This window comes from Nansenia antarctica (genome assembly GCF_963989245.1).
Source record: "Nansenia antarctica genome assembly, chromosome: 15".
NCBI lineage: Eukaryota > Metazoa > Chordata > Actinopteri > Argentiniformes > Microstomatidae > Nansenia > Nansenia antarctica.
In genome coordinates this window covers 7,941,832-8,013,920 of record NC_137685.1, presented here as the reverse complement: position 1 = coordinate 8,013,920, position 72,089 = coordinate 7,941,832, and the positions used below count along the sequence as shown (strand labels likewise).

Genomic DNA, 72,089 nt, shown 5'->3' with positions numbered 1-72,089 from the left:
TCCCCTGTCCTCCGATGTCTACCACCACCGGCCTCCCCTGTCCCCCGATGTCTACCTCCACCAGCCTCCCCTGTCCTCCGATGTCTACCTCCAACAGCCTCCCCTGTCCTCCGACGTCTATACCTCCACCAGCCTCCCCTGTCCTCCGATGTCTACCTCCATCAGCCTCCCCTGTCCTCCGATGTCTACCTCCACCAGCCTCCCCTGTCCTCTGATGTCTACCTCCACCAGCCTCCCCTGTCCCCCGATGTCTACCTCCACCAGCCTCCCCCTGTCCTCCGACGTCTATACCTCCACCTCCAGAGCTCCCCTGCCTCTCGTGGTCAGCTGTGTGACCCTCTCCAGTGTTACATCAGGAGGTTGTTGAGTCTGGTTTATAATCTGGTATAAATACATCCCTGGGTTTACAGAAGGCTCCAGTGCGGTGTGGCACCCCCGCTGCTCTGGGACAGTAGTTTGGCCCGGCTCTAGAGAACAACGATCACACAGAAACACTGGCTCGCGCAGTCCTTCATCACAACATGTCATCGCTCATAAGTCTCTCCGTGGAGCGAGAGAGAGAGAGAGAGAAAGCGCCACAATGTGAATATAAAAGCCTTAAACGAGAAAGACAGATGGAGGAGAAAATTAATTTTTCCTGCTGGTATTTATAAAACACAGCTGGAAAGGCTGTTATGGAAATTACGGCAAGACTGATGCTATTTAAAGATGGAGAGCTTTAGTTCCCAACAGGGCGCTTTAAAGACCTTAGATTCAGAGACCACTGACTGGACATTCTGGAGTCTGTTATGTCCTCAGACACACCGCTAGATGCAGTGTGTCTGGTACAGGGGAGGCTGATGGAGGTAGACATCGGAGGACGGGCTCATTGTAATCGATGGAACGGTATGAGGAACGGTATCGAACACATCAAATAATCATTTTGTAGAACCCTTTTGGGTTCCTTTGAAGAACTTTCCACAGAAAGTTCTAAACGGAACCCGAACGTGTTCTATAGTACACAGATTCCCAGAAAGGGTTCTTCAAAGGTTCCCCCACAGCAATAGCTGAAGAACCCATTTCGGAACCCTCTTTTTATAAGAGAGTACACTCCGGGGGGCGGCAGGTAGGTTAGAGAGTCTGGGCCAGCAGTCGTTAGGTCATATCTAAGGTGCCTACACTGCCCGCTGTGCCCTTGAGCAAGGCACTTAACCCCTAACTGCTCCGCGGCGTGCCTGACGGTGACTGATTAAAGTACTTCTCTTCTATCTCTCCCTGACTCTCATCCCCGCAGGCGTCCATCATGACAGGCAGCGCCATCAGCCTAGGGGTGGACGGGAGCAAGGCCCACTCAGAGCCCCAGGTCAGCCAACCAGGGCTCAGTCCCCTGCGGAGGTCCGCCCACCTGCACGCGGAGGCCAAGGGGAAGGGCACGCTGAGGGTGTCGGAGAAGACCTGGGAGAGCCGCAGGATCAAAGAGGACCTGCAGGAGATCCTGTCCCCTACGCCTCTGGAGCTGCACAAGGTGATGGGACGCACACACACACACACACACACCCACACGCACGCACGCACAAACACACGCACCATTGTCTCTCTCCTGATCAACCCTGGTGATATGAGTCTGTTGTCTAGGGGTCAGGCTAAGGCTAGGATACGTGGACGGTTAGTTAGAACAGGTTTGTTAATCGTTAACCTCGCCGTCTGAAAGGGGCCATTGTCTTTGGTATCAGTCTATGTGTTGGAATCCTCTGACTTTGAGATGGGCTTGTTGTTGGGTTTTTACTTACAGCCGTCCTTTTATAACTCCCGTTTTACCTCAGATCAGTGCTTTTAATGGGAGCTAGTGGTGATCAGACACGCTATCAGAGCTAGTGGTGATCAGAGGCTCTCAGAGCTAGTGGTGATCAGACAAGCCTGCTGCTTTCTCTTGTCCCACGGGTGTCGTGAGGAACTGGGGGAAGCAGCTTTTAACTCCTGCACTTCCCAGACCAAAAATAAAACAAGAGTACGTCTACTGTGAGCTGTTCCCTAACCACGGACAAGGAGGATGTCTGTGATCTTCAGGGTAGAACACACGTGGATGTCCTCCAACCTCCATCTACCCTGAAGGTCACAGACGTCATCATCGTCCTTGGTCAGGGAACAGCTGAGAGAGACGTACTCTTGTTTTGAAGAATGGATGTGTGTGTTTGGTATGTTATTGTATTGTGTTTTTAGGCTGATTTGATGAGTAAATACTATAAGATGTGTGTTGTAGACAGACGCCTGCACAACAGACCTCAGTCTTAGCGCGTCTCTCTGAAGAGATACAGGTTACATAAGAGGGACTGAGAGAGATAGAGAGGTCTATCTTTATCTGAGAGAGATAGTGTTAGATGGTCATAAACAATTCATTTCATATTGTTTCACCTTTCAAGGACACTGGGAACAATTCATTCTCAAGTAGCTAAACTAGCTCTCTAATCCCCCTAGGCCACTAGTAGGTTAAACAGTGCCATGTGTACTAGTGAGCGTGTATTAATGAGTGCGTACTAGTGAGTGTGTATTAATGAGCGCGTACTAGTGAGTGTGTATTAATGAGCGCGTACTAGTGAGTCAGTGTGTATTAATGAGTTAATGACGGTTTGGTGGACAGGTGACAGTGATGAAGGACCCGGAGAGCGACGACTTTGGCTTCAGCGTGTCCGACGGCTTCCTGGAGAAAGGTGTTTACGTCAACATGATCCGCTCGGACGGACCGGCGGACCGCGCGGGCCTCAGACCCTATGACAGGATCCTACAGGTGCGCCTGCATGTGCAGCCTGACTGGGATTCAAACCCGGGTCTAACCACTCACCTTAGCCCCATGAACTAAGGCCTAGGCATTACTGTAGCCTGACGAGCTAATGCCAAGTGTTGAGGTTCGGGTTACTCACCACCTCCGCTACATCCTTCCCCTGTTTGCAAGTCCTCCTCCTCCACCAGGAGACCCAGGCCTGGTCATGAAGCTGCATGACATGATCCTACAGGTCCTGCGGTCTGCTCCGCACCCCCACCTCTGTTCCGCTCTGCAGAAAGCCTGCCTGTCTGTCTGCCTGTCTGTCTGCCTGTCTGCCTGTCTGTCTGTCTGTCTGTCTGTCTGCCTGCCTGCCTGTCTGTCTGCCTGTCTGTCTGTCTGTCTGCCTGCCTGCCTGCCTGCCTGCCTGCCTGCCTGCCTGCCTGTCTGCCTGCTTGCCTGTCTGCCTGCCTGCCTGCCTGTCTGCCTGCCTGTCTGTCTGTCTGCCTGCTTGTCTGTCTGCCCGCCTGTTCGCTACCTCCAGTGTTTTTCCAATGCCTGTCTCTGGATATCTCACTTTAGTGTTTGATCAAGCTTGACAGCCAAGTGGTTAAATATAAACCAGCTCTGAGATACAGATGGGGGGGGGGGTTGGAGAGGGTGCAGAGGTGTAGGTAGGGGGGGGCGGGGTGGGGGGGGGGGCGGGGTAGTAGGACAAAAGCCCTTTCACTTGGCAAGGTCACGCAGAGTTAAAGTGTGACTGCCGGGCATTAGCTAAACCAGGAAATCAGTGTAGACTCAGCCGGTGTCCATGTCTGTGAGCGGAGGGCGGAGCCCCGGGTCTGGAGATAAGGGTTCTGGTGTTGGTTCTCCTCTGTGAACGCCGTGCTCTCCCTATGTGCAAGCTGTGCAGGAGAGTCTGGAGCTGGTTTGTGCTGTGTCAGGTTAACATGCTCAGCATATTAGCAGCCCTGCTCCCCCAAGCCAGAGAAAACATGGAGCGGCAGATTGGGTTGAACCTCTGGGAGATGGCGGAGGGGGGAGGGGGGTGGGGGGTGCATGGGGGGGCAGAACACAATACCGTGTCCATGTGAATAATACCTTCCTGTACAGCAGAGTGTGTTGACTCTCGTACCCGGGAGGAAAGAGGGGGGGGCGGGATGTCGACCAGAAACAAAAGAGTCTGGTTCTTATTAAACCCACGTTTTAGTTTTAATATAGTCCACTTTATTTAAGATAAATAAAGAAACACAGAAACGACTGACAATAAAACGGAATTCAAATTCAACCCGTCCAGACTCTGCCAAAAGACGGAAATATGCACCAACAGCAAATCTGACATGGCTCTCAGCCCAAGTCCCAGCTCCCAACCCCGGCCCCAGTCCAACTCCAACTCCAAGTCCAAGTCCCAGCTCTCAGCTCCAGTCCCAGCTCAAGTCCCAGCCCCCAGCCCCAGCCCTAGCCCCAGCCCCTGCCTTGCCCCAGCCCTAGCTCCAGCCCCAGCTCAAGCCCCAGCCCCAGCCTTGCCCCAGCCCCAGCCCCAGCCCCAGCCCTAGCCCCAGCCCCAGCCTTGCCCCAGCCCCAGCCCCAGCCTTGCCCTAGCCCCAGCCCAAGCCTCAGCCTCACTCCCACCTCTAGCTCCAGCCCCAGCCTCAACCCCAAGCCCCAGCCCCAACCCCAGCACCAAGCCCAAGACAAGCTGTTCCCCTAAGCTAAGTGAATAAGCCAGTCGAGACAGACATGAAGCTGTCAAGCATTGAGCTCTTAAATTCCACACATTCCACTGTACTGCGTTTCCCTGACGCAACAGCATGTCAGCATGTACAATGTCGTTTCTGGAGTTTCTGGAGTCATCACAGTGTTCCTACTGTCCAGGGCTTCCTGATCTGATGTCTGTGTGACAGGGACGTCCCTCCTCCCTCCCCCTCTAGGTGAACCACGTCCGGACGCGGGACTTTGACTGCTGCCTGGCGGTACCGCTGATCACCGAGGCCGGGGACAAGCTGGAGCTGGTCATCAGCCGCAACCCGCTGGTGGGCCAGCAACACCCGGACTACCAGGAGCCACTGGACCACCTGGACCACCTGGACCACCTGGACCACCAGGACCGGGCCGCCCCGTCTTCACTGCCCCACAACGGCCGGGAGTACCACGCAGCCACCAGCACCATGGACCTGTGACCGCCGGGCCCTAGCTACGCCAGCGGTGCCAGCCTCGCCGGACCGGACCGGACCAGGCGCCAGTCATGCCACACACCAGACCAACATGGGTCGGAATAACACACCGCAGACCAGAACTGGCACCACACACACACACACACACACACACACACATACACACACACACACACACCAGACACGTCCGACTCGGGCCAACAGAACAAATACCAGACCGGGACCCAGCTGCAGTCCTTCGACTCCAGAACACCGCACACCACACACACACACACACACACACACACACACACACACACACAACCACAGCCAGAGAGCTGAGGAAGTCAGCCCAACACTAATACAAGCGCAATCTTGCGGCTACACACCAATCACACACCAGACCCGGAGCTGAACAGGACTGGAAAAAAACATGTTCAATTTAATTCACACTTTATTGCCAATCAACAATGGACCTTGTGACCAAGTTCCAGACACCAAACCTTGGCGGAAATTGGGCATTGAAATATGTTCAATTCAATTCAAACTTTATTGCCAATCAATCGTGGGTTGTTAGGAATTTGTTTTTCGTGCCAATGATGTTACAAGACAGGACAATCAGAGAAGACAGTAAAACACACACGACTGATCTAGTGCCATACAGGAGGTACGGTACATGAGGTGTGTTTGATTTAGGTTGTTGGGTGCACTTCTTGGTGGGTGGGGTTAGCACTTTTGAGATGATTTCATTGTTTCCATTATGCTTGGCAAGCTTAATCAAGCAAAGCTCAAGTTTTTTTTCAAAAGGGTTTTAAAAAGGTTTTTGGATGTAGTTCTGTAACAAATGCCAGTCACAGCCATGACACAGACAGCAGCCATGACAACCGGCAACTCATAAAACCCTTACTTGTTTTGACAATAACAGAAAATATCTCACCAAGCCTCACCAACACGGTGCAAAAAAAAGAAGTGAAGTAATTTTTTTTTAGTCTTTGGTGTTTCATGTGAATAGTACGAGTGTCCACCCCTCCCCCCCCAAAAAAGAAAAAAAAAACAATTGACCTGCCTGTTTACCGGAGCAGTTTTTGTTATTGTTAGTTTGTTTGTCTTGAGTCTTCTCGAGAAGCAGCAGCCGTTTAATTCTGCGCCTGGAAAAGCACACTGACACACTGTGGAGGGAGGGAGGAAGACAATGCACAAGACTGACTGCTGCTCTTAAAGGGGAGGCTGGAGGAAAAAGCAACACAAGTGCTGTGTCTGTGTGCGTGTGCGTGAGCGTGTGAGTATGCGCGTGCGTGCGTGCGGGCATCAGATTCTATAACAAAAGACTCTTTCATGTGGACTTTATTGTGAAAGTGGTTGACGGACTATTTATAGTACGACCACGTTTGATGTGTGTGCGTGAATGCACTTTCCTATTCTCATCTTAATGGTCGAAAGGATTTCCTCCTCCAGCGATCATCATCATCACATATTTCATGGAGTAAAGCCACCCTTAAATGTCTCGGATTTTTCCGGTTTGTCCTGTCCGCTGCCCTCTATCTCTCTCTCTCGCCTCCCTTCCTGCCTCCCCCCTGTCCTCCGTGGCACCATTGTAGCATCCATCTCATTCTGTATATTGGAATTGGAGGACACACCATGTCCTCTCTGGATGAGAGAACCAGCCAAACTGTCACTCAGCTTCCACGGGCCAAATACTGCACATGTTTCCCAGCGCTATTTCAGACTCACCTTCACACAGAGACCTGGTCTGTGCACAACAAACCTCCGGCCAAACCTCCGCCCTCCGCCTATCCTTTCTGTTCCACGTTCCGCTCCGCCCCGTCTCTGCTCCGCTAAACCCCAACTAAACCCCAACTAAACCTCAACTTTGACGTGAGGCTCTCTGACCGATAGAGGCCCAGGAAAGGCTGTTGGAGGTAGAGACAACGTTTTGGATTGCGTTTCCATGCAATACAACGCACCCGTCCTCCGATTCCTACCTCCACTAGCCTCCCTGGAGAGAGAGAGAGGCCCCTGTTAATTAAGCGTGGGTTAGAATGATGCACGAGGTGGCAGGCTGGGCAGAGACACTGAGAAGAAATCCCATCGCCAGGTTCAATAAAAAGGTCATACGAGTCGGAAAACTCATTAATCACAAACAATCGGAGAGCAGAGATTGCACCACATGGCATCCTACTGGGCTGTGGAGTAGACAATGCTCAGTTTAGGAGATGGATGACATCGCCGGCCAGCACTGTGTGCCTGCCAGGTCCGACAGTACCATGGTTCCAGGTCAAGGCACAGGTCCCTTAGTGGAGGGCTGTTGTCCGGGGCGAGACTGCAGCTCTGAGTGGTGCCTCTGCCTGGTCGCTTCCTTTCAAGTACGGTAACCCTTCTGCTTACAGTTACTATAAATCGGAGAACGGGCTAATTGTAATGCGTGGAATGCATTCCATGCATGACAATGAACCCGCCTCCGATTTCTACCTCCACCAGCCTCCCCTGCTGTACATCAACCTCCAGCCCAGTCCCCTGACCTCCCGCAGCCTCATACGAGTGCCTATTTGTAGTGCATCTTATCAGCGAAACAGATTACAGGTCTCACAAGCTCGATATCAGATGTCTTCATCAGTTTCACTGCAGAGGACTCCTGACTCGCCGGCTATGCACTTGCTTGGCTGACTCATGCTCTGAGTCGCAGTGCATTCTGGGACGGGATGTCCTTGAGTTTGACACAAAGCAGAAGTAACATTCTAGCAGCATTCTCCTTTTAGTTAGTTTCCCAGCTAAACTGCCAGGTCCAGTATTCTCACAATGTCTTAGTGAGTCTGATAAACTAACTTCATCCAAGGTGAGACTGATTGAAGGTAGAGATCGGAGGACGGGCTCAATGTAATGAATGGGATGGGATGAGGAATGGTATCAAACACGTGTGTGTCGTACCAATTCCTCAATCCGTGCCATGCATTACAATGCTCCATCCTCCGATTTCAACCTTCACTAGCCTCCCTTGTGACTCATTGTATCGATTGTAGCAATGCCAGGCAAGAGGAGAGATTATCATGATTGGCTGAGCCATTATAGCCCATGAATCACTCGATAGTAAACAATCAGGCAAATAAGAACGAATGGGAAAAAGTCTCCCAAATACCATGTTTGCATGGAGGGAGACATTCTGGCTCTGCTGGGTCATTCTTGGGAAGAAAAGAGCCCTGTGTAATTTTAGCCCTTGTCTAATATGTGGTTAGAGAACTCCTGCCCGCTCCTAAATTCTATTTTCAACACTTTATTTCCTTGGGTCCCGGAGTTGCACTGTTCTCGCCAAAACACTTTTACTCCTAATTATCTGTGGATTAGTCCAAATCACGTCCCCGCCCCTCGGTCTCTCGACTACCCTGCTGGAAAGCACAAGCGTGGTCTATTCGCAATAAAGTAGAAAGCACTCATTGTTCTTTGGGATAGAACTTCTGCAGAACAACAATCCCCTTCTGTGCTCTGCTGCTGGTGTTATTATGGGCTGGCCACAGAGACTAGTCTCTGCACTGTTTCTGTCTGTCTCTGTTTCTGCCTTTTCTCCCCCTCTCTCAAGTTGTAACATAACTCCACCCGACGACTCCAAAACCCTTCTCCCTGAAATGCGAGGCCATGCTGTTACTGTGTTTGTTTTGAATTGTTTTAATTGGGTGTTTTGTTGTAGGTGGGGGAAGAGATGGATGGATGGATGGATGGATGAAAGGATGGATGGATGGGTGGATGAAAGGATGGATGGATGGATGGATGGATGGATGGATGGATGAAAGGATGGATGGATGAAAGGATGGATGGATGAAAGGATGGATGGCTGGATGGATGGATGGATGGATGGCTGGATGGATGGATGGATGGATGCTCTCTAAATCCGATACTCCCCAGAGTCCGTCCAAGTGAGGGGGGGGGCTAATTTTACAGAAAAAAAAGGGAATTTCTTAAAGCACTTCTATAGCATACAGTGTGACATTGTACTGTAAGTAGTTTCATGTGTGTTGGAAACGTGGACATGGAAGACAGTGTGTGTTTTCTACGCAATATTAAGTGGCCCAAAAAAAAAAAAGTTTCTTATAATGGTTCTAAAACAAGCTTTGAAAAGCGTTCTGTGTATTCATCCCTATGCATCTCTAAGGTCCGATACATGTACTGTCTGCATTGATATGGTGTATTTTCAAATGTGTTACATTAAAGTTCTATTCTCTGTATAGTATTTTTATATGATATTTTCTCCCTCGATGGAAAGAAGAAGCACAATAAAGAGTATATACAGTAAGGATTCAGGTAACAAGACTTGGGCTGATGGTGGAACCTTTCGTTAGTGATTTCGTTTTTCCGTTTTTTTTAAACAAAAGAACTGTACTGCTACTTCTCTTTTTTGAAGAAAAAAAAACAATTGAAAAAATAAACTTAAACATCAAATTTTCAACTGTCGTCGTGTGTTTGTGTGTGATGGAGGATGCATGGTTCTGCCACTTCGTGACGTTAGAATTATAAGGTTCTATCTCCATTTTTGTCAAAATTTTGTTTTTTTCATAATCTGATCCATTAGGTGTTTATTAATGCCTGTGTGGTGTTATTTTAAAAATGTTGACATTTTTGAGTTAGTAATTCCTAAAATACAAAGGTTCCATCTCACAGAACATAATGGAATGTAAAAACTTTGACGCTCAATATCTCTGAACTGCCCTAAACGGAGATAGAACCTTATCATTCTAAATGGAGATAGAACCTTATCATTCTAAACGGAGATAGAACCTTATCATTCTAAGCTCACGACTTCACTATTAGTTCATTTGTTTTTCCTTCGTTAAGTTAAGCTTAATGACTTGATGCCTTTCCAAGTGGACCAGAGGTGAACCAGTCCATGTACTCTGCATTAAGTGCCGTTCCTTTCATCTTACATAACGGCTGAAGCACATGAACTTAATCTCTTAAAATTGACTCAGGAAATCCAGAAGATCTAACTGATGTCAAGCTTTATCTCCCCCGTTTCATGTTGTGGCTTATGGGGTTACTGTTTTTTTTTTTCTCTTCTTTCCACCTGCTGAGAGGAACGAATCTTTTTATAAGATTAGAGTCTGTGTTTTTCCACTAGCAGCTCATTGGCTGCGGCCCGTGCTGCTGTGGTGAACACAGCAGTTCTGTACAGGTCTGCACACACAGGAACCCCGCTGGAGCACAGAGAAGTCGATCGTTATTCACTTCCTGTTCTCCACCCAGTCAGAGGGAAGCTACAAGCCTCTAATGAGAGACAAACAGAGACAGAATGCCACACTTGGTGCATAGAATCTTAGAACCTTGGTTGATTCCGGATTCTTCATCCTTAGTGGGGGTAGTGGTGGCCGAATGGATAATGAGTTGGTGTAGTATATTTTGGCACACACACACACACACACTGGCGGACTCAGGGGGGGGGCAGGGGGGGGCGACCGCCCCTCCTGGTGCCCCCACAGTTGAAAAACGTCTCACTTAAGTGCCCTTTTGAGTATCAAAAATGCCCCTTTGAGTGGCGAAAATGAGAGGTTGTGCCCTATTGGTGCCCCTCCAATGGTCTAAACTTGACCATGTGCCCCCCCCACAGTTGAAAAACATCGCACTAAAGTGCCCTTTTGAGTGGCAAAATTAGAGAATGTGCCCTATTGGCTGCCCTTCCAATGGTCTAAACTTGACCATGTGCACTGATGGGGTCCCATGTTGTGCAGTAGGTGCCCTTTTTTTCTTTTCGCCCCTGCCCTTCAAACAGCCTGAGTCCGCCACTGCACACACACACACACACACACACACACACACACACACACACACACACACACACACACACACACACACACACATAAACCATATAAACTGTATAGAATGCATAAACTGTATAGTTTGCCTTTTGCTATAAGGATCCTCCTGACTGTGGGGGTTAGGGCAGGGTTCACGACCCTTTGTTAAAGCCATGTGGTCATTCCAAGATGGCTTTCCTGTAATCTGTGTCCTGCCCCCTGACCTATAACCTGAAATGACATCATGTGGGTGTCCTTCTTTTCACACCTCGAGCATCCCTACAGTAACAGTGATAGGGCCGTTGTTGAAGCTATATTTGCATACCAAAGGGTATAAAGGTTTTGACCCGGCTCCAGCACCTCCTCTTGTTTCACCCCAGCCAACCTCTCTTCACTTCAGCCACTAAGCTCACCCATCAGCACCATCTCTGGAACTGTAATGCTGTTTAATAAATAGTCTTAGGACTCAGAAGCTTTACTCGTGATCTGCTCCAAACAAGTTAACAACATTGGACTATTAAGGACTGTCTGAATAACAAGTGGTTTTTATCTCATATAGAGATGGTATGGTGTTTTGTTTAGTTTTTTGATTCATGGTGCTTGGGAATTGGTGTTAGTGTGGAGTAATGTGAATAATATAACTATGATTGTAATTGTAGGAATATCTTTTATAATAAACGAGGGAACAAAATTAGTTGGACTGGTGATCAGAAGGTCATGAGTTCAAATCCCACCTGGGAACACCACCACTAGTGTGCCCTGGAGTAGTGTGCACTTAGCCTTAAGTTACTCCAGGGAGACTGTCCCTGTTATCTTGCTTTGGATAAGTGTCTGCTAAATGGTTAATATGTGTGAAAGGGAATTATGTCATAACTATTTAGGGATAGTGGTGGTCTAGTGGATAGTGAGTTGGATCAGGTCATGAGTTCAAGTCCCACCTGGGAACACCACCACTAGTGTCCTTGATTTAGGCTCTTTGCCCTAAGATACTCCAAGGTTGTCCCTGTAAACTCTAATTGTAAGTTGCTTTGGATAAAAAATAAAAAATAAAGTTTGTTGTTGAATTCTAAAGATATTGAACGTATGAATTATGAATGCCTGTCTCTCTGAAGTGCAGAGTAACAGAACAAGGAGCCAAGCCCCACACATCACATCTGTTCTTTTCTGATGTTTTTCACCAAGATCACAAATGCCAAATCTCACAAAAGGAGATGATCTGCTATAAAAAAAAAAGCTATTCTTGGAGAGAGCAGATGCAGAGAATGGGAAGCCGATCCTTTTCTTAGGGAGGAAGATGGGAGTTATTTAAAAAGTTAGCATCCCTTCTCCTGGGACCACAACAACTTCAACCACCCTGCAGTCAGTCAGTCTGTCGTCATCATCATCAGCCTGTGACGTCTCCTATCATAAGATCTCTGTTTTCACTGAGGCGCTGACAATAAGGCTGCTAACGTTAACACTAGCTAATGTTAACACTTGCTAATGTTAACACTCACTAAACGTTATCACTCGCTAATGTTCACACTCGTTACTTTAATGCTTGTTGTGCTCTAACCTCTAAATCTGAGGCAGGGGAGGCTGGTGGAGGTAGAAAAATCGGAGGACGTACTCATTGCACTGCATGTACCGGAATGAGGAATGGTATCACACACTCATTGAGCCTCCATAATCTATTCCATGCTTTGTAATGAGCCCGTCCTCCGATTTCTACTTCCAGTAGCCTCTCCCGCAGAGCCGCGCTTACATGGGGCTGTGAGCCGGACTGTGGCGGTGAGGAGGGTGTATATACAGTACAGTCCATCTGTACGCAGCCAAGACCAACAGTGTGGAAGCATATATCACCCTGACAGATCCTCTCTGTGACACAGACCCGCCACCCCTGCTTAACCCCTGGGTGGACAGGAGGGCCCCGGGCCAACGTCAACACATGCTTATGTCAAATTAAATCACGTGTGATAGGGTGTTGAGGCTTGTTTTCACCAGTGTGTGAGAGCGGGAAGGGTGAGATGGAGAGAGCAGAAAGATAAACGAGTGTGAAAAGGAGAGAGGATGTACAACTAACGGAGATCTCCAGATCATCATGATGAGTTTGACCCATTGTCATAATGAGTTTGACCCATTGTCATGATGAGTTTGAGACATTGTCATAATGAGTTTGACCCATTGTCATAATGAGTTTGAGACATTGTCATAATGAGTTTGACCCATTGTCATAATGAGTTTGACCCATTGTCATAATGAGTTTGAGACATTATCATAATCATTTTTGACACATTATCATGATGAGCTGGACACATTATCATAATCATTTTTGACACATCATCTTAATGAGTTTGACACATTATCGTCAAGTTCAGCATCAGTCTTCCCCTCTATGGAATGCTTAATCTGTTAATCTGTGATCCAACAGCATAATGACATCAGACTGCATATCACATGTAAATAAATTAAAAGACAATCACAAATCCTTTTTTTTAAAGATATTTATTTTTAATTTCTTTATTTTTCCCTCACAAAGTAGTCAAATTACAAATGTCATCTATCAAAGCAAAGAATACAAACTAAAATATGCTTCTTTTTTTGTTGTAATATTCACTATAAATGTAAAAACCATGAACAAGAACTGCACAAAGCTATGAAGTGAACAACAGGTGCTCTAGGTAACAGGTACTATAGGTAACAGGAACTATAGGTAAACAGTTGATGGAATATTGCCACAGTATTACGTTTGGTCTTTTAAAAGTATGGGAGAGGAAACAGGAAGTGATCAAAGCTGCCCAGCCTATCACAGGAAGGCTCTACCACAGCAGGCCAGACCGTCGGCCAAAGATCCGCTGCTGTTGGTAATCTGATTGTTGAAGCATGTTTATTCTCAAAGGTCTCCCTCTCCTCTATTCCTCTGTGTGTAATGCTCCTTCCAAGACAGATAGGATGGCTGTTTAGTGGATTACGTGTTTTATCTATTCATGATCAGAACCGAAACTCATTTGTGTATGATAATGGGTTTGTGATGGTATTCATGTAATGGGACAATGCTCTGATTTCATCCTCTCAGCCGTTTCAAAGTGCTCCTTGGTCTTTCTGAATGGGACAATGAAATAGCTCACCCTTGTCTAATGCTATGAAATGCATCTGAGAAATGCAGTAGATTTTGTAAACAGTGTATTGTACCCCTGGCGTATAAATGGTGCTGAGTGATGGGACTGTGTGTGTGTGTGTGTGTGTAAGTACATGTGCGGGGTTGCGTAATGCTGTTCTGTCCAATTATATTTTGGGATGTTACAGTGTTGTCAGATGATCAACCTTGTGTTCTAGAATCCACCTGGCTCCTCAATTCTCTTCATGGTAGAATCACGCCTGTCTACCTGCAGCTGGCACACCTGTCTATCTGTATCTGTCACACCTCGTGAGCTTAGAATTATAAGGTTCTATCTCCGTTTAGAATGATAAGGTTCTATCTCCGTTTAGAATGATAAGGTTCTATCTCCGTTTAGAATGATAAGGTTCTATCTCCGTTTAGAATGATAAGGTTCTATCTCCGTTTAGGGCAGTTCAGAGATATTGAGCGTCAAAGTTTTGACATTCCATTATGTTTTGTGAGATGGAACCTTTGAACTCAAAAATGTCAACATTTTTTAAAATAACACCACACAGGCATTAACAAACACCTAATGGATCAGATTATGTAAAAAACTAAATGTTGACAAAAATGGAGATAGAACCTTATAATTCTAACGTCACGATCTGTCACACCTGTCTACCTGCTGATGTCACATCTGTCTACCTGTATCTGACACACCTGTCTACCTGCTGATGTCACACCTGTCTACCTGCTGATGTCACACCTGTCTACCTGCAGCTGTCAGACCTGTCTCCATCTCAGGGAAGGCTGGAGGTAAAAAAACGCTCATTGTGATGCATGGAACGGAGTGAGGAATGGTATCAAACACATGATGTTCTACCTCCACCAGTCTCTTCCTCTCTCCTGCCTCTACGGCTGGTTCTACTGGCAGTGACCACACCTCATACCAGTTTAGAGACTAGCAGGATGTGATGGCTTTTGTCTTTCCTAATCTATTATATAGACATCATGATGTTCTCCTGAGCCAGCCGTTTATACCCTTATCATGATATAATGACAGTCTGCGGTCGACTTCAGAGGGACTCGTGTTGACTCATAATGTTTCTGGTTACATTCCATGTGATGATGAAGGTGTGGTGACCCGCCCTGAGGGATGATTTCTCATGGTCCAATAAGGTCATTTAGAGTGTATCTCAATTATGGTTCCGTATTCATCAACCCTCCCATGACACACCAAGAGCACTGGGTTAATATATGACTAAGCATACAAGGAGGTGTAGCTATTGACACTCTGGCTTGGAAACAGCATTGTTGTGAGGTCATAGGGGTGAAAGGTCAGGAGGCTTGAGTGCTCTAGGAGTAGCTAATCCAAGACTATGGCACCAGAGGGGGTGGGGTGGAGTCATCCTGGAGGGGGTGACTAAAGTGCTCTTCTCTGTTTGTGGTGGTCTCTGGACCGAACCCTTAACTGAGAACAATGCTTGCACATCATGAAAAGCAAAGGCTTTTTCCAAAGACAAATTTTTATTAAGAAATAAAAAAAAAAGTTTTACGCTTCAGTAAAACCTGTTTGGTTTTTTTAAATACACATTTTTTTTTTGCTTTACAGGTTAGCCATAGAAATAAAAAATAAAATCTTTCAAATTGTCTTTTTAAAAATGGTTTTTTTCCATGGATTAAAAACATTTCCCAATGTACATTCTCAAAAAGGAAGGGCTGGTATATGAAATATGCACGACAAAGACTCTAAATCAGATTAACATGAGTTATCTATCTGTGGAGGTGGGAGTGGTGGATCAGCAGCCTGATTAGAGGCAGTTCAATCTCAAAGGTGTGGAAATGGCGACATCACCACTAATGGAGGTCACCTGTAGGTCACCTGTAGGTCACCTGTAAGGTCACCTGTAGGCCTAAGTTGTTTTTTCTCATTTGGTTTCAGTTTGTTTGTGGCAGCGCCGGGCGGCAGGTGTCTAACTGGCTGCTCTACCCTTCTGCACAGCTCCTGATATGCTCTATGGTAGGGAGCTCCTTTACAAACAGCACCCTGGTAGGGAGCTCCTATACAAACAGCACCCTGGTAGGAAGCTCCTATACAAACAGCACTCTGGTAGGGAGGTTTGGCGGCAGCGTTTCAGAATGGAACTTCACAGGCCAATTAAGACTACCAAAAAGCATTTCTCTAATCATTATATGAAAGGATTACTTTTCATGATAACGTTCACATATTTTTTTCAGTTAATCTTCGTCAAAAGATGGAATATGTTATGTATGTATGTTATGTTATGACAGAAAGTGAAGCTGCGTTGAGCGTTGAAGGTTTTGTTGTTGTTGAAATGGCAGACCATTTGATGGTAGGTTTCATTGGCCCCTGAAATCACATTGATTCTGCATGTTTTTTTAATGCAAGTTCATACTCTCTCTCTTTCTCTCTTTACTTCCAAAGTTAGTATCACCTATTTGAAAAACAGGTGTTTTGAAAAAAATACTTTTTTTCTTTCTACAAAGTATTGCACATTACAAATTGCAGCTTTGTTGATTGACAGTTGTAAATGAAACTCCATCCTCATAAAATGTTGGTTAATGGTGACAGAGCAGTCAAGTACAGTTTTACATTTTTGAATACAAAAGGCAAGGATGTGATTGAAAAACGATCCAAATAAACATAAAAGTTTGAGTTTCTTTATACGACAAAATAAAGAAAATAGACTATTTTTTTTGTCATAATCGACTGAAGCTTCTGATTGCTAGGTGGGATTCACATTTCAACATTCCGTGGTAAGAATAAGCATTGTCCATTGCTTATGCTCACCACATGCATTGCTTCTGACCTAACTATTCAAAAGCTGAAAAATATCAGGTCTCAAATTAATCTTAAATATGACGCCCACGGGAGTGTTGGAAGGCAGGAGGGAGTATTATTATTATTAGTATATTATTAATCAATTACATTAGAATTCATACTGACCTACAGAACTCATGGAAGAATCTGATTGGATAAGCGGTCTGCTAGCATTAGGATGGTATGTTACGAACTATGCTAGCATTGGGATGCTACGTTAATGATGAATAGTTACTGACCGTAGATGAATAGTTACTACTTGCCTGTAGGGGGCAGTGTTCTGTATGCTATTATGAGCAATCCTAAGGCTTTGGTCTGAGACGTTAGCGTTAGTGTGATGTCGTGTGCGCGTGCTTCTCGCTCACTTGCAGCCACGACTTCTAGACAGCAAACACCAGAAGAAAACGCTACGAGGAATCGAGGAAAACTCACTGCATTAAGTGCAAAGAAAAACTGGACTTCATCAACACACGTATGTTACGGTATGCACTGGGATGGACCTAGCAATAGTGTCAATCGACACTAGCACCTACGCTAACGGAGATGGACAGTACACTCTACACGACATGGAGCCCAGCGCCCCGTCAGAGCCAGGCTAGGGCTAAGGCCAGGATGCTAACGGCAGGACGCTAACGCCAGGACGCTAACGCCAGGACGCTAACGCCAGGACACTTAACGCTAGCTGTGGTCAGGCGAGACGGAGTGGATGTTACGATAGCTGTGATCTCTGCAGGTCGCAGAGGAACGTTCGCGCTGTAATTTACAACAAACATCAACAACGACATCTAGTCTGACGGTACGAGAGCACCTCCACAATATCACATCAGAGTTCGTCTAGATACACCAACATATTCAAATATGTTACTCTCAAAACACAGATACACATTTAGATTTCTTACTGTTTTATATGGCCCTTTGTATTTACGTAAATGTCTTTTTTTTATTTTATTTTATTTTTTACGCCACTCCAAAATAGAGACATACCACTTATATGCCATAACCTACAGGAAAGATGTAGAAATAGAACACGTACGATCTATTCAAAAAGGTACTGCTTTGTGTATCTGAGATCAATTGTCCTTCTAACTACAGCAATTATCATAATAGTAAATATTAATAACAATAGTTTAATAAAAAATATTAAAAACATAGACAGAAAAAAAACATAATATGGAACTTCCTCTGTAGAAAACAAAAACAAAAAAAAAGACGACTCCTAGTGCAGATACAATTGTAAACCTGGTCCTACGACTAGTTTCAAAGTTAGCGAGTATATAACATAGAAAGCAGGTAATTTTTAAAAATGTTTCCTCTCACAGAGAGCGCTCACATCATGGTTTCTACAATAGTGTGGGTAGGCTTTTTCAAGCCGTTGTTTCCGTTGGGGTCCAGAGGGTAGCTCAACTCACTACCCTTGCTGCCCTTGGGACGGTGGTCCGCGGGACGGGAGCTGGCGCCGCCCCTCACTGGAGCTGCCACAGCCTTGATCCTCTGGGGGGGGGGAGAGGAGAGGGGGAGGGAGAGGGGGGGAGGGGAGGAGAGGGAGGGGAGAGGGGAGAGGAGGGGAGAGGGTGAGGGAGAGGAGAGGGGAGAGGGGGGAAGAGAGAGAGAGGGTGAGGGAGAGGAGGGGAGAGGGGGGAAGAGAGGAGAAAGAGAGAGAGGGGGGAGGGGAGAGGGGGAAGAGAGGAGAAAGAGAGAGAGAGGGGAGGGAAGAGGGGGAAGAGAGGAGGAGGAGAGAGAGAGGGGAGAGGAGAGAGGAGGGGAGGGAGGGGAGAGGGAGGGAGGGAGGGGAGAGAGAGGGAGGAGAGGAGAGGAGAGAGAGAGGGGGAAGGGGAGGAGAGGAGGAAGAGAGAGAGGGGAGGGGAGAGGGAGGGAAGACAGGAGGAGGAGAGGGAGGGGAGAGGGGGAAGAGAGGGGAGGGGAGAGGAGAGGGGGAAGAGAGGAGGGGGGGAGGAGGAGATGAGAGGAGAGGGGGAAGAGAGGAGGAAGAGAGAGAGAGGGGAGGGGAAAGGAGAAGAAAGGGGAGGGGAGGGAGGGAGGGTAGTGAGGGGCAGATAGAGCAGAGAGGTAGGAAGAGGCGGGAGAAATAATTGTTTAATTTCCTGATATCACCTTAATTCACACATGTACATTACTCACGGACTATCTCCTACCATTGGATGTCAAACGCCACTGCAGACAATGCCACAATCACCAACAAATCATACATGAATAAAGGTGAACAGGAAGACGTTTGATTGATTGGTTCTCACCTCTATCAACGGGCCATCTGATTGGATGATCTTGATGACCACCACCATGGGGATGCAGATCATGGAGGCCAGAGCCAGGGTCCAGCCCACACCGATGGACCAATCAGGATACTCGTAGATCTTGTTGTACTTCAAAGGTTTATATTTGACCAGAGAGAAGATAAAGCAACCCTGGAGAGGAGGAGAGGAGAGGAGAGGGAGGTTAATGTGTGACTCATGTTTAGCTCCATCGTGAGGGCCTCTATGCTCTAGCTCCATCGTGAGGGCCTTTATGCTCTAGCTCCATCGTGAGGCCCTCTATGCTCTATGCTCTAGCTCCATCGTGAGGCCCCCTATGCTGTAGCTTCATCATTAAGGGGTGGAGGGGTTAAGGGTCGGGTGGGATTACCCTCCGGGAGCCAATAACCACATTTTCAAAATGCCTTTAATCCTGTGCTGCCTTTACCACACGCAGGCTGTGACCCCTGACCCCCCAGAGCCGACCACTGTTGTTATGCAGCATACTCCCCACAGCCCAACCCGACCCCCGAGCCTGCTCCTCTGGGAACTAATGAAGCATCTCTCCGCGCCCCCCCCGTCCCCCCTCTCTGTCCCCTCCTCCCCACACCCCCTCCCTCCTCTTCCTGCTCTTTCTCCCCTCTCCCCCCCCCCCCCCCCTCCCTCCTCTTCTTGCTCTCCCTCTTCTACACCCGCCCCCCCCCCCCCCCCCCCACCCGGCAGATGGCCCGTCCATCTGGGTGTGTGTCAGTAGAACACTGCAGAGTCCAGAGTGGATTTTAAACAGACAGTCCGCGAACGCACATTGGCTGCTGTTGGAGTGTTCGGTTGAGGTGGGGGAGGAGAATGATATGGGGGGGGGGGGTCTATCTGCCAGCTAGGGGGGGACTGGGGTGCATGGTGCAGCAGTATAGAAGCAATACATGGAGTATAATAGAGTAAAGTAGAGTAGAATAGAGTAGAATAGAGTAGAGTAGAGCAGACCAGAGCAGAGCAGAGCAGAGTAGAGTATAATGCATACAATACATGGAGTATAATAGAGTAAAGTAGAGTAGAATATAGTAGAGTAGAGTAGAGCAGAGCAGAGCAGAGTAGAGCATAGCAGAGTAGAGTATAATGAAACAGTACGTTTGCCTTTAGACACTAAAGTGACTCACCATACAGAGAGTAGGTGTGATTATGGTCCAGCTCCATTTCATCCAGGGATTTGGTCTGTAGCCAATCATGTCTTCAATCGCATCATAGAAATTATCAGCGCCTGGCGAAGGACAGAGAAGCACGTAGTATGACCTTCATGTGTTCACGTGACGTGAGTTAACAGTGTTCCTGGCAACGTCTGACGTACGTCCTCTGTCTTACAACATTAACAGTCTTCTGCTGTCTCCTATCTGACTTGATACAGCAGTTGATGTTTCTACATGTAAATCTCTACGTCTAGAGAGCTGCGATCGCTAGGAATGACTTCAGGTCCGTAGCAAAGAATGACTTCGAAAACCCTACAGATGAGCGAAAAGCCGAAAAACAACAGCAACAGTATTTCATCATTATGTAAAGCGAACAATCAGATGTTGCATAGACCGCCAGTGCTTCTAAACAGAACAGAACACTATCACAGAGGGAAACACACTCACCATAAACCCAGGCTACTGCAATACATTCAAAGAATGCAACCCACAGAAGGCACACGCCACTGGCTGCATAGTAGTCAAAGAGTTGAAACACGTACATGCCACCCTGCAGAGAGGACACACAACACACAGCAACACTTCAGTCACCCAATTCACTACACAGTTCGTGAGCTTGGAATTATAAGGTTCTGTCTCCGTTTAGCATCAAAGTTTTGATATTGAGCGTCAAAGTTTTTACATTCCATTATGTTTTGTGAGATGGAACCTTTGTATTTTATGAATTACTAACTCAAAAATGTCAACATTTTAAAAAATAACACCACACAGGCATTAATAAACACCTAATGGATCAGATTATGTAAAAAAACAAAATGTTGACAAAGATTTAGATAGAACCTTATAATTCTAACGACATTTTTGGCACATAGGAGTCTTTATCCAAAGCGACTTACAACACATACATTTGTCTAAGTAAGTGAATCATCTATCCATCAGTCAATCGCCAGAAAAGGTCATTTATGCTGGGGCCAGGGGTCACTATTAGTCATTATTAGTTTTCTTTTAAATGATGATTATTATTATTATTATTATTATTATTTACAGTAGAGAAACTGTACAGGGCGATAGAGGGGATGAAGAGGTCTTAGGAGGGACAGTTAAAGTGTAGCCTGAAGAGGTCTTTAGTCTATGCGGAAGATCGGTAGTGACTCTGCAGTCCTGACAGCCGTGGGAAGCTCGTTCCACCAGGACAGTGAAAAGCCGCGACCGCGTAGCGTGACTGCTGCGCCCGCGTCCACTGAATTCAGAATTCAGAACGCCACACACAGACTAAAGTAGGACAGCGGAGGACATTTTACATTGTCAGCAGCCTGCAGCAGGACCGGCACGGTTTCATAACGGAGTGTGATGTAATCTCGCTCAAGGCTCATCTCTGTCTTGATGCCCCAGTGAGGGTGGAGGCGTGAGGGTGGAGGACGCGGGGGTGGTGGTGGGGGGGGGTTCGGTTTAGTTAGGTGACTGAACAGAACTGGGAGCTGGGAAGGCGGTGTTGGTGTCATGATGATGTCATGGAAAAACTAGGGCCCCGCTGTGCACCAACCACTAACGCAGCATGTCACTGCTCTGGGAATGGTCGGGAGGGAAGGATGGGGGGGTGTAATTGGTACTATACTGTACTGTAGGAACAGGATCTCCCAGTAGAAGAGCAGTGTGAGAACCTTACTGCTCTCTGTCTGTCTGTCTGTCTGTCTCAGTGGAGGCTGGTGGAGGTAGAGGTCGGAGGACGGCAAGGGTTGAGGAATGGTATCATGTTTTAATACAGTTCCTCATTCCATTCATTACAATGAGCCCGTCCTCCGATCTCTACCTCCACCAGCCTCCACTGGTCTTTCTGCCTGCCTATCTGTCTGCCTGTTTGTCTGCCTGCCTGCCTGCCTGTCTGTCTGTCTGCCTGCTTGCCTGTCTGCCTGCCTGTCTGCCTGTCTGCCTGTCTGTCTGCCTGTCTGCCTGCTTGCCTGCCTGCCAGTCTGCCTGCTTGCCTGCCTGCCTGTCTGCCTGCCTGTCTGTGTCTGCCTGCCTGTCAGTCTGTCAGTCTCTGGGAGTCTAAACTTTAACCAGGGCGGCCCAGCCATATAAAGCGTTGCGGGGGAGATGAGGGACTTGTGTGAGCCAGATCAGTCTTGTCTAAAATAGACCACCAGTCCAGTGCAGGGAGACTCTCACAGGGACACTTGCAGGCTTTATATTTAGACCAGTGCCATTGTGGTCTCGATGGGAGAGGAAGTGGAACTGAACAGGGACTCTCTGTGTGACCACGGACATCTTGTATTCATTAAGTTGAACTGGCAGTACTGTGTCTGCCTGCCTGCCTGCCTGCCTGCCTGCCTGCCTGTCGGTCTGCCTGTCTGTCTGCCTGTCTGTCTGTCTGTCTGTCTGTCTGTCTGTCTGTCTGTCTGCCTGTCTGCCTGTCTGCCTGTCTGCCTGCCTGCCTGCCTGCCTGTCGGCCTGTCTGCCTGTCTGCCGGTCTGCTGGTCTGTCTGTCTGTCTGCCTGCCTGTCAGCCTGTCTGCCTGTCGGCCTGTCTGCCTGCCTGCCTGCATGTCTGTGTGTCTGTCTGTCTGCCTGCCTGCCTGCCTGCCTGCCTGTCTGCCTGTCTGCCTGTCTGTCTGTCTGTCTGTCTGGTTGTGCTGTATTACACTAGGCTTGCAGTGAGTGTACATCGTGACTAACTTCCTGGGTATTTTCTTAAAGCCAAAGATTAAATAGTATTGATTAGGGTGTACACTGTACAGGGTTAGTGCTGCAGGGAGCGGAATGAGGAATGGTATCAAACTGGTGCGACGAGCGTTTGATTGGTACCATGTGTGTTTGATAACATTCCTTATTCCGTTGCATTACAATGAGCCCACTGTCCTACGATGTCTACCTCCCCCAGCCTCCCCATGTGTTCTACCCCTCCCGTCTCCCATGGTGGTCTACCCCCCCCCCCCCCAGCCTCCCCTGGTGTACTAGCGGGTGTCAGTGCTTACTTTAGTAACCATGGAAAGCCCCAGCAGGTAGCTGATAAAACACACTATAGCTATGAAGATTTCCCGGCGGTAGCCCTTCCTTAGGAAGGATGGATACAGATCGACGATAGACGTTATCTGTCCTTCCACTTCGACAAACTGCGGAGAGAGAGAGAACAAGAAACATATTCAGTGTTTGATGAGAAGACAGACACACACACACACACACACACACACACAGACACACACACACACACACACACACACACACACACACACACACACACACACGCAGACACACACAGACAGACCAGCAGAACAAGAAACATATTCAGTGTTTGATGAGAACGCACACACACACACACACACACACACAGACAGTCACACAGACACACACACACACACACACACACACAGACACATACACACACCCACACACACACACACACACCCACACACACACACACACACACACACACACACACACACACAGACACACACACCAGCAGCATCGCTCAGAGAACAGAAAGCTACGTTACATACAGTACATGCAGTACAGTTGGAGTTGCCAAGGCAACTAAGCTCAGTCAGACATTTTGTTGTGGTGTCTTCAGGGGCAACTGCTCTGTGTTCGTCCTTTGTCATGTGATGCGTGTTTATGTAAGGAATCGGCTGCACTACCTCGATTATAACGACCAGGATAACCCATAGTAGAAGGGTTTCGTTGATTTAGTCTGGGGAGGGTAGAGTTGAGGAGGGCAGGCTGACTAGTACTGACATTATCTGACTAGTTTGCATTTGATATCCATATACAGTATGTATGGGTATATTTTAATTAATATACTTATACTATTTTATAATATCATGTGATTTATCCCTTATTTTACCAGATAAGTTGACTGAGAACATATCCTCTGTTGCAACCACCACCGTAAGGAAACAATAACTGAAAGATCTCCCTGCAAAACTGTTTCCTAAAAATGTTGTTCCTGATTTTTGTCTGTCAGTAGTCATCTGGGTATGAGTCAATGGAGGATGTCAATGTAGATGCCTGCCTTTGCTAGCCTCCCCTAGCCTCCCCCAACCTCCCCCAGCCTCCACTAGCCTCCCCTAGTATCCCCTAGCCTCCCCCAGCCTCCACTAGCCTCCACTAGCCTCCCTCAACCTCCCCCAGCCTCCCCTAGCCTCTGCTAGCCACCCCTAGCCTCCACTAGCCTCCACTAGCCTCCCCTAGCCTCCCCTGATATGAGTCCACGTACCTGACTGTCGAGGCCCAGAAGCAGAAGCATGACGAAGTATCCCCCAACCTCCCCCAGCCTCCACTAGCCTCCCCTAGTATCCCCTAGCCTCCCTCAGCCTCCACGAGCCTCTGCTAGCCACCCCTAGCCTCCACTAGCCTCCCCTAGCCACCCCTAGCCTCCCCTAGCCTCCCCTGACATGAGTCCACATTACCTGACTGTCGAGGCCCAGAAGCAGAAGCATTACGAAGAAGAGGATAGCCCAGAAGGTGGGCAGCGGCATCATGGACACCGCTTTGGGATAGGCTATGAAGGCCAGACCAGGACCTGAGGGGGGGGGGGAGAGAACAGAGAGGGGGAGGGGAGGTGGAGGAGACGTCGTTAGGACAGGCCGATCGGTTCATCTGATCTGTGCCGCCATGGTGCGCCCAATCATAGCACAGACCAAATTCGAATGCAAGAAAGAAAAAAAAAAAGTCTCTGTCTCTACTAAAGGCAGCGAGGCCTGACGTTATCGTTACGATTGTAAAAAGGCTGTGTATAAAAGGGTATATGCATTTTTAATGCTCTTTCGTCTTAAGGCTCTTTGGCTAGGCTGATACATTACTGTCAACACACACATGTACGAGTATTAGCATTCTGCAGTAGCCTTACAATAGCTTAGGGAAAAATAGACAGCCATTAGTATCAAATCAATGTACAATACTTTAGCATACTGTATTTTTTGGAATAAATAATCGATAACAAAGGCAGAGGATCAGAGGCAACCTACGTCGCCCCCTCCCGACTACATTATAGCCATGTCTGGAGAACGTGGCGTTGACGACCTGTTCAACACAAGTTAAAAACAGAACAAGAGAAACAGCAAACACAGCAGAATTGGTTTAGCTGTGAAATATGACGAGGCATCCAACCAAACACCACATGACTACCAGGCTGACGGGGCCTAAGCTGGCACTGAGTCTCTGAGTCTCTCTGGTTCTCTGGATCAAGTTGCTGCGGTTTACAGCAAGACAACCGTGTCTCTATACCCCCCAGGCTACAGACCTTGCCTCCTGCTGTCTTACCTTACAGGCCTTAACTGGTTATCCCCCCTAAAACAGGATCCATTATCTCCCACATCCTGCTTGATTCTCAGGGCTTTAGTCAGGACGTGGTAGCCTTTTGCCAGCGACTATAGCTGAGCTGCCTTTAGCAGTGTCTTCGGGTTCCTCTACTGTACATTCACACACATGGCATGGTGAGCTAACAGAGATAAAACGTAATCTGGGTCTACAGACATTTGCGTACATGACTGTTAGAGGGAGATAAGGGCACTTCTGGGTGAGCTCAAAAGTTCAAGGCATGCACAGCGCTGCCGACAGACTAGACTGTATAAAGGGAGCCCGTGACAGACGCAGCAGGATCTCGGGTTTAGTAAAAGCGAAAGGTTCGTCTTTAACATCAGAGTCAGTGTCTGCTGTGCTGAGGTCAAAATGAGGAAGGGGTGTTTAGTTTTTTTCTCAATTACAGAAAAAATCACCACACTGATGAAGGAGTTCTTTAAATGTAGCTAGCAGAAGAACAAACATGGGAGTAAAAATGTCGAGCATGCTTATGGCCCAATGGAATGACAAGGGAGAGAGACAGAACCAATAGAATCCGTTGTGGGCGTTAACGTATCATTATACACTTTCGATATCTAAAAAAACAGCCCAGAATGAAAGACTTGATAACATGCTTTAGCTTGGCACGAGATGCCCATGTTTACTAAGGACGCTGCTTCCCTCCCATATCTGCAGAAACAGGCTGTAGAAGGACTGAAGTCTATCGAGGTAAACAACCTCGTGGCTCTTTTCTGAGGTAAACAAACTGACGGCTCTTTAGCTCAAAATGGCTCGGAAGTTTGGAGTATCCTGGATAAGATCCCAATTTTAAAAAAACAATGTTTTTTTTTTTCAGCATTCGTCTCAGCACGATCTCTGGATACAAATCCATACTGCAGTGTGTTTGTGGAGTCCACCCATATCCCACTCTGGCAACCGCGTCACAGATCTTTTACCACAGCAAAAGCCGCTTTACTTTAGCTCCGATCATTGTCAAGGAGTGTTTGATTGCCGAAACTTCCATATTTCGATGCAGTCTTTTGTAATAAAAAAATCCATTTCTCTCATTTTCTTTTAATGCAGTGTTTTTGTCTTTCGGATTTTGTCTTTTTTTGACCTTCATAGTTTTGTTGTTTTTGTTTGTTTATTTGAAGTAGCAGCGCCCACCATCGCTGCCACTTGTTTAACCTCGTACCTGACTCTGCCACATCGGCAATGTCCACCCCTTGCTCTTGTGCCATGAATCCCAGGACGGAAAATATTGCGAAGCCAGACACAAAGCTGGTACCGCTGTTGAGGCCTCCAAGCAGCAAACAGTCCCTATATCACACATATGGTCAGGAGTTTGTTAATTTACACAACGGGAACCTATGTTCCCCACTTTTTTTTTTCTTTCTTCCCCAACTTTTTTTTTTTTCACCTACGCCCCCTCCCTCCCCACCCCCGGAGAGGACGCTCACCTGTAGCAGTTGTATTTGTACTTGTTGTAGCTCCCCAGTGATGTCATCGCTCCCAGACAGATGGCGTAAGAGAAGAAGATCTGGGTCCCTGCGTCGATCCAAACCTGGAAGGGGAGGAGAGAGGACAGGCTGAGGCCCTGTTCTACAGGACCCAGGCGGAGGCCCTGCTCTATAGGAACACACCTGTTTCATACTGTTCCTCCTTCTGTTCCATGCAGTCCAATTGACCTGAAATTCCAATTCTAAATTCTCGGGGTGTACCCAGGTGAGGGGTCTCTTACCTCGGGGTCCTTCAGACGTTCCAGGTCGGGGTACAGGTAGAACTTGATGCCTTCGGAGGCGCCTGGCAGAGTCACGCCACGGATCAGCAGGATGATCAGCATCACGAAGGGGAAGGTGGCCGTGATGTAGACGACCTGGAGGGGCGGAGACAGAGACGAGGCATACATGTCAGCTGATCCACGGGGAACCACATCAGCTGATCCATAGAGCACTGTGGGGTTTCTTGTATACTCTTAGAGGTTCCAAAATGGTTCTTAATTTGCCCCTGTAGGTGGAACCCTTTTGGGTTCCGTGTAGAACTCTCTGTGAAAAGGGTTTCGACATGGAACCCAAGAGGGTTCCTCTACAGGAACAAACGAAGACCCCTTTTAGATACTAAACCTTCATCTAAGAGTGTAGCGTCCATCGCAGTGTACACCGGTTTAAAAACAAACACCTGTCTGTTCAGTACATTTGAAACGCTCTGCTTACTTAAGCAGAAAACACTTGTATGTCCACCTATCCGACGGCTGACAGCAGCCTCCTGAGTGACCCTTGCCGCTCTAGATGACAACAGCATCGAGATGCAACACACACACACACACACAGCTTAGTTGTCAACGTCGTACGACACCGTTCTGTTCTGACACACAGACGGCAGTCTGCCTGCAGCGGTGTGAACCACAAAGCACTCGGAGCGACCGGCCCATACGGGGGGATGAGTTACAGCGTTGTGGGACCAGGAAGCATAAATCAGACCTAAGCAATCAATAGATGGGGTTTAGGTCGTAAGATAGGGTGTTAGTGATCGATGCAGCTTTCAGCGGTCCCGGGGGGGAGGGCCTGCTGTTTCCCCGGGCCGGGCCTGGCCCCCGCCGCTACACCGCGTCGTTACGCTGAGCGGTAATTGCTGCTGGGACGCGGGGCGGTGGTTTATGGCGACAGCTTGGAACACTTGGCTCAAGGTGAATGAATGACACCCGCGTCACCGGCGTCACCCGCCAGCGTCATCAGCTTAGAGGGGCGGAGCTATTCAGTCGGACGGTTTGCGATGCAGTCCATACATTGTTCCTTATACCACGTGTGTATCAAACTAACCCAAACCACTCCATTTCATTCAGCATGCATTTGCATGACTATATTACTATGTCACAGCATGTGAATACAGTGCTTTTACGACAGTAATTACATGTGAACACAGCGCTATTACCACAGTAATGACATGTGAATACAGTGCTATTACCACAGTAATGACATGTGAATACAGCGCTATTACTACAGTAATTACATGTGAACACAGTGCTATTACTACAGTACCGTAATTACATATGAACACAGTGCTATTACTACAGTAATTACATGTGAACACAGTGCTATTACTACAGTAATTACATATGAACACAGTGCTATTACTACAGTAATTACATATGAACACAGTGCTTTTACTACAGTAATTACATATGAACACAGTGCTATTACTACAGTAATTACATGTGAACACAGTGCTATTACTACAGTAATTACATATGAACACAGTGCTTTTACTACAGTAATTACATGTGAACACAGTGCTATTACTACAGTAATTACATGTGAACACAGTGCTATTACTACAGTAATTACATGTGAACACAGTGCTATTACTACAGTAATTACATGTGAACACAGTGCTATTACTACAGTAATTACATGTGAACACAGTGCTATTACTACAGTAATTACATGTGAACACAGTGCTATTACTACAGTAATTACATGTGAACACAGTGCTATTACTACAGTAATTACATGTGAATACAGTGCTTTTACTACAGTAAGTACAGCGTTATTACAGCGTTATAGCTCACCTTCCCGGTGGACTTGACTCCCTTCCAGATGCAGAAAAAGCAGATGATCCAGACGCCAGCCAGACAGAGCGCCAGGTCCCACTTGATGGGCCCGATGTCGTCTATCCCACTGGAGATGCTCAGGACGTTACGCCTGAGGACAGAGGAAACGTTTAGCCTCACCGTCACCTCACCCTAACCCTCGGCTGTCAGGGAACATTCAGACGTGTCACCAAACTAAGCTGTTGGGAAACATGTGTGACATGTTTGAGACACAGAAGATACAACACAACTAACAAATCTGAAGGGGGGGGGGGGGGTCCTGTACACAAGACTCTGTGTGTGTGTGTGTGTGTGTGTGTGTGTGTGTGTATGTGTGTCTGTGTGTGTGTGTGTGTGTGTGTGTGTGTGTGTGTGTGTGTGTGTGTGTGTGGGTGTGTGTGTGTGTGTGTGTGGGTGGGCAGGCGCTGGGGTGCGTCCTGTACAAAGGTGAAGTGTGAGTGAGTGTTCCAGCAGCAGAATGTAAACAGAGGCCATGCAGACATGACAGAGTGGCGGGCGGCTAGTTTACAGCTCCACTCACACACACACACACACACACACACACACACACACACACACACACACACACACACACACACACACACACACACACACACACAGTCTAGTTTACAGCTCCAGTCATATACACACACACACAAACACACACACACACACACAGTCTAGTTTACAGCTCCAGTCATATACACACACACACACACACACACACACACACACACACACAGTCTAGTTTACAGCCAGGCTTGTCCAGAGTGTGTGTTTGCGTAAGCACTGACCACGCTGCCAGTGCAACCAGGTAAACATGACCGTTGGGGAGAGACAGGCAAAGGTGTGTTTGTGTGCGTGCGTGTGTGTGTGTGTGTGTGCTTGCCTGTGTGTGTGGAGGGTCAGGGCCAATGGATGTCATGAAACAGAATTATGGCGGGAGGAAGGTAGGGGAAGATGAAGCTGCTACTGTGTGTGTGTGTGTGACTGTGTGTGACTGTGTGTGACTGTGTGTGTGTGTGTGTGTGTGAGTGTGTGTGTACTCACTCCCAGAACTCGGTGACGGGGGACGTGAAGTTGGTGATGTTGGCCGCCAGCCAGAGGGTCTTGTTCTTGCGGACCGTGTCCTCCACACAGCGGTCGGTGTTCCAGGGCTGGTTGCACTTGGCCCAGGGCAGCTCCGGCTGGAAGCACTGGAACAGGTAGTACAGCCCCCAGGCCAGGATCACGATGTAGTAGATGTTCAACAGGGACACGATCACGATGGACGCATAGCCGATACCTGGGGGAACAGAGTCACACATTCATATTCATATTTCTAGAGGAGAGGAGAGACATAATATGCCATCACAAATGTATCCAAATGTACACATGACATATATATACATACATACAGTACATACATACATACATACATACATACATACATACAGACATACATACATACATACATACAGACATACATACATACATACATACATACATACATACATACATACATACATACATACATACATACATACATACATACATACATACATACATACATACATACATACATACATACATACATACATACATACAGACATACAGACAGACAGACAGACAGACATACATACATACATACATACATACATACATACATACATCTGAACTCTATTCTCTGAAGGAGGAGAGGAATTCAATGTTCTGGTGTCCAGATTTGCATTGAAGACACATGAACGTTTGAAGTCTCTAAGGGGACCATTTATGTGCCTGATTGAATTGGCCAGAAACATCAACGCAGGTTTAGCATTCCATTAAGAAACCCAAATCCTAACCCTGTTTTTAATCATCTGCCGTCTACATCAAAGCCACCTGAAGAAGTCTGTCCAGATGGAGGTGGTCAGTGTCACCGAGCAGCTGTCTGCGTCCGCCTGGCCTCTAGGACCCCCGCCATGGTGACAGACAGTCACAGCTCCACCCCCCCCTCCACCCACCTCCTCCTCCCCCTCCATCCACCTCCTCCTACCCTCCCCCTCCATCAACCAGCTAATTAACAGCTGTTGAGCATCCTCCCTCACACACTCTCACACACGCACAAGCACGCACATCGTAACACACGCACACACACACACGCATACACGTGTGTGTGTGTGTGTGTGTGTATGCGTGTGTGTGTGGGTGTTTGTGTGTGTGTGTGTGTGTGTGTGCGTGTGTGTGTGTGACTGGAGCTATAAACTAGACTGTGTGTGTGTGTGTGTGTGTGTGTTTGGAGAGCTCCTCTCTCTGCTGGCCTGCATGTCGTGTGCTGGTGGAGGGTTTGAGTGTGACTGGAGCTGTAAACTAGACTGTGTGTGTGTGTGTGTGTGTGTGTGTGTGTGTGTGTGTGTGTGTGTGTGTGTGTGTGTGTGTGTGTGTGTGTGTGTGTGTGTGTGTGTGTGTGTGTGTGTGCGTGTGTGTGTGTGTGTGTTTGTGTGTGTGTCACATCTCATTGCTAGGCATCCTCTCATCTCCGCTGTTTTTCACTGCACTGCTGCCATGGCAACATACAATTCTGCACACTCTGTACACGGCTGAGTCTCAAGGGCTCCGGTTGTGTGTGTGTGTGTGTGTGTGTGTGTGTGTGTGTGTGTGTGTGTGTGTGTAGAAAGAGAAGAAAGAGAGCAAGAGAGAGAGTGAGCGAGAGAGAGTGTGTGCGCAAGAGACAGAGAGAGAGCACAAGAGAGAGGCAGGGAGAGAGAGAGAAAGGGAGAGAGAGGCAGGAAGATAGAGAGAGAGCACAAGAGAGAAGCAGGGAGAGAGAGAGAAAGCACAAGAGAGAGGCAGGGAGAGAGAGAGAGAGAAAGGGAGAGAGAGGCAGGGAGAGAGAGAGAGCACAAGAGAGGCAGGGAGAAAGAGAGAAAGGGAGAGAGAGGCAGGAAGATAGAGAGAGAGCACACGAGAGAGGCAGGGAGAAAGAGAGAAAGGGAGAGAGAGAGGCAGGTAGAGACGGAGAGAGAGAGAGAGAACATGTTGTGTGGATGTAGATACTAAGCGTTGTCTTGTCTTAAAGTCACTAGCAGCTAATAGAACATCAAGCAGGGAGCCACAAGATAAACCCCCCCCAACCAGGGCTAACAGACCCCGTCCGTCCGTCCGTCTGTCTGTCCGTCCCAACCAGGAGACCTGACAGAGACAGAGCAAACAGCCTGGCCCAGGGGGTGGGGGGGGGGGGGGGGGTGCAGCAGTAGCACACACGCTCCACTCGAGAGAATGTTCATTTCTGAGGCCTCTGAGGTGGAGTCTACACGGAGCAGGAAGCAACTGGCCCAACCGGGCTCCTAGCAACCAGTATCAAAATAAGGTTGTGTTAGCCTGGAGGGAGCGACTGTCGAAGGCGGACGGTGTGGTGTGATAACCGTCCTAACACTTCTTGAATAACATCATTGACTTGCTCATGAATTATTGAATATTCCCTGAGTGCATATGAACACATCATTAACATCCCTTACCCAGCAAACACGGCAAAACATGGACATGTTGTTTGTTTCTCTGGAAACAACGAGGTCCCAGGTCGAGCAGCGATGTTTTATCAGCAAAGTATTATCCGTTGAACTGTAGATATGTATATTTTGGAAGAATATTGTGTGACTATTGTGGAAATATTGTGGGGCAAAAATATTGTGTATAGCAAAAATGTCTGAGAAGGGTCACGACGCATCTGAAATGGTTCCATGTCGCTGGAGTTACTCACCAGTAAAGATGGGACAGAGTTTTTCCCAGCAGGTGATCCCACCTTCAGAGGTGTACTGGCCAAGAGCTACCTCCAGAAAGAACACCGGAAGGCCTCCGCCAAACAGGAAGATGGTGTACGGGATGAGAAACGCACCTGAGAGGGAGGGAGAGAGGGATTGAGAGAGAGAGAAAGAGAGAGAGGGAGAGACAGAGAGAAAGAAAGAGAGAGAGAGAGAGAGGGGGGGGGGAGGGGAGCAGGTTACAACCACATGGAGTCCGTGTCTGAATGTTTCGACTGTGAACAACTCAATGTCAACACTGGGAGGAGGTCAGAGGACAGTTGAACTGGGTGGTTTCAACACCTGCAGCAGGCTACAGACAACAGACTATAGAGTCTGGCCCACTCCGTGTGATAGATGGGCTTTTAATGGGCACCGTGTTGGCACCAAAGGTTCCACAATGATTCAATTCCACTGAGAACGCCAATTAGAAAGCTGGCGCCTGGCACGGAACGCTCTGTGCCAAAATGGTGGATACTGTTTGTCACGCCGTGGCTCTAGAGGAAGTCTCCTCACAGTCTGAATGCTCGGTGGCGTAAACGGACTGTTTATGTGAGATGTGTTTTCTGGGACTCGGTGTTGCCTGTATTGACTGATGCTGTCTTTCCAACGGCCCTTCAGGGATTAATAAAGTTGTATCGAATTGAATGTCAACGGTCCTCGCTCGTCGCCACCGTTTCTGGATTAACAAAAGTCGCATCGAAATGAATGTCAACGATCGTTGGATTAACTAAGGTTGTATTAACACTGAATGATCCTGGATTAATAAAGCTGTCGAAAATTGAATGTCAACGATCCTCGACTAATTGAATGAATTGAAGGCCCGGCCAGGCGCTCCTCCTCTCACCTCCACCGTTCTTGTAGCAGAGGTAAGGGAACCGCCACACGTTCCCTAAACCCACGAAACCCCCGGCGACAGAGAGGATAAAGTCAAGCTTGTTGGACCACTTCTCCCGCTGTGGCTGTTTCCCCTCCGCCTCGTCCTCCGGCCGCGTCCCCGGGCTCTTCCCCGGCGACGGCTTCAGCGTGTCCTTGTGGAAGTCCTTGAGACACTGGAGCTTCTCTTTCTGTGCCATCCTGCAGATGGAGGGTCGGAGAGAGAGAGGGGGAGGGGGAGATAGAGAGAAACAGACAGATTGTTAGATGGAGGCTCCCATCTGCAATCAGAGGGGAGGGGGCGCAGTTGTTTTTAGAGGAAGTAACCGCCAACATGTGCAGTGGAAAGGCGACTTCCTGTATAAACGGTACACTGGTGGAGGGTTCGTCTGAACATGTGCCTCCACCAATCGGCTCTCCTCCAGAGACTGCATGCTGGTTGCTCTGAGCACGACTCTTGAGCGGAACACAAACGCTTCTCGCGGAACGGAGTGGGTGTGAGTCGGCAGGCGAGATCGGAGACGCTTTGAAGAGCTCTCGACTCGAACGCCACGTGCACAGATCACAGATCACAGAATGAATAATTCATCACACACAGAAAAGATCTGCGATGATCTGAACCGAACCGTCCTCCGCCCCATACAGTATCAGAATCATGTCAGGGGAAGGCTGGTGGAGGTCGAATTCGGAGGACAGGCTCATTGTAATGTACGGAACAGAACGAGGAACGGTATCGAAGACGTGTCTGTGCATTACAATGAGCCCGTTCTCCGATGTCTACCTCCGCCAGCCTCCCCTGCTCCATGCTGTCAAACACTACTCCGAAAGGGAATTTCTATTGCTTAGTTGGGGTGTCCAGTTTCATCCAGGGGGTCAAACAGGCCACCCACCCACAATGGAGGCCTCAGATCAGGGATAGATAGAAAAGAAACACGGGTGCCTGTGGACCTGCCGGGCTCAAGATACTGCTACCCCCATAAAACCACAGCCTGGGGAGGCTTAAATGCTGTCACAACACAGGGAGGGAATGGACCTGTAGCAATACTGGAACACAGAACGCTATAAAACGCTTATTCTGTCTCTAGAGGGTATCACCAATGGACCAGGCATGTTTCAGACCAGCCAACTCCAGTAAGTAACACACACGCACACACACACACACACACATAGTAGGGTGAAAATGGGCAATCCGACAGCGCGGGTGGGTCTATTTGAACTTAAGGAGTGAGTTCACCATCTCAACTCGGTTACTCAAACACACACACACTCACACACGTACACAAGTGCACACACACACGCGCACGCGCACAGATCGTTAGCATTTACGAGGTCTGACAGCAACCAGAGGTGAGAAGCTGGATCAAGGTTTAGAACTGGATCTCGGTTGGTACTCTACACCACCGATATCAAGGGAGATAGGGAGCCACACTGTCTCAAAAACTCTTTATCCTCTCAGTCTCCATGGGCTCGGCGCCCTCTCTCTCCAAATAGACTCTCCCATGTTAGGTTCATCTGTAAACACATCGTAAATGTTAGTCTGGAGAGACATGGCGTACACACAACTAACACATACAAGTAGCGTCAACTCTGTCTGAGTGGACGTACCGTACACAAAATGTAGTCATTAATTGTTTATTGCCATGTCATTAACTTGTCAGTCAATTGTTGGAATTTGGTATTCTTTGCTCCAGGCACAGGGTCAGCCATAGTCGGCGCCCGTGGAGCTATTAGGGGTTAAGTGCCTTGCTCAAGAGCACATGCAGCTCCCTCCTGAGGTGGGGATCGAACCGGCGACCTTTCCGATTGCCAGATGGCCTCTCTAACCACTAGGCTACCTCCGCCCCCCATGAATTGATAGTCACGCAAGGAAGCCGGCCTCATTGGGAGCAATTTGGGGTTCAGTGCCTCGCCCAAGGACACCTGGACAGGAGGAGCCATGGATCAAACCTCCGACCTGACATGCGATCATTACCAGCTCATCCCTGTCTGCTCTGTTTAAAGCCTTTCTATTCACGAGATGCAGATCTGCACGCTTACCATGCACACAGTAGGTTAAATAGCTTTAGAAACTGTCCTCAATCACGTTGCATAATGTGGTCACTCTCTGGGTCTCCAGCAGCGTCTTACTCCAGGGCCCGAGTCAGATGGCCACATAACTAATCACAGTGGTTAGAACTGATTGGTCCCCAGCCCCACAGACATAACATCTAAAAACACTAAATACCTCCTGAAAGAATCTGTCAGGGAAGCTTAACAGTGTCTGTCAGACATGGTACAACCTCCCACAAGCCAATAACACTCCACTCTGTCTCTATCCTTCAGGATGTGCCTTCAGTACCATTTCAGGGGAAAAATAGTGAAGGGAATTAACTAATCAACTAAATAATCCCAAATACTGCAGAATAATAATCTGTTGTGAAGATACACACCCTAATCCTAACACACAACCTAACACACCACCCAACAACACAACCCAACACACAACCCAACACACAACCCAACACATAACCTAACACACAACCTAACCTAACACAAAACCTAACACACAACCTAACCTAACACACAACCCAACCTAACACACAACCCAACCTAACACAAAAACCTAACACACAACCCAACCTAACACACAACCTAGCCTAACACACAATCTAACACAACACACAACCCAACCCGGGACACTTACGTTTCCTTCATGGCAGCTGTGTGTCGTTGAGGTGTGTGTGTATGTTGTGTGTGTCCGTCCTCTCTCAGCTGTTACCATTCCTGTACTGAGCTTCTGCCCCGCCTGCTCCCCCTAAGCCCAGCTGACAGGACAGCACCGCCCAGACACTAAGACAATTAAATGCCATCTGCAGATTGGGCACGGCTTTGGAGCAAGAGGATGACCTGGTGGACTCCGACCCGGGGCAGTACATTTCCACTAGCCACCTCTGCCTGCCTGCTCAGCACAGCACACAGACCTCATTGACTTTGCATGTATGTATCAAGTACGCCCGCTAAGTGAAGACAATAGACGTGTGATGGTGCTGGAAGGAGGCAGATCAGGTCTGGAGGAGCAATCCACACCGCGGGGCATTTCCACTGCCAGGGACGCACGCTTGGCTCCGGTTTCAATAGACCGCTGCGATGTCGTCCTGTCGAAGTGGCCTTCGCCAATACAAGTCCTTGACACGCGCCGTAACCAGGAACAGTCATATTATCGTTGGAGAACGTTGTGTTCACATTTGGAGGATTTTTGAAATGACAATGTATTTTTTTTATTTTTTTGGGGGCGTATTATTATTTCGAATCCCTGATGCACTTTGCTTGATGAATATAACAATGATTGACTACACACACAATGTCATTATCCCACAGTGTTTCATCATAAAGGAATTCTCAGTGAAAGGAGTTAGCCATTGCTTTCATTTCCTCGAAAAGCTTTGTGATTCATGTACCAGCACGGCCCATAGAATCCCAGAACTCATCGCCAGACCATTTGCATATAAGCCAAACAGTACATACAGTACAATCCCTGGCACGCTGATCTGAACAGAGCAGTGTGTAGTTGTAGTCGTACGCTTTCCTTTAGCATCAGCCTTTTGACAAAGAACTAGGCCTAAAGAATTGATGTCTTGGCAAGGCTTGGGTCGCTAGGCGGTGGTGTCATACATTTCACAAGGGTAAAGATAACCCAGAAAATAGTAGAGAAAAAAAAAACACTTCAGCTGATAGTAGTCATGAGGGAGAAGAGGAAGAGAGTACATTTCCATCAGATTCATTATGTGTATATGGAAATAAGCAGGGTCACTCTGACCGTACAAATGGCAGGAAAAGAAACAGATATTAAAAAGCTACTGCATGAGGAACCTTAGTCGTTAGTGAGGAACCGTAGTCTTTTGTGGGGAGCCTTGCTGCTGGCCACTCCCCCTGCTTCTGGCCACAACATTAAATGATTGTGTGTGGGGGGGGGGGGAGCCTTCCATTATTGTTGATTTATAATGTAGAAACAGAAAGGAATGTTTAGTTGACAACTGTTTAATACTAATATTACATAGGGGAGGGAGGTAGGGAGGGAGGGAGGAAGGGAGGGAGGGAGGCTGGGAGGGAGGGAGGGAGGGACTTCAGGTCTACAGTGCACGTGAGTCTCGACTTACATAATAGCCCCTATTTTAAGCCCATGTACATTTCCAGAGGGCCGTCACATTAAACTCCTATTCTCTCTCTGCCACTGCCCCTCCCACCACCAAGACCACCCAGCTCCCCCACCACCACAACCACAACCACCAACCCCCCACCACACTACCATCACCACCCCCCTCCCCTACCACCACCACCCTCCACATACCACCACCACCCCCCTCCCGTACCACCACCACCCTCCACATACCACCACCACCCCCCTCCCCGACCACCACCACCCTCAACACACACACACACACACACACACACACACTACCATCGCCACAACCACCCCATCCCCAACACTACCACCATGACCACCCCATCCCCAACACTACCACCATGACCACCCCCCTCCCCCACCACTATCACCAACAGGTACCTTATCAGTGGTGGCTTATCCCCCGGCACACAAATCCCTCCCTGGAATCAGCTTAATGACTTCAAGTGACCAGTCACTTTAGCTCCTCCACTTCCTGGTCATAATGGAACCCTTACTGTAGCAAATCTGTGACTATAGAGGACTGTAAAATGTAGCCTCTTGAGCTGTTCCAGTGGCCTTGTGCTTTGTGCATCTGTGACTGTCGGGGTTCAAACCTGGGTCTCCGACGTGGAAAAAACCCAAGCATCCAGCGACCATTAGGCAAAGAGGACATCCTCAAGGTCCGAGGCCAAACTTGGGTTTTACTGTACATGTCTGCAGCAGACAGGGCTACCTCATCATGACAGCGTGACGCCCCAACCACCCCCGCTACATTTCTACCACAGGGGGGAACCGTTAGAGGGAGGGAACTGACTTTGGGTTGGAGCTTACAGCTCTCCACCGCATTCTCACACTGTACGCACGCAATCTCTGTGGGAAAGAGAGGGGGGAGTGGGGAGGGGGGGTATAGAATGCACACATGGCTATTCAGTGACACCTATTATCTACCCCCTTTCCACAGCATAAACCAGGATGTGGTCGGGGGGGAAATTCTACAGTTCTTTATACCCGGCATTATCTAGGGTCTTACCTCAGAATAGTTACAGTGTAATTACACTGCCACCTCAGACCACTCCATAGTGAACTGTTTGATGGATGACATTTGGCACAAAACTAACGTCGAGCATGACCATGCAATGTTTACAGAGACGGTATTGTTTTTGACCCTGGAACCTTGTCGGGAGGGAGAGTTCACAGGCTTCCTACACTGTGTGCTTGACTCCATTAAGACGCATTAAACAGTAACTCAGTAACAATGGCAGAAGGCCAATTGCTTTTCCAGCCATACAAATGCTACTGTATGAGTATTACTGTAGGGGATGTTAATTTGCCAATAACTTCTCAAAGGTACAATTTATGTGTCTGCATAGCCTTTAATTGTGGCTTAGTGCTGGTTCAGACTGAGTCATATGAGAGTAGTTTGAGCAGCCTCAGCATGCAAGGGATTTTCATTCCCTCCGCAATTCATACCTCCTTCAGGCTAATTATTGACCTGACTGCATTAGTGCACCCTGTCCATGTATTGTATACAGGGGTGGGAGGACCCAGTTTTGGTCGTATTTGAATAGAAACAGCAGCCTAGGATTTTGTTGAATGTCTCCAGACCTTGCCAGCAGTCAACCTTGTGGAAAAGAAGCTAGTTTGATAAGGTCTTGTTGCCTTATGCAAGATAGAATCGGTAAATACATTCCAGAGAAGCGGAATCCAGAGATCACGTGGGTCACCACGGTCACACTTCCTAGTCATCAAACAAGCCGTTTCAACAATGCAGCCCTCCCTAACCCTCCCGACCTACCCCCCCCAACCCTCCCTATCCCCCCCAACCCTCCCTATCACCTCCAACCCTAACCCTCCCTCCCTTCCTATCCCCCTCTAACCCTCCCTATCACCTCCAACCCTAACCCTCCCTCCCTTCCTATCCCCCCCTAACCCTCCCTACCCCCCCCCCCCACCCCAACCCTAACCTTCCCTCCCTACCCCTCCCCCCTAACCCTCCCTCCCTAAACCCCCCAACCCTAGCCCTTCCTCGCTCCCTAACCCTGGCCTTCCTCTCCTCCCCCTCCAGCCCTCCCTAACCCTACAGCCCGCCCTAACCCCCCCTCCCAAACCCTCCACCCACCCTGACCCTAAACCTCCCACCTCACTCCCTCCCTCCCTTCAATCCACGCCCCCCACCCCCCCCCGCAATCCCCATCACCAACATGACCATGTATTTTGTCGCCTTGCAGTGCCAATTCTGTCACCCCGAAGAGGTGGAACTTGTGTAGGCTATACCATGTAACTATGTGCAACAAATCTCCATTTCATGAGAGTATGTAGACATGCAAACGCAAGGCAATCCAGGGTCCGTCTCCCGTAACCTTAGTGTTTTCTAACAAACCTGTGTGCAGAAACACTTATCAGAAACACTTGGTCCTCTGTGGCTCAGTTGGTAGAGCAGGGCGCTAGCAACGCTTAGATTGTGGGTTCGATTCCCGCTGGGACCATATATACTGAAATGTGCACATATGCACTCACTGCAAAGTAAGGATAAAAGCGTCAGCTAAATGGCATATATTATTTCAACCTCTGATCACCGTGTTCTCATTCTGCTCAGAGACAGGTAACGGAACAGGGAACACAATGTAACGAGCGTCTATCGTCTGATCGTTACTCACTTTAACTAGGAGGTGTGTCCTCAGGTCCTCGTTCTCACTGCCGTTTCAGAACGCAACATTTTGTTTAAAAATAAATAAAGTCGCTGTTTAAATTGCCTACATCTCTGATTGTGTTTAAAGGTTACCGTAGCGACAAGAGAACAAAGCTGAGAACACATCCTCAGGTGCGATCATTCGATCAAACGCGCTGAAATGTCGATGTGCGAAATTTCACATCGAATAAAACCAAAACCAAAATCGTTGCTTTGCTACACCCTCTTATCCAATCTGTTTGGTTATTTCTTATTAATCCAAATAATCAATCGAGGGGATCTTTACACGTTTCATAACGTCATCGTTACACGTTTCAACCCCTGAGCGCGTCTATAATTATATCTATAATATCAAGGCAATAATGAAAGCGGGAATCGAGCGTAGTAGCTGGAATATACAGAGTTTATGACAGAGAACATAAGTGGCTGAAATATGAAATATACACCATCAAAGCAAGGATGTCCGGGTTTCTCAGGATGATCATAGCACCAGCCACACACACACACACACACACACACACACACACACACACACACACACACACACACACACGCGCGCGCACGCACACACACACACACACACACACACACACACACACACACACACAGCCTATGCAAAGCATCATTGTCTGCTTCCCTGTTCCGTTAGTCATTAATCCGCGGCACCAAAATGATTCTGTATAAATTCAATATTCATTTATAAAACAGACGCGTAAGATGTAATAATTAATAATTTGTGGGGGAGAAAAGGTGTAGTAAGCCATCCTCCACACATCCAGGCGCACATGAGATGGGACACAATGAAACAGAATTGAGATTTGATCAAATGTCATCCCACATCCCTCGCTTGTAGCTTACACAACGGTCGAGATGATATAGATTCCAACCTCAACCCTTCATCAATACATGTGTCATTTAACTTTCCGTTATTATAGAAATCAATCTATAATATGGGTTATTACACAATTCAGCCTGTAGCCCTTTCATAATGAAACTGAAAACGCTCGGCACACGTGCAGAATTACGCGGATGTATTTAGACAGAAATAATAAAATTATTAATCTGAAATGCAAAAAAGAAAAACTATATTGCCAGTATGCCCACTACTCTCTGATCTGCATAATGAGTGGAGGTGTAAGGTAATAGATAGGTGATGAGGATGGTCCGTTACTTACCTGCCTGTTTAATAGCCTGTTATTCCTTTCAGAGGGGACCTGTTCCGTTCCTCGTCCGTTGTTCGGCAGTGAGCTGGGTGTTGAATAAAGGGATTGCAGCCGGTAAATTGTATTTATAAGCTTTTCTTTCTGACCTTTGTCTCTTAAAATGGGTGACCATTAGACATGAGCATGAGTGGAAAAACACCGGCCCTGCCTCCCGAGTGCAACAGGAGAGCGTCTTCTTAAAGAGGCAGGTTCCCCTTCCAAACGCGCGCAAACGCACACACGCACAGCTCCGCAAACCAAGCGCGCCAAGAGGTCGGATGCAGAAGCTTACAAAACCCATGCACACACGCCCATCCATACACACACACACAATCATACACACACCACCATCCATACACACACACACACACACACACACACACACACACATGCAACCATACACACAGAGCTATACACACGAAACCATACACACAAACACACACATACACACAACCATACACACACAGCTATAAACACACAAAACCATACACACACATACACACATAACACACACTCACACGCACTCACACAACCAGACACACAACCAGACACACACAACCATAAATACACAACCATACACACACAACCATAAATACACAACCATACACACACAGCTATATACACACACACACACACACAACCATAATACACACACACACACACACACACACACACTCACTCACACAACCAGACACACACAACCATACATATACAACCATACACGCACAGCTATAAACACACACACATACACACACACACACACACACACACACACACACACACACACACACACAAGTTGATGAAGAGAATGAGAACACACTGTTTGTGGTTATTTGTCTTGTTTTAAATTTTCAACACATTTACACCCATGTGACTGTGATAGTGAGATGGACTGGTGGTTCAAATCCCACCTAGGAACACCACCACTAGTGTGCCCTTGAGTAAAGGCACTTAACGCGAAATGACTCCAGGGAGACTGTCCCTGTAATCTCTAATTGTAAATCGTTTTTCGATAAAAGCATCTGCTGAATGGTTAAAATGTAACGTCACCCATGTTATTGTGCAAGTCTGCATGCTGGGACAAGGATCCTGTAACAAAACAATAATTTGATTCCATTTTTTTTTTTTTTAAACACTTGTTTTTGTGGTGTTCTCTGGAAACTGGTTGATCTGGGTATGACATGATGAGTCATCAATAAACTACAGTTGAAATCCATCATTTTGGCATGTCTCTTATCCAACTCCCAGCCAAAACGGGCCCTTTATCTCAGTTAAGCAACTGGACCAACAAAAATGTGCTGTTAGGGGTCCAAGCAGAGAAAGTCCTTCTCCTGGCTGCATCCACTGATTTGTAATGCAAATCACTTTTCCATGGTAAGACATAGGAGCCAGAGGAGGCAGAGGAGGCAGAGGAGGCGGAGGAGCTTCTGGGCACTACCTTTGCTCATAGATCATGTATCCCAACATTTGCCATGCAGATCTGCCCAGTGGGTCAGGGTTAGGGTTAGGGTTAGGGTTATATTTAAGAATGCTACAACATGAAAACACAACAGAAGGCATCAGGAGCATTAAGATGACTTTTAAAAATAACAGGAAAAGCTACCAGAACTCTCTCTCTCTATATATATATATAATATAATATAATATATTATCGTTACTCACAAGCCATAGCTTAGACCTGGCCACGGCTGCTCGCAGCTATTTGTTTCTGCATCATATTCACCCAAAACAGTGTACCCTAAGTTAAGGTGTCAGGTCCGATAAGGAGTTATACAGTAAGTAACAACTTTACAGTACACCGCATCATAAGCGTATTCAGTCTCATGGATCCACCACCTGCTGCAGGCCTGCTTAATAATAGTCTCCTAATAGTCTCATAGACTCCTGAACCAAAACACTGCGTCTCTCTGTAAGAACAGACTGTAACTTGTGGAAGATAGTTGACGTACTACAGCAGATAGACGGGAAAGTATGTTGTTTTGTACATTTTGCCTTATTAAAAACACCATGTGATTGTTGATTGTCTTATCCTATTACCCAATTTCTATCTTGAATGTTGTTCTATAAAAAATCCTTCCACAATGTCACTGCCTAAGTGTTCCCCTCCACCTTCTTCTGCCTTATAGGTCCATGTTCAGGATGTGTACGGCACGTCCTGATTCTAATGGGGATCTAAAACTTGTAAAACATGTTGAGAGACTAGCCGTCTGCTGCTGTTGCAGGAACAGAGCCTGTGTTTCAAGTTTCAAGTTTTATTGTGACGCCACATTACGTAAGTGTAAGAGAGTAAAATTCTTAGGTTTTGGTTGACATTGACATTGCAGCATTAAGACAAATGAAGCAATACGGCCAGATAAGTCTGTAATAGTTACAAGACATAAGGGAGATAAGATAAGGTAGACAAATAAGACAAATAATACAGGACACAATTTAACAGTACAAATAGTACAAAATAAAATAGTACAAAGGTTGTTCAGGAGCCCAAAGAACAGACGCCATACACAGCGTCATCTTGTTTAATGCATGTGAACCGGAGCTCCATACATCACCAGGTACACGTAGGATTATGTGCATGTATACACAGTATAATAAGTATATCTATGGGGAAAGTTAAGAAAATAAGTTCCAGCTCAACATGCGTTGTGTGTTGTGTCTCGTCTCTTCATTGACCCAGATCAGTCTCTGTCTCGCAGCACATCTTGTTTTTTTTTTGCCGTCCTGTTGCCAAATCATGTGTGTTTTATTTGCTTATCATTTAAATGTTCCCAAGCAGATGTCTTTCAGAGGAGATCTGGTCAAGACATTTGAATAAGACTCATTTGCATTCTGAATCAGTGCAGATACAATGATACCTCAAACGCCTCTGACGGATGTGCTTCTACATTCATATGGAAGGAGGGAACTATGTGAGTACAGACACTCAGGCAGCAGACAACTATGGGCCAGATCTGGTCTTGTGATGGCACACATAGCTCAGTGCCGAAAACGGCAGGTATTTGATGGGCCAGACCGGGTCTGAACATGGGTGGGCCAGCTCTGGTATGAGGAATGTGACCCAGATATGTTCCTGTAGTAACTGGGACACCTCTGGTCTGAGTGTGGTTGAGTTCTGGGGAACAAAGTCATACTTGGGCCACGTCCCTATGCTGGCCAAGGATATAACACTAAATGTATGGACAGTGTGTACGCCGATAATATGCAAGGAATTTTTCCTGGATACATGGTGTACAGGTTTTTGCCCTTGCTTGCTTGCTTTGTGCCGGTGGTCCTTGGCCTCCCCTTGGGGCCCCCCGGCTTCCCCGTGTGCCTGGTCTGTTCCGCCGCCGGGCACCTGCTTGGCCGTCCTTGTGCGGGGCCTCTTGGGTCTGTGCTTGCTTGGCTGGGCCGGGTGTGTTGGTGGTGGGGCGGGCTGGGTGCGTGGGGCGGCGGGGGCTCCCTGGGGGGGGGGGTGGGGGCCCACCGCTGGGTACTGGTAGGCAAACTGGCTAGTAGTCGCTCTATGTGTAGAGGGCTGCAAGGGAATTTTTCCTGGCTACATAGTGTACAGGTTTTTACTTTTGCCTGCTCGCGGCTCTGTCAGTATTGATTGATTGATTGACTGATTGACTGAACATTTTCATTGTGTGAAGCGCATTGAGTTGCATCTTGTAAGAAATGCGCTATACAAATAAAATTTGATTTGATTCACGGCTCAGGAATGGCAGCCAGTGCAGTCCCACGTCTGGCCCAGGAACAGAGTTGTACCTGGGCCACATCCGGAGGCCAGTAGAAAACAGATCCGGGCCATAATTACTCTGCTCACAGGGAGGGTTGTTAGTCTTTATTCCAAAGATACTGATATGTAATTAGTTTACAGAAACATGTAGGACCACTTGTAATGTTCATAGCCACGCTCCTCCACAGAGACATCAGTGTTTCTTTCAGAGTGAGTTTACACTAATGAACAACTTCCTTGTTTTTGCACTTCTGTCTTTTGCAAGTTTAAATACCCAGTATAATAGACCGGCTGAAACAAGAACAAATTAAAAACCACAATCTCAAATAGTGTGAAAAGTCACGGGTTGTTTGTTTTGCCAATTTCGAAACTGTCACTCAGGACCAGCCTAGTAATGTGATTGGGCAGCTCTCTCTCTCTCTTTCTCTCATTTGCTTTCTCTCTCCGCTCTCAGGTCTCTCTCTCTGTCTCTGCCACTCTCTCTCCCCATCCCTTGCCATCTCTCTCTCTCTCCATCTCTCTCTCTCTCTCTCTCCCTCTCTCTCTCTCTCTCTCTCTCTCTCTCTCTCTCTCACTCTCTCCCCTCCGAGGTCTCTCTAAACTCCAGTCAGATCATTCCTACCCACTTATATCTGTTGTTTTTTTCCTGATTATATAAGATCTGTAATCTATGTCACTGGCTGAGAACAGGATTTGTTTGCCGTTCAGGGCTACATGATGTTTCATTATCCATTACTAAAAATAATTTCACATCATCCAAATGTTGCAGCTGGGTTGACCATGGCAATCTAATTTACAAGCCTCCTGGGGCCGATCACGGCCCTGCCAGAGTGTTCCCAGGTCCTGCCCTACTGAATCTCCCTCTTCTCTTCAGTGGTTCAGATACAGGACAATCTCGTGACGTTAGAATAAGGTTCTATCTCCATTTTTGTAAAAATTTAGTTTTTTACATAGTCTGACCCATTAGGTGTTTATCAATGCCTGTGTGGTGTTGTTTTTAAAATGTTGACATTTTTGAGTTAGTAATTCATAAAATACAAAGGTTCCATCTCACAAAACATAATGGAATGTAAAAACTTTGACGCTCAATATCTCTGAACTACCCTAAACGGAGATAGAACCTTATCATTCTAAGCTCACGATCTGTCAGTCCTGGAAGAAAACGTTATGGTTTTATTACTTGTTTCGAGTTGAGTGTCCAAGTTAAAAGTTTACATGAATTACACACAACAGAACACTATAACACGTTATACAAGAACATAGACCGGCATCAACCCTATGATAAACATTTCCAGAGCTGTGTACTTTGCTCCAACTTTATCAACTTTAAGTTAATAAACCTGACTTTATGTGACAGTAATATGACAAAGCATGTAAACCTGGTGGCGATCCCTCTCAAAGTGGACTAGTGCAGTAAACTAATGTTGCTTCTCAGTTCGAAGAGAGTCGTCGTATTGGGTGTCATATAGGCAGTACTTTTCCATTGGTGCTGCAGAGGAAGTCAAAAGAGGAAGTTGTCAGCTGCGGTTCAATGTTGTCGTCCGACTCTGCACGTTGCTTGGGATAGCTCACTTTGCTTACTAAAGCATTTTCTATGCATTCATTTGGTTAGTAAAAACATTTGGTTATTAAAAACCCCTGTAACCAACCCACAACAGATTCAAATGGGACGAAATCAGAAAGTGTTTTTGGTGGCTGCTAAGTCTTTCACACTGGTGGTGCTGACCTGAACTATGGTCCTACCAGTGAGGCCGGCCTGGCCTGGCCGCTCCGGGGTCAGACTGTCTTCTCACATGGAGCTTATTGCTGCTGCTCTCTGTGGGAGAGCCAAGCTGTGCCGGGGAGTAAAACTCTTCTGCACTGTACAGTTCTGCTCAGCCGTGGTAAAACTGCACTGTAAGTGTCGCTGCCAGAGTCAGGAGACAGGAAATGGTTACAGACAGGACTTCCTGACAGAGAGCATGAAAGTTGAAAGTATGCACTGAAGTGTGTGGTGTGTGTGTGTGTGTGTGTGTGTGTGTGTGTGTGTGTGTGTGCGAGCGTGCGTGTGTGCGTGTGTGTGTGTGTGTGCGTGTGTGCCAGCGTGCAGGCTGTGCGTACACATGTGTGTGTTTGTGTGTATGTGTGTGATACTGATATTAGTGTAGGAAACGACAACTACATTAATCAAAAAGTCAGATGTTGTGAATGTTTAGTTACACTCCTTTCTAGATCCAAAACTACAGCGCCACCCTACCTGGAGTGAGATCTCCCTGACGCTGGCACCTGATGCTAGCTGGCTAACTGCTTGAGGGTGTAACCCTTGTCGCCATGGGGACCTGGCCATTGACTCGTCTAGCAACAAGTCCCCTCTAATTGAATAACAAAACTAGTTAGCATAATGCTAAGAGGGTGATCATAACTGTATTTATTTGGAGTGTTTCAGAACACATAACTGATATCGTCAAAACCTAGGTTTCTAACCTCGTAATAAACGGGCAACATACATAACATAACGTCAAGGCCTCTCCACCCATTCACAGTGTCAATGCACAGGATGTTTAAACGCCATCCGTAAGCTCGTCTGCCTGTGACATGAAAGGGAGGAGGGGTCGGACAGAGAAGTGACACAGCCTGTGTTTTTTTTTCCTTTCACTTAGCTATAGCTCTCTCTGGCGCGGTGTACGTGAGCGTGTACTGGTTTAATCCCATATTAGCAGCTCAGGCTGTCATGTGAGCCTCTCTGCATCTGACTGGCCCTGCCTGCCAGGGGGGGATTACACTGGAATACACCGAGTTCCTCGTCAATAGGCTGCTGCCATTGAAAACAATACTGCTGGGAAGTTATAATTAGTGGACTGTATATTAAGTGACTTACATTGAGATGTGTGCGTGGGTGTGTGTGTGTGTGTGTGTGTGTGTGTGTGTGTGTGTGTGTGTGTGTGTGTGTTACTGTAAGTCTCTTCGGCCTGAGGTAATCTAATGGAGGGTGTAAAGCCAGGGGATATGTCCGGGTACTAGCACACTCTGAAGCCATCTTCCCTACAGGGTGCTGGAGAGTGCTTTGTATTGACATGAAGTCTTCTTAGTGCTTTTTGAGGTGAATCCATTTCCCTCTGTCCTGCCCCCACCCCCCCTGCTAGCAAGACAATCTTGTTACATCTGTGACCTCCCGTCATGTGTGGCGTGGTCAGTGCTGGTTTAACACTATTGTAGGTTGCCATCATAGTGTCCCTGCTCCTTCTAGCCCGAGGGCACCTTGGGAATAGGTTTCTACTTGTGTTCTAGAAAGACTCTCTAAAAGTTGGATGTGCTGGGTATGTCGATTCGTGCCTGTCTAACATGTAAAGTTTTCAATACTTCAATTAACCCTGCGACACTTTAAATGACACTATGTGCAATATGACAACCCTCGGGTACATAAGGTTGCAGAGAATAGGAAATGTTAGAATAGGTATAGCATAGCATAGAGTACAGCACAGTGTTTTATTTGTACAGTATAGTATAGTGGATAGTGTACATAGCCTTTATTTATGTAAACCAGCTCCTTTCCCTTCTTGTTTTTTTTTGGTTTTTTTCTTTCCTAGCACCAGGGGAGCACCCCCTCCCAAATTTCGTTGTTTGGTACCTGTACTATATCAATGACAATAAAGACCATTCATTCATTCATTCATTCATTCAAGTTGATCGAAATATATCCTCGCAGTAGTTGTTAAAGTCTTCACGAACGATTATATTACAACTGAAAATATACTACTTTTTTAATAATCTTTTTTTATACGTTGCTGTTTTTCACCAAGCATTCTGTTCAACGTTCCAGACATGAGTTCTATCATTATTACAACTAAGCTGGTGTTCAATATTCTCTCAGGGACTTTAGCCAACAGTAGAATTCACAGCGTCTTTCCTAACAGAGCGTTCATTCTCCTCCTTCGACAGTGGAATAAGTGGTGTAGAACAATTACCCTCTCCTTTCCCTCTCCTCTCCCTCTCCTTACCCTCTCCTTTCCACCTCCTTAGCAAAGCATTATCTCGCTAAGCCCGGCTGTGTTCTGCCACTTATAACATTTTGTGATTAATTGCCCCTAAGTCACTTGCTTTGGCTCTTTAAATTAGTCTAAAATCCACCCAGATGAACATTCCTTTGGGATCATACCCCCCCCATCCCCGTCACCGTCCCCCCCACCCCCACCTCAACCCCACACACCCCTTCACCCCTTCACCCATCCCCCGTGCCCCCTCTCCACACCGGTTGTACGTAGGGTCATTATGCTTGACCGATCTCGGCCCGGCTGGAAAAAACTGGTGATTAATTCGATTTTCAAGGATCTCTCCCTAAAAACTTCTGGTGGAGAACAGGAATGTCATCTCCAATAGCAAAGCGCGGGGAGCTGTAGATTCAGAGTGTTTGTGTGTTTAGGTCAGGAATGCCGTCCTAATCTGCGGCCTGGGAGGGGATGTGCTTTCCTGAGGTAAAAATACCAATCTAATAATGATTACTGAACTCAGACTAATGGAGTCCTGAGGCGTGTCCGACCTTCAGATGGATGGACTTGGGCTGTCCCGCCTTTCTGCGGGATCTTCTATCTCTGAATGAAGGAAATGAAGTCGTGGGGTGCGTCTCAATAGTCTAGAGTGGCCTCCTGTCTTGGTCTCCTTCCTTCATATCTACTGAGGTGAATGGACAGGTTGAAGCTAGTTCCCAGAAGGCATCGTCCCCCTCCAGTGCTTTCACCTACCTCAGGTCTTCAAATCTGGCGAGGCTGGTGGAGGTAGAAATCGGAGGACGGACTCATCGTAATGTATGGAATGGAATGAGGAATGGTGTCAAACATGTGCGCATTCCTCATCCCATTCCATGTGTTACAATAAGCCCGTCCTCCGATTTCTACCTCCACCAGCCTCCCCTGCTTCAGATCAGTGAAGATGAAGAGAGGAGAGAGGCCAGGAGAGGAGGGGAAGTCATGCTCCAGTATTGAGAAGCGCCCCTAGAGGCCATATTAGATATCCCTCCACACTGTGCTGTAGGATGTGCTGACGTCAATGCTGGAGGACATCTGTCTGTCTATCTTTAATGATCTAAACCACCTCCATCTACTTCATGACACATATAACCAATGGGATGTGAGGATTGCAGCAGTAACACCTTGGAGCTGTAATGATGTGTGTGATTGTGTGATCATAGGGTGCGTGTGCGTGTGTGTGTGTGTGTGTGTGTGTGTATGTGTGTGTGTGTATGTGTATGTGTGTGTGTGTGTGTGTGTGTGTGTGTGTGTGTGTGTGTGTGTGCGTGCGTGCGTGCGTGCGTGTGTGTGTGTGTGTGTGTGTGTGCAATCTCATTTTTGTGGCTCCTGTTTATGGAATTGTAACAGATAGAGCATGCCACATAATTTCCTCCTTAAATGTATTGAACTTGAAAAGCATCAGCTCTCTCTCTCTCTTTCTCTCTGTCCTCCTCTCCCCCCCCTCCCCCACTTCTCTCTGTGTATTGATAGCCCATAAACTAATAATGCAGTTTAATGTATTCTCTACTGGTGTTCCAGGAAGCATTCACCCTCCTTCCATAACAGCTGCACCGAGGCTTCCTACTCCTCTTATTCCACTAAAGTTCCATGGCTGGAAAGCCTAAATTAATCTCCATGTAATCAATGTTTAATCCAGGAACATCGCTCAGATCAGTACCCCAGTTCTTCCCGAGAAGTGACAATAGTTGCCATAGAGACAGGGCTCCCTCAGTCCCTGTTCTATCATGATCAGAATCAGAATCACTTTTATTACATTTTACTGTACTTAAGTACACAAGAGTAAAATACTCAACTTTGACACTGCAGTATTCAGATACAGATACACAATAATAACACAATAATAATAAGTAACGTAAGTAAGTAAAAAGGTAGCCCTACACTGATGAAGTAATAAAGTGATGGATTACAGTGGCTTCAATAGTGCAAAATGCTGCACAGAATACGATGATTATGAAATACAATAAAAGACAATGCAGTACAATAGTAAATTAGTCCAATGTTATACAAGTATCCAGTAGTGTGCAGTAGTTATAATACTGTAATGTACATGTTGTATAGTGTGTGTTGGGGGATTGGTTGGGCGGTGGCAGACCTTGGTATTCTGCCAGTGAGTTTCTCCAGCAGCCTGATTACTTGGGGGAAGTAGCTGTTTGTCAGCCTCTGGATTTTAGCCCTGAGGCTTCGGTACCGTTTCCCTGACGGCAGCAACTCGAACAGTTTCTGATTGGGGTGGCTGGGGTCCCGAATAATCTCGAGGGGCTTTCTGACACACTAGTTATTGTAGGTGTTGTGGAAGCCGCTGATCTTCTCAGCTGTACGCGTTACCCTTTGCAGCGCTTTGCATTTGTTTGGGGCAGAGCGGTTCAGGATGCTCTCGGTTGTGCCTCTGAAGAAGGTGCCCCTGGGCGAACCTTTTCAGCTGCCTGAGATGGAAGAGGCGACGTTTGTGCTTTTTTCACCACCTGGTTAGTGTATTCATCCCAGGTGAGGTGGTTGGTGATGTGAACCGCCAGGAACTGGATGCTGTTGACCCTCTCCACAGCAGACCTGTTGATGGTTGTTGGGGTCTTGTGCCTGACTCTTCTTCCTGAAGTCCACCACCGCCACCAGCTCCTTGGTCTTGTCAGCGTTGAGAGAGAGGTTATTGACCTGGCTGTACTGAGCCAGGCGGTCGACCTCACTCCTGTAGGCCGTCTCTCTTGGTGATCGGGCCAATCACTGTTGTGTCGTCGGCGAACTTGATCACCTATTGGAGCTGTGAGTGGCCACGCAGTCACGGGTGTACAGGGACTAGAGGAGGGGGCTTAGTACACACTCCTGTGCTGATGGTCAGAGGGGCGGAGGTCTTACCACTTGTTTCCGGTCCGACAGGAAGTCCTGGATCCAGGTGCATAGGCTGAGGTCGATGCCTAGGTGTCTGAGCTTACTGTCGAGTCTGGAGGGGATTATGCTGTTTTAATGCTGAACTGTAGTCTACAAACAGCATCCTCACATATGAGTGGAGTGCCGTGGCAATGGCGTCTTCTGTCGATCTGGTTTTCTCAGTAGGCAAATTGGTGAGGGTCTAGGGAGGGTAGCAGCATTCTGCAGATCAGGACCTTAGTAATCTTTTCAAAGCATTTAGCTCATTACAGGGGTGAGAGCAACAGGGCATGCTACCGTACCCTTTTTCGGTCCTGGGATGATGTCGGATGACTTGAAGCAGGAGGGCACTATGCCCGTGGAGAGGGAGAGGTTGAATATGGTAGTGAAGACGCCAGCCAGCTGTCCTGCGCACATTTTAACCACCCGGCCTGGAATTCCATCCGGCCCGGGCTACGGATGTTGATGCGCTTGAAAACCTCATAAAGTCTTCCTCAGCAATGGTCGGAACGCTTGCTGTGTCGTCTGGGGGTGTGGGCTCTCTCTAGGAGGTTTGTATGGCTCAGTTCAAAGCGGGCATAGAAGCTGTTCAGCTGGTAGAGAGTCAGAGGTGATGGTCGTACCACTGGGGCGCTCTTTGAAGTCAGAGATCATATGTAGACCCTAGTCCAGGAGGGGGAGGCTATGAAGTGCATATCACGAGCTGTTAGAATCCCTGTTAGCCTGATAGCAACCCTGCTAGCCTGTTAGCATACCTGCTAGCCTGTTAGCATCCCTGTTAGCCTGATAGCATCCTGGGTAGATGCATAAGAGCTGTTCATCCCTGTTAGCCTGACAGTATCCTGGGGAGGATACATACTGATTGTTAACATTAGCATTAACAAATAACTAGCCTTGAGGATTATACAGTTCCTGGCCCAGGCACATGCAGGCATTGGTGTACTCACGGTTCTTTCTAAGTGGCTGCTTGACGTATTCTGCTTTCACAGCAAAGCATTCCTGCTCCTCGTAGCTCTTAGCTCACTGATAAATAACCACGTTTCTGACAACAAAAAAGATTGGTCAGTAACAAACTTGTCCAGCCAGAGATGATTCACAATGAACGGAATAAGCACAAATAAAAACAAACATGTGATACAAGAGCTGACTAAGCATGCCCAGCCACCTTGCCTTTAGCTCAGGGGGTTAATACGGTCTTGTGGCAAGCATGAGTCCCTGGGTTCAAACCCAGCGGACCACAAAGAAACCTGTCAGCTGTGGTGTGACCCAGGGCGGGCTGAAGGAGCACTGGACTGGCTGGGGGTGACTCACTGCTGAGGTATGAGAGAGGCTGCATAAAGGCTTGTTTGTCCGCCTGCCTGTCTGCCTGTCTGCCTGCCTGCCTGCCTGCCTGTCTGCCTGCCTGCTTGTCTGCCTGTCTGTCTGTCTGTGTGTCTGTCTGCCTGTCTGTCTCTGTATGTCTGCCTGTCTGTCTGTCTGTCTGTCTGTCTGTCCGTCCGTCCGTCTATCTGTCTGCCTGTCTGGCTGTCTGCCTGTCTGGCTGTCTGGCTGTCTGCCTGTCTGCCTGTCTGTCTCTGTATGTCTGCCTGTCTGTCTGCCTGTCTGTATGTCTGCCTGTCTGCCTGTCTGGCTGTCTGGCTGTCTGCCTGTCTGTCACTGTATGTCTGCCTGTCTGTCTCTGTATTTCTGCCTGTCTGTCTGCCTGTCTGCCTGTCTGTCTGCCTGTCTGTCTCTGTATGTCTGCCTGTCTGCCTGCCTGTCTGTCTCTGTATGTCTGCCTGTCTGTCTGCCTGTCTGCCTGTCTGTCTCTGTATGTCTGCCTGTCTGTCTCTGTATGTCTGCCTGTCTGTCTGCCTGTCTGTCTGCCTGTCTGTCTCTGTATGTCTGCCTTCCTCTCCGTCTGTCTGCCTGTCTGTCTACCTGTCTGCCTGTCTGTCTGCCTGTCTGCCTGTCTGTCTGTCTCTGTATGTCTGCCTGTCTGTCTGCCTGTCTGCCTGTCTGTCTCTGTACGTCTGCCTTCCTCTCCGTCTGTCTGTGTGTCTGTCTGTACAGAACACTGACTCGGCTCCAGCATCCCGCAAATGGATTCCACATGATGTCATCATGAACATAGATTCCGTTAGCGGAGTGAGCTAAGGACTGCAGCATCATCTAACAATAGACCTGTTCCCATCCAGCATGACGAGGAGATGCTGTACATCTATGAGGAAGGAACTCATAGGCTGTGTTGCAATATCAAAAACAGACACACCACTTAGAATGTAGCAATGTATTGGCTCCATGCGTTCGAAATGGTGAGGACATTAGCGGTGAGGACATTGGTACATTGGCGGTGAGGACATTGGCGTTGTGCACGCCATCACCCAGACAACCTTTATGACATCATTGTGTGTTAATATTTCAAATCAAATGAGTTTAATTGTTTTTGAGTTTAATCATCTTCTGTTGGAGATGAAAATAAAGTGTGTGTTTACATGTACTTGTATGCAAGTGTTTGGTTGGAGCTTTGAAACCAGCGGTCTGGAAGCCTTTCAAGCCCTTACATGGTGTTTTACTGTCTGGTTGTTTCTCTTGTATTGAATACATGGACGTTTCAGCCTGCTCTGAGACTCAGGTATTGTTGTTATGTGAGCAGAGCCATTTGCCCTTGTTTGATCTGTTATATTCTCTTCTGCTAAATATTCAGCAAATAAATACCATTGTAGCGAAAGCATTTCAAATGTCAGGGAAAAGGTAGGCGACCGCCTCAGGGCTAGCTAACATCAAAGTCAACAAAGTCAGAGAGGAAAGAAACATCCTCATTATATCTGCTAGCCTTTTCGTTTGTGAACCTTTGTGTCCAAGGTTCTCGATAGGGTCTCGTTGTCGGGAGCAGCAGAGAGACGGACCCCAGGGCCGTGTGACACAGCCGTGTCATAGAGGGGAACATGTCTGACATATCGTGCCCAAGCTGCAGGCCATAAATACAGCTCAGAATGTCGGCACATGCCTCTGCCATGTCTCAACTGCCAACACTCTAATCCTCTCACATTCCATCGCCACATTCCACCAGGCTCTGGAAAGATCATTCTAATTCTATGGGAGGAGAACAGTATAGTTCCTGAGTCTGGACATTCTAATTCTATTGGGAGGACACTATAGTTCGTTCTGATAATAATACTACTACTAATGATAATACATTAGACTTGTATAGCGCTTTTCTAGACACTCAAAGACACTTTACAAACCGAAACGATTGAGTAGTAATGTTGGGGACACATGGGAAGGGGAGGGGTAGAGGGTTAACTGGTGAAGGCAAGCGTTGAAGAGGTGGGTTTTGAGGGCCTGTTTAAATGTTGGCAGGGTGTTGGTCTGTCTGATGTGGTTGGGGAGGGTGTTCCAGAGGGACGGGGCAGTGGCTGAAAAGGCCCTATCACTCCAGGTAGGGAGCTTGGTCCCGGTGGTCTTGAGGGTGGTTTGGTCGGCAAACCGGAGGCAACTGATCTCTCGCTGGCATAGAGAGTGGCTTGTGTGTGTGTGTGTGTGTGTGTGTGTGTGTGTGTGTGTGTGTGTGTCTGCGTGACGCACTCTGACACCACAAGAGTGAAATCACATTGTTCAAAGATGAGGGTAAAATGCTGATTCATTTTGAAAGGTGTTGTGCAATGCTGTCGTGCGGTAATGGTGAATGGTAACCTTAGAACCAATGTCTCCTTGTATCACATTATCAAACCTTATGAAGCTCTGTTACTAGCCAGGGAAGATGAGAGGCTTGTTTGGATGAGGGTTAATGTGGTTCATGTGAAGGTCCCACAGTCCCCAGAGCACATGGCCATCTTCATGCACCTGATGTTTAATTCATGACGAGCCACACAAAGATAAGTGTCGAGATCACAAGACCCCTTCATCAGATGTCTCAGTTTGATATGGAAATATTGCTGTTTTGTCCTGAACATAATCAGATCATCTGTTGTGTCGTCTGAAGCAAATAGGTGTTTCAACAGCAGAGACATAATGCTAATGTAAAAAAAAAACAATACCCATAATATTATATTATGTTTTGTTGCTGAGAGACAGAAACAGTACAATGTGTTAGTGGTTTTACTGACAACAACGAGATAGATCTCCAGGAAATTTAACAGAAGCTCAGGGTGACATTCTATGACTACTGCCGGCTTGGTGAAGTCTCCAGAATAGTGGGTCAGACCAGCGAGGACATGTGGAATGGCCTTGTAATCAAAGACCTGTTGTTCAAGGCTACTGATTGGTTGAATGCACCACCAAGCATCAAGGTTTACCTCAGCAACCTTGTGATTGGTTGAATGCACCAACCAACAAGCATCAAGGTGTACTGCAGAAACCTTGTGACTTCATTGGCTCTTTGATGTGTGTGTGTGTGTGTTCGTGATTTGGTGTGTGTATTTTGGTATGTGTGTTTTTTGGTGTGTGTGTGTTTTGGTATGTCTGTTTTGGTGTATGACAGGGTATAAACAAGCTTCGGATGGTTGCAAAGATGTCACATAAACAGTATTATCATCTGATCCTCTGTTTAGGCTTCAAGGCATTCTGAAATGCAGTGACGAAAGGCGATGTGATGATCTATGAGGCTGTTTGGCTGTTTTTTTATGTGGTTGAACATGTCTGACTCCCAACTGTGGCCTTGGTCAGGGACCACAGAACAGTTTGTCTTACTCTAGTGAACGTTTAAGACAGCTATCCACACATACACACACACACACACACACACACTTGCACGCACGCACACGCACACGCACACGCACATGCACGCACACACACACACACACACACACACACAAACACACACACACACACACACACACACACACACACACATCGTTATCCTGAGGAAGTGGACGTTGTTTATTGGTCATTACTGTGTGACCAGGAGCGGCTACGGTTGTGTGTGTGGTGAGAGAGGAAGAGACACAGGCGAAGCATCATGGAGCCTCTACCCTCTGCCCCCTCCCACCCACCCCCACCCCCACCCCCACACGTGTGTTTAAAGCAGGATAGGGAAAGAGAAAACTATTACATAATGCAGTGACCCAGCGCAAAACATCATAACATGAATTAACATGCATGGATGGATTACAGAAAAAAAACTGACTCTCCATATGCATTATAGTACATTATAGAATATGACAGTACATTTCAGGATATTATAGTAGATTACAGTACATTATAGTACATTTCAGTCCATTATAGTAAATTATAGTACCTTATAGTAGATTACAGTAATTTCTCAACATTATAGTACATTACAGTACATTACAGTACACTACAGTACACTATAGTACATTTCAGTACACTATAGTACATTTCAGTACATTCCAGTACATTCCAGTACAATACAGTACACTATAGTACATTTCAGTACATTATGAATGAATGAATGGTCTTTATTTTTCATTCATTACAGTACAATACAGTACAATACAGTACACTATAGTACATTTCAGTACATTTCAGTACATTACAGTACTATACAGTACATTACATTACATTCTAGGTTCAATCCCCAAATAAGCCGTTCTATAGTAATGGGTTATTTTCTTTATTTTTCTAGTAAGTTTAGTGCATAGGAGGAGTAGAGTAGATGTGTAGCCTGGAGCAGTGGAAGGAGAGAGGCTGTACGCGTCTCTAGAGAGGTCTCTCCAACTACCGCTAGGTCAGGAGATGCTCTGGTTCACTGAACACACGTTCCCATGTCTCACCATCATCCTTACGAGATACAAACGTTTACGCAACCGTTTCTCAATTGCGGTCTTCCCATCTTTGTTAACGAAAGATTTTAGTGATGGATATTTGTTTGTCTCCTAGGGTAAGTGTGTCATCAACATAAACGTAAACAAAAACATTTCGATTAGTGCTCGTAATCTTTGTGGAATCTAATATTTGTAAACTCCCATTTGCCTTGGCTTGCCTGATCCTAAATTCTGTGTATAATTCAGAGATTAATATTCAATAAGACGTGTTGGCATCCTCCTCCTCCCTGTTCTGTTTCAAGAGCCCTACATTAAATCCTAAGCTATCGCAAACAACATGGTTACATAATGGAGTGACTGTGAGTAATGCAGGGACTATAAAAAGCCTACATTACCATGCATGTGAAATAGACCATACAAGAACATCGGACGTATTGCCATTCTTCCATGCTCCGAGACAGTCACGACTTTCAATCTTTCGTGGACCGTGGAGCTTTTATAGTATTTATTTATGAGGACATCTATTGAAGTGAGACTAAAACCAAAACATTGACATATATCAGGTTCTACAGATAGACTCCATTTCAGAGGATTCATCATAACAATGTTCCCTGATATGTTGGTCTCTATCAAACCTCCTGAAAACCTACAAATACGTCCTGATTCATCATCTTAGGTCGGCAACGATATGTTTTCAACATAACCTCAAACTGTTATTCATCGTCAAGGGGCGAGTGTTAGTTTGTACTACTGTGAATGAAACTTCCCCAAAAGCCACATATAGGTCCTGACTCAGCATTCCAGAAAGGCAACAATAAAACAACAGTGCTCTGTTGTACATGTCCAAGGTTGGCACAGTGTTTAAAAGGTACAGTTTAACTCTGGGTGATTCATGGGACATCCAGTGCCGTCCTGCAGGTAGCCTAGATGTATAGGTATACTTAATGATATACTTAATGTGGTTTTCTTGGAAGGTACAGCGCTGACCTTGAGAGGCCCGGTGCTCAGTTAGCATGACCACCCTCGGCCACATCAATTATTCACCCCCGCCACCAGAGTCTGTTACAATACGGTCGCTTCTAGGGATGTAACGATACACTCAACTCACGATTCGATAGGATTCACGATACTGGCTTCATGATAGGATTTTCAAAAAAATAAAATAAAAATGTGCAGACAAATTATGACTGAAGAAGATTTTTTTGTCATTTCTCAGACAAAAACTACAAAATACTGTAGGCTATTTTCTGAAATAATATATTTTTGGTCCCTTTTAACCCTATTTATAATTATGAATCAAACATTCCGTCTGGATTTATTTAGTTTTTATGGCTATAAAAGTGTCAGAAAATGTACATTACATTTTTCATTTTTGGCATTTAGCAGACACCTTATTTCAAAGCGACTTACAATCGATACATTTGACGAAGCAAGTGAATGATCAATTCACTAGTTGTAGCAGGAAGAGTAATCTAGGGGAAAGCAGGTGTCTCAGGAGAAACAGTGCTGGGGGGTAGTCGATGTTTCAGGAGAAGCAGTTAAGGTGTAGCCTGTTAAGGTGTTAAGGTGTAGCCTGAAGTGTCCGACGAAAGATGGGGAGTGACTCATCACGCAAATTTCCTAGGAGTGCTTTTGCCCCATTTTCCAGGATTACTTCAGCTTTCAATGTGGCAGTTATTTAACATTACTGTATGAGTGTGTAATAAAAAAACACAAAAACGGAATTGGACTTTCTAGGTTTTTAGTAAAGTGGAAAGCGTGATTGCACAAAAACTAAAATATTTACCATGTTCAATTTGAAATATCAACTATATTACATTATGTCCAAGAAAGTTTGTGAGCGCTCCTAATGCCAGCCTGCATCTTACCAAACCAAAGTTGTGCGTTACAATACAACAGCTACCCTAGACCCTTCATAGACTACCATAGACCCTCTATAGACTACCATAGATCAGTAGAGTAGCTACTATAGGCCAGTACAGTAGCTACCATAGACTCTCCATAGAATACCATAGAATACCATAGACCCTCCATAGACTACCATAGATCTGTACAGCAGCTACTATCCTCCACTAAATGGTTGTTGCCCTAAGGTCATTGCCATAACCATACGTCGGATTGATTTTCAGGGAGAAGGTGATTTAGAACCAAGGACATTCTGAATAAAGAGGCATCGCACGCCACCATAATGGAAGACAAACTATTGCATGAAATTGGTCCTACGTTTAAGCCTGGAGTTAAATCACCACAACATCCTCAGAAACACATGGCAGGCAGCCCGTGAGTTCTAAACCCCTTGTAGGTATAGGCTAAATACAGAGTGACTGAGTGGGTGGTGGCTGGGGGTGGTGGGTGATGGGTGGTGGCTCGGGGGGGGGGTGGAGGCTGGGGGTGATGGGTGGTGGAGGCTGGGGATGGTAGGTAGAGGTTGGGGGTGGTGGGTGGAGGCTGGGGTGGTGGGTGGAGGCTGGGGGTGGTGGGTGGAGGCTGGGGGTGGTGGGTGGTGGGTGAAGGCTGGGTGTGGTGGATGGAGGCTGGGTGTGGTGGATGGAGGCTGGGGGTGGTAGGTGGAGGCTGGGGGTGGTGGGTGGAGGCTGGGGGTGGTGGATGGAGGCTGGGGGTGGTGGGTGGAGGCTGGGGGTGGTGGGTGGAGGCTGGGGGTGGTGGGTGGAGGCTGGGGGTGGTGGGTGGAGGCTGGGAGTGAAGGCTGGGGGTGGTGGGTGGAGGCTGGGGTGGTGGGTGGAGGCTGGGGGTGGTGGGTGGAGGCTGGGAGTGGTGGGTGGAGGCTGGGGGTGGTGGGTGGAGGCTGGGGGTGGTGGATGGAGGCTGGGGGTGGTGGATGGAGGCTGGGGGTGGTGGGTGGAGGCTGGGGGTGGTGGGTGGAGGCTGGGGGTGGTGGGTGGAGGCTGGGGGTGGTGGGTGGAGGCTGGGAGTGGTGGGTGGAGGCTGGGGGTGGTGGGTGGAGGCTGGGGGGGTGGATGGAGGCTGGGGGGGGGGCTGGAGGCTAGGGGTGGTGGATGGAGGCTGGGGGTGGTGGGTGGAGGCTGGGGGTGGTGGGTGGAGGCTGGGGGTGGTGGATGGAGGCTGGGGGTGGTGGGTGGAGGCTGGGGTGGTGGGTGGAGGCTGGGGGTGGTGGGTGGAGGCTGGGAGTGGTGGGTGGAGGCTGGGGGTGGTGGGTGGAGGCTGGGGATGGTAGGTAGAGGTTGGGGGTGGTGGGTGGAGGCTGGGGGTGGTGGGTGGTGGGTGAAGGCTGGGTGTGGTGGATGGAGGCTGGGGGTGGTGGGTGGAGGCTGGGGGTGGTGGATGGAGGCTGGGGGTGGTGGATGGAGGCTGGGGGTGGTGGGTGGAGGCTGGGGGTGGTGGGTGGAGGCTGGGGGTGGTGGGTGGAGGCTGGGGGTGGTGGGTGGAGGCTGGGAGTGGTGGGTGGAGGCTGGGGGTGGTGGGTGGAGGCTGGGGGGGTGGATGGAGGCTGGGGGGGGGGCTGGAGGCTAGGGGTGGTGGATGGAGGCTGGGGGTGGTGGGTGGAGGCTGGGGGTGGTGGGTGGAGGCTGGGAGTGGTGGGTGGAGGCTGGGGGTGGTGGGTGGAGGCTGGGGGGGTGGATGGAGGCTGGGGGGGGGTGGAGGCTAGGGGTGGTGGATGGAGGCTGGGGGTGGTGGGTGGAGGCTGGGGGTGGTGGGTGGTGGGTGAAGGCTGGGGGTGATGGGTGGTGACTGCGGGGGGGGGGGGGTGGAGGGGTGGAGGCTGGGGATGGTAGGTAGAGGCTGGGTAGCTTGCCATCATTGCTGTCTGAATGTGTGTGTGAATGGGTGAATGAGAGGCCATTGTAAAGTGCTTTGGAATAAGGCAGTAAGTGCAGTCCATTTATATACATTACTATCTCACTTCCTGCTACTAATACCTGTCTATGTCACTTCCTGGTGTTAATATACATGACTATGACACTTCCTGGTACTAATATAGCTGTCTATGTCACTTCCTGCTATTAATATACATGATTATGACACTTATTAATACACCCTGTGGGGGGGTGGGTGATTCCTCTGTACTTCCTCTGTATGTTCCTTCAATGCTAAATATGTATCCAAATAAATTTTACTCCTCTTCCTCCTCTATGGGACATCAAGGTCTTTTGTCACGGTTCTGTGCCAGGTTTTCTTTTGCCTGGTGGTGTCCATCTTCGCCAAATAAAGTTGCTAAGTTATTCTGCTGGCCTTAGCAAACAATACCTCTCCTTGTTACAGAGTCTGGCCGGGCCCACCAGGTCAAAGAGATACATTATCTTATGTGTGTCCTTGAGGGTTTCGACACGCATTGTTATTGTTTTGAGTCTGCTAATATTAACGAGTCCTCTCACCTACATTTGTCGATCCTCGCCGACGTCTCCATTCCTCAGCTGTGACGGGGAGCCCGCGCTGTTGTTGTTGTTGTTGTTGTATCTGAATTACAGATTGCGCCTTTAATAATTGATGATGTTTTGAATCATAAAGGTACAATAACAAGGCCACAGACAGAGTATGTTGTTGTGTCACTCTGACCTTGCCCTTTGTGGGACTGTGACCACGCCCTACTCTATATAGTGTACAGGTAGGTCACACACTTTACAACAGGATATGATTAAGACACAGCTACTGTACTGTAATCTACATGTTTATGAGGTTCCACGAACCTGCTACTGTAAACCAAATCAATAATGAGGACTTTGAGAGTTCAGCGTCATCTACAAATTGGTCACAAGGTGTCGTTATCAGTGGCACATTACAGGAAAAACATCATAAATCGATAAATAACTAATCAATGTCCCGATTCATTTCGGTGCTGGGACTTTCTGGAGTTCAGGAAGTCAACGGTGCTGTCAACGTAGTAGTTCGATAGAGTTACCGGTACGTCGAGCTCACACACTCTGGAAACAGAGTCTCAGTCTTATCTCAGGGGAATGTGAAAGATACCGAGGGTTTCCTGTCATAGCAGGGCTGATGTCATCAGAGGGGAGCACGGGGAAATGACTCGCAGCGATTGGACGATTGCATAAAATTAATCCCATGTTGTCGAGTGTATCAAATAAACACCAGATTAACATGACTGTGAAAGAGCCAGTTGCCATGGTGATTGGATCTCGAGTCTGATACTAGTCCCTTTGATTGTCGGTAAGTTCCAACCATAAAACTAATCTCAAGTACGGGAGTGGTGGTGTCGGTGCGCAGGGGGTGGGGTGTGTGCGGGGGGGTGGGACCTCTATCTCCTCTCTTGTCTCGTGACCCGCCGGGCCCTATCAGAACGTCCTAAGCAGATAAGCGGCCCGAAGCTCAGAGGTCCGCATCCAGAGCGTCCTTATCAGTCGTGTTGCGCCACGGCCTTTTCCACCGCTAATCTTCCTGGGCCGCGGTGCCTGGTTCACTGAGGCGGGGCCCCGCGGGCCTCCGGGCTCAACGTGGTCACGGGCGCTTTGACGTCGTGTTGGCCTGGCTCACATTACTATCCTGGGGGGGGGGGGGGGCTTAGGGACCCCTAGAAGGTCAGGTTACAGTAGGCCCGTTCCCCTGCGCTGTGAGGCTGGGCTGCTGGTTTGGGTTTGTGGTTTGTTCTGCTGGAGGTGATGGTGAAAAGATTATTCTGTCTGTTGAAAACAGCGTCGGAAATGCAAGGACTGTGGCCTCCATGTACGTCAATAATTCATTGTCTCATGCACGGGAGGCACTTGTCATTCCCGGATGATGTTTCATCTCACTCATTTCATACCTAATTTTTTGAAGAGGATACAGCTTGCATGTCGTATTCCAAGGAGCATGCCTGAGACCTTGACATCGCATTTCAGGGGTTTTAAAACATACTGCATATGGCAGTTTGCACCCTGGGCACGTCCTGATCTGACACCTGCTCCTGTTAAGGTTTGAGAGAATGAACTGAAGTGCAGAACAGAGAGCCGGGACACCTACATCAAGTAATCCGATTTTTAATGAGGGATAAGTAGGGGACGGGGAAGCAGGGTGGAATGGCAAAAGGGGTAGGGTAGTAGGTAGGTAGGGCAAGTAGGTAGGGTAGTAGGCAGGTAGGGCAAGTAGGTAGGGTAGTAGGCAGGTAGGGCAGGCAGGCAGGCAGGGCAGGTAGGCAGATGGACTAGTAGACAGCGCAGGTAGGACAGGAGAGCAGGCAGACAGGACAGACAGGGCAGGTAGGCAGGTGGGCTAGCAGACAGGATGGTAGGCAGACAGGCAGGCAGGCAGATAGTAACCGGGTCGTAGTCCTGAAGTGCAGGGAGAAATCAAGGAAACGAGGTACTAGACACACAGACTAAACGAAGAAGAGAGCAGGCAGACAGGACAAACAGGGCAGGTAGGCAGGTGGGCAAGCAGACAGGCTGGTAGGCAGGCAGACAGGCTTGCAGGTAGTAACCGGGTCGTAGTCCTGAAGCGCAGGGAGAAAGCAAGGAAACAAGGTACTCGACACACAGACTAAACAAAGAAACTATTGAGTGTGACTGGCGACTGAGAACGACACTAACTTTGGAGTAACAAACAACGACCTGGCGTGACCTGAGTTGATGGGAAGCCGGGATTTAAATACAGAGGGGTGGTGAGCTGACGACCAACAGGGGAGCAGAGCGAGCAGGTGGAGATGATGAGTGACAGGGAAACCGGAGTCTGGCCACGCCCACACACAACACAGACAGACAGACAGACAGAGACAGACAGGAGAGGGAGGCACTGGGATAGGAAGAGGAGGGCATGACAGCTCCAGCTGATAGGAAACCATCAAAGCATCGACCCACTCACCTTTTGCCAATATCTCTCTGAGTCTCTATCTCTCTCAGTCTCTCTCTCTGAGTCTCTCTCTCTGAGTCTCTATCTCTCTGAGTCTCTACCCTGTCTGAGTCTCTGTCTCTCTGAGTCTCTACCCTGTCGTTGGACTCGGCCATACCCAGAACCCAGAACCAGGTTGTGTAGAGGGGCCTCTGGACTGTTGGATGTTCTGTGTTTATGTGTAATATGACATTTTCATTTCCTTTTCAAAATGTCTCTGTAAACACCAGCCATTACAAGTTCAAACCTCTACTGCACTCTCTTCTATGGGTTTATTTCAGGCCTCCAGCTCAGTGATTTACCATCAGGTTGGATGTGATGAAGCCATGAAAGCCTATCTCTCTCTGCTGCTCTGGGTCTGTCCCCACCCCCGTCCCCCCTGGCCTGTCATCAGGCTACTGGGGAAGATTTGCAGCATGTGTATTAAGATGGTAAGATGAGATGGTAAAACTCGCTCCTCCAGTTCAAATACCTACATCTACCCATGCAATTGCGCCATGCAATTGCTAGGTTTTCGATAGTGTAGCAGGTTAGCATCGGGTATTTGAGGAGACCAGTCACGTGTGTTGGCAGGTCAGTTAAGTCAAGTGTTACGAATATTGTTGTCATCCCCGTCTCTGTCCTGACTTTCTGCAATAATAATGGAGGGAACTGCAGAATGACACAACAGAGGTGAGAACATTATGTCTCTTTCCCTCTCATATTGCTGTTTCTCTCTCTCTCTGTCTCTCTCTCTCTCTCATATTGCTGTTTCTCTCTCTCTCTCTGTCTCTCTCTCTCTCATATTGCTGTTTCTCTCTCTCTCTGTCTCTCTCTCTCTCTCTCTCTCTCATATTGTTGTTTCTCTCTCTCTCTGTCTCTCTCTCTCTCATATTGTTGTTTCTCTCTCTCTCTGTCTCTCTCTCTCTCATATTGTTGTTTCTCTCTCTCTCTGTCTCTCTCTCTCTCATATTGCTGTTTCTCTCTCTCTCTCTGTCTCTCTCTCTCTCTCTCTCATATTGTTGTTTCTCGCTCTCTCTGTCTCTCTCTCTCTCTCTCTCTCTCTCTCTCTCTCTCTCTCTCTCTCTCTCTCTCTCTCTCTCTCTCTCTCTCTCTCTCTCTCTCTCTCTCTCTCTCATTCAGCTGTTCACACAGGAAAGATTAGGCAGCATTTTCACTGTTACACCCAGAACCTCACTCATCGTTTTCCTGGCTGTTGCATAACCTGGCTGTCTTCATCTCCCGTCTGGCCGCCTCGCAAAAAACGTTCCATCCCATTTCTTGGCATTGTTGTCATCTTTAAACCACTGCCAGGATCAACATCATCAACTGAAGTGTCATGTTGCATAACATTATAACTTACAGTCATTGAGTTCTTCCACTTCTGCTGTTCAATCAGACCCAACTTTCCAGAATAACTCTGAAACAATATTCCTTTTATGCTATGTGATTCTCTCATGTCCATGTGACAAACCAGTTGGCCATTTTGTGTGTTTTCAAATTAAATCAAACTTTATTGGTCACGTGCATCGCATACAGATGTAAGTGATATATCGTGAAATGTTTTTTGAATCTAGGTCCTCGTTCAACAACAATCAATAAATCAACAATACAGTATAAAGTAATAATGAAGCAATAGTAGTGCAAAAGTAGTGTGTGTGTGTGTGTGTGTGTGTGTGTGTGTGTGTGTGTGTGCGGTGGAGAGGGGGGGGGGGGGGGGTTAGTATCGGTGGGCTAATATTGAGCTAAAGTTCTGAAGACGCTATTCAGATGGTTACAGCCTGCAGCAAAGTATTGATTGTGACAAATTATGGACATTACAGTTGGCCTTTACATTATGGTAGAGTAATCACCCAGTATTTACTGTGCAATCACACAGTGTATGACTCCATTGTCCTCCTCCTTCTTTGGTTCTTGGTTCATTTGAAAAGCTGGACAATAGCCCTGTTTGGAGCAGCACCTCAACTGGAACCCTGGGACCTGTCCCCAACGATTAGGCCTCAGAAATCGGAGGATGCGCTCATTGTAACACATGGGGAACACACACACTGCATGAGGTACACAGTGTTTGATACAGTTCCTCATTCCGTTCCATGCATCACGATGAGCCCGTCGTCCGATGTTCTACCTCCACCTGCCTCCCCTGTTTTGTTCCATAAACAGGACTTGGCATTGGTTAGATCGGTGGGCCTGTTTGTCCTCCTCCTACCAGCCCCCGGATGCCCTGAACCCCTCATTAGCCCAGTGGTCACCCCAGGGGTCCCCCACAGCTGTCTCCTCCGCGTTCCGGCCAGGCCAGACATGAGCCTCTAATTGAAGGCTAACCGTGGCAGTCAGCGTGCAGCCATTACAAACCTGGTCACAAGTGATCACTGTCACCCGTGTTTTGGAGTCGCTGTTGTGTTCATACTCTGTTTGGGTTGGCCGTTACACAGCACCATTCTGTGGGTGTGTTTGCGTGCGTGTGTTTTATGTGTGTGTAGATGCGGGTGCGGGTGTGGGCGTGGGTGTGGGTGTGTGCGTGTGGTTGAGGGGTGCGTGTGGTTGATGTGTGTGTGTGGGTGTGGGTGCACGATTGTGGGTGGTGCATGTGCGTTCCGCGTGTGTGTGTGTGTCTCTCGAAAGAGAGGAAAAATGCCTGTATTATCCTCAGTGTGGGTTGGCAACAAAGTGAAGTTCTGACTTTTTCGAGAACAATGTTTCAAACTCTCATCTCACTCGGAACAAAGGAAGGCCTGTTTGTCCGTTTAGCGTTTAGCTTTGACGGAATTCTCAAGTATTTTTCTCTCTCATCCCGCCGGGGAAGCTAATAATAGATCCCTGTTATCATGTGATCTGTTCAAGGGTTTATTCTGGGCCTCATAAAGTAGGTGAGGCTACGCTATCAGGCAGTCAGGGTACGTGGAGGTCAGTTGGCCAATAAGAGATAAGGAGTAGAAGGAGACAAGCATCGACTAGAGGCAGGGAGGGAAACACACACACACACAGCCTGGCCAGACCACAGGGTCTCCAAGGACGCAAAACAATATAAAGTCCACGAAGCAAAACACCCCTTTAATTAAAGGTGCACTCCGCAGTTCTGCTCAACATCGCTGCCCCCCTAACACGTGTGCTAACAGTTTGTTGTTTTGGGGGACGGGACTGAGAAGAGGGGTCTTTGAAAAGTATGAAATCAAGAGCTGACACATCATGTTAAACCACCCTCTACAGTCTACATCCATATACAGTAAGTAACTCAGCTGCTGACCGTGTCATCTCACATTTCAGGAGAGGAGAGGAGACGAGAGGAGGGAGACAACTATGATGTCATCCTTATTCAGGCTCTTTGGCACCGTACGCAGGTGCAGGTGTGTGACGGCTGTTTTCTGTTCAGCCGCCAGTTCCTGACGGTGAGGTTGCCTTGAGGGCAAAGCCTGCTAACCCCTACCCCTCCTCCTAACCCTAACCCAGGCACATACAGTACATCAATATTGACATTATTCGACGTTACCCCTCTATAGCCAAGGTCTCTGTGTTCAGACGGGCCGACATCTGTCTCTGTGTTTCATATTGGCTGTGAATGTCTGACAGACGCGCTGGCGAATCAGATTCTGCTCCTCCATAATCTGTTGGACAGGATCTGGTCATTAGAGTGTTGTAAGGTGGCAGCGGGGCCGGGCCTGGGAACAGAGGGGTTCTGGTCACGCACCCGGCTCCCAGTATCCATCCTCTCATCCTGCTCTCCTCCCCTCTCCTCTGTGCTCTTCTGTTCTGTTCTGTTCTGATCTACTCGGGTCTCTGATCACGAGATTCATCAAAAACCATGTCTGGCAGCAATGGACTGGAACCTCCATCAAACACTCCTGGAGAGATGGAGGGTGGAGGGAGGGGGGTGGAGGGAGGGGGGATGGAGGTGGAGGGAGGTGGGTGGGTGGAAGGGGAGCGTGGGAAGAGAGAGATGAGAGAGAGAGAGAGTCATTGGCTGTGTGAAAATGAGAACATCCTACCTCATGCCCAGTTAATTAAAAACTGCACAATAAGAGAGTTTCAGAACTTTTGCTGGCAACAACAGCACATGGAGCGATTAAGTACCGCATGTTGACAGGTAAAAGAGGGAGTGGCCCCCGATCGAACACTTCTCACGAGTGTCACAGGTGTTTGGCAGGCTGACGTGCTGTATCTTTCCTTGTTTATAGGAGGTACAAAGGACATGGTGTGAGAGTAACAGTACTCTGAGTAACAGTACTCAAAATAACACATCAGTCGTGTTCTGAGTCATCAGGGCGTGTGGTGGGAGTCCCGGTCCCTGAGATGTTGGGCTCAACCAGTCATCTCTTATCAGATCCAACAGGGTCAGAGATGACAAGCCAGTAGATTGAGCAATTGCATCACTACGCTGTGTGACTCCGGGCGTCTTGTGGGCGGAGGCAGAAATCGGAGGACGAACGGGCTCGTTGGAACGGAGGATACACACCTGTTTTGATACCGTTCCTCATTCCATTCCCCTGCTTTATAATGAGCCTGTCCTCCGATTTTTCTACCTCCAGCAGCCTCCTCCCTCCCTTGGTGAACACGATGGATGCAGTACCCTCTGATGCAGGCGTGACATATTCTTCTTTCTCTTTCTAAGGATCCCCATTAGCTGCTCCCTAAACGACCGCTAATCCTTCTGTGATCCACAAAAGAGACATTACAGACAGATGAACATAAAACATTACTTCCATCACTTCCATGTTTGTCTGAAGGCCTTTTGGGAGCAGTCAAACTGCAACCATGACAACCACAGACGTTGCTTTGATTGAGCGACTTGTGCGACGTTAGAAGCTAACCGTCAACCCCAAAGCGGCGCTGGTTAGCCTAGCAACAATACTAGCTTTTATTCAAACCGTATCTTGGACTTTTTAAAGAAGCAGTCAGTTTGATTATTTGAAGGAGGAGGTGCAGTACTCCAGCTCCCACCCACCACACCATGCTAGCAGGGGGAAAACTAGCTTTGTTTTTTTTGCCGGATCGCAATCATTTTGTGGCGGTCTGTGTGGTTGTGAAACTAGGCCCTAGAGATACAGGATGTAGAGTGCAGTGTATTGTCGTCTGAGGGTGCAACGACAAAATTAAGTGTTTCTGTCCACCTTTGTTTGCTTTCCCTCTCTGTCCTTGTCTATTCTGCTTGGGTCTGTTTCTCTGTGTGTGTGTGTGTGTGTGTGTGTGTGTGTGTGTGTGTGTGTGTGTGTGTGTATGTACGTGTACCCATTATGGGAAGTAGCTGAGACCTTGCATTCTGCAGCCACAGACCTTCCAGTTTGCAGAAACTAGTACCATGGTGCTGAGTATTTTCAACTGTAAAGCATCAACAGAAACTGCTTACATTACAACCTGTGTGTGTGTGTGTGTGTGTGTGTGTGTGTGTGTGCGTGTGTGTCTGTGCGCGCGCGCGTGTGTGTGTGTGCTCTCCCACAGAGCAGCACAGTGTTAATCTGTGCGAAATTAGAAAGTTGCATAACTGTGTCATTACGAAAGGATTTCACGTTGATACCTGTGGTGCTGGTGGATATAATTATTTCTACTTCATTCACATGCTGTTCACACTGTACATGGTCAAACTATGAATGGTAGACACACAAAACATAATATCAAACCAGATGATGTTGCATTCTAATACCCAGGAACAGTATGTGTCTCTCACGTGTTTGACACCGTTCCTCATTTCATTCCATGCATCACAACCAGCCCGGCCTCTGATTTCTACCTCTCCCAGTCTCCCCTGGCCTCTGATTTCTACCTCTCTCAGTCTCCCCTGGCCTCTGATTTCTACCTCTCCCAGTCTCCCCTGGCCTCTGATTTCTACCTCTCCCAGTCTCCCCTGGCCTCTGATTTCTACCTCTCCCAGTCTCCCCTGGCCTCTGATTTCTACCTCTCCTAGTCTCCCCTGGCCTCTGATTTCTACCTCTCCCAGTCTCCCCTGGCCTCTGATTTCTACCTCTCCCAGTCTCTCCTGGCCTCTGATTTCTACCTCTCCCAGTCTCTCCTGGCCTCTGATTTCTACCTCTCCCAGTCTCCCCTGGCCTCTGATTTCTACCTCTCCCGGTCTCCCCTGGCCTCTGATTTCTACCTCTCCCAGTCTCCCCTGGCCTCTGATTTCTACCTCTCCCAGTCTCCCCTGGCCTCTGATTTCTACCTCTCCCGGTCTCCCCTGGCCTCTGATTTCTACCTCTCCCAGTCTCCCCTGGCCTCTGATTTCTACCTCTCCCAGTCTCCCCTGGCCTGTGCAGAAACAGAAGCTGGTCTTGGTAACTGTAGTGCTTCTGTTCATTGAAACTGTGTCGTCACATCACATACTGTATGAGTATGTGCTGAGTCAAAGAAGGCTTTCTAAAAGACTGACTCTGACATTGGAAACAGATCAGAGCAGATTGGAAACGGGGTCACGGCCTGACACTTAGAAACCATGGCAACCGCCTCTGGCTGTCTGGAATGTGCTGTATGTCGCATACACACACACGGATTATCATTGATTGTGTGTTCCTGATTGGGATCACAGTGAACAACAGTCCCTCTGGTTGTGTTGTTGAGAAGAGCCTGGTGTTGGCGTGACGATGCACATCTGTGCAACCAACAGCATGTTGACTTCATTCATTTATAATAATAGGGATTCTGGATTTTATTTGGTATTATTATAATAACAAGATTTGTTAAATCTAACGTCAAAACGTACTTGTGTTCCTTAGCGTTCCCTGACTCACTGTGACCTTGTTTGTTTTGACGTGTTGTTCTGTTGGTTGTTTATTTTCTGTTTATTTACACTTTAGGAGTACTTTTACTGTAAAGCACTTTGGTTGACAAGTGTCATGTTTAAATGTGCTATATAAATACATTTGATTGATTGATTGATTGATTGATTGATTGATTGAACAAAAACAAAGTGGTGAAAATTAAATGAAATTAAATAATCGATGAAGAGAGATTCCATTTACTTCAAGGATGTGGGAATAAATCTGTTTTATGAAGTGCATAGTCTGCATACTGTATGTGATACATTATTGTCCCATTGTGCTTCTGTGGACACCCTCACATGAATGGGAGCAGTGTGCTCCTAGAAACTGCTACGGGCACTTTAGTTCACATTACTTCTCCTTGTATCTTCCTCAATGTGTTCTTGTTTGAAAGAAGAAAGAAAAAAAGCATTGTATCAAAAGAAGGATTGTGCTGTGCTGTTATAGCATACCCTCAGTCCATCTACTGGGCTGTCTTTAAAGAGATGCTATCATAAAGGAGACATCACTGAATGTTTCCTTTATTTTGTTAGTTTCTGTAGATGGCTGTTTCTGTGTGGCTTGTCCTGAGTGTGTGTAGACGCTGCCCTGCGGCTGCGATGCGGAGAGGGAGCCAGGGAGAAGCTGACAGGACAATGGGGTGGTTAGTGATACGGCTGGGAAGGTGGGGGGACGCGGGACGCTTGCTGGGGGGCACTCTCGACCCAGAACCCTCAATTCATATG

At 47.6% G+C, this 72,089-nt stretch overlaps 2 protein-coding genes across 3 annotated transcripts in view; one reads left to right on the top strand and one right to left on the bottom strand.

Moving 5' to 3' along the window:
* Positions 1 to 4,931, top strand: part of grip2b (glutamate receptor interacting protein 2b) — a gene marked incomplete at both ends in the record, with an annotated part of 121,050 nt that extends 116,119 nt beyond the window's left edge. Inside the window, 4 exon segments of the mRNA XM_080545821.1 lie at positions 1,274 to 1,504; positions 2,618 to 2,764; positions 4,669 to 4,773; positions 4,776 to 4,931. Of these exon segments, the coding sequence (XP_080401947.1) occupies positions 1,274 to 1,504; positions 2,618 to 2,764; positions 4,669 to 4,773; positions 4,776 to 4,931 (639 nt within the window).
* A 10,331-nt stretch (positions 4,932 to 15,262) lies between these two features.
* Positions 15,263 to 41,582, bottom strand: slc6a6b (solute carrier family 6 member 6b). 2 transcript variants are annotated; one of them, XR_013937810.1, is made up of 15 exons: positions 41,526 to 41,582; positions 33,489 to 33,718; positions 32,602 to 32,736; positions 29,934 to 30,168; positions 28,863 to 28,995; positions 27,036 to 27,170; positions 26,755 to 26,858; positions 26,490 to 26,614; positions 24,424 to 24,536; positions 22,993 to 23,130; positions 20,469 to 20,571; positions 19,995 to 20,095; positions 18,841 to 19,011; positions 17,261 to 18,079; positions 15,263 to 17,203 (listed from the first exon to the last, which is right to left on the bottom strand). XR_013937810.1 is itself a non-coding variant. In XM_080545846.1 (14 exons), exons 2-14 carry the CDS (start codon positions 33,715 to 33,717, stop codon positions 17,915 to 17,917), a joined length of 1,887 nt encoding a protein of 628 aa, XP_080401972.1. In that variant the 5' UTR covers position 33,718; positions 41,526 to 41,582; the 3' UTR covers positions 15,263 to 17,914. The 2 variants fall into 2 exon arrangements, 1 of the variants encoding a protein (XP_080401972.1); XM_080545846.1 differs by having other exon boundaries at positions 15,263 to 18,079.
* Between the last annotated feature and the right edge of the window lie 30,507 nt (positions 41,583 to 72,089).

What these genes read in the sequence shown, in the direction of transcription:
- slc6a6b (XM_080545846.1), bottom strand. Translation starts at nt 33,717, where the DNA reads ATGGCACAGAAAGAGAAGCTCCAGTGTCTCAAGGACTTCCACAAGGAC. An exon ending in ACTCTGTCCCATCTTTACTG is followed by an intron (nt 30,169 to 32,601) that starts GTGAGTAACTCC and finishes CTGTTCCCCCAG; the next exon opens with GTATCGGCTATGCGTCCATC. An exon ending in AACGTCTGAAGGACCCCGAG is followed by an intron (nt 26,859 to 27,035) that starts GTAAGAGACCCC and finishes CTCCCCTTCCAG; the next exon opens with GTTTGGATCGACGCAGGGAC.